Source organism: Heterocephalus glaber, unplaced genomic scaffold, assembly GCF_053883595.1.
Source record: "Heterocephalus glaber isolate CG9 unplaced genomic scaffold, H.glaber_assembly_v1.0 deba00001553, whole genome shotgun sequence".
Lineage (NCBI taxonomy): Eukaryota > Metazoa > Chordata > Mammalia > Rodentia > Bathyergidae > Heterocephalus > Heterocephalus glaber.
This window is the reverse complement of record NW_028258344.1, coordinates 32,380,577-32,452,665: the sequence shown is the minus strand read 5'-3', so window position 1 is coordinate 32,452,665 and position 72,089 is coordinate 32,380,577.

Genomic DNA, 72,089 nt, shown 5'->3' with positions numbered 1-72,089 from the left:
CTCCCAAAGAACTTCTTGAGTTTTCCTGCTCTTATAAGCAGAGGCATGATGAGCAAGTGTGGGAATGGATTTTACAGGTGTGGGATAATGGTGGCAAAAATATACACCTGGATCAGGCGAGTTTGTTGATATGGGCTCAGTAAGCAGGGATTCTGAATTTAATGTTGCAGCTTATGGAGTAAAGAAAGGTGCTAATAGTTTATTTGGCTGATTGGCAGAAGTATGGATCAAAAGGTAGCCCTCTGTGAATGAGTTAAAAATGGCCTGATATTCCATAGTTTACTGTTGATGACGAGTTTCAGAGGCTTGGGGAAATGGGAATGCTGGAGCACTCCCATATTGAACCTAATCTGCCACAATAAAATGATCCACAAAATGTACCCTTCACTAACATCTTGAGAAGCAGAGTTGTAAGGGGAACACTGGTGTCCCTGAAAAGCCCTGTCATTGTTCTTCTCAGTGGGGACTGAGGTTACTCAATTGGGAAACTTATAGGGAATGGGTCTGATTGGATCCTATCATAGCAGGGGTCAAGTGGCAGCACCTAATCACCAAAGTCAGGGTGCATATGTTTACGACAATGGACAGCAGAAGAAGAACAATGATTAGAGTGGTCTGACAGGTGTAGACCTATGGCATTGCCTGACTAGCCAAAAGAAAAATAGATGGGAAGCCTACAAAATTTTTGCTAGATTTATATAATTAAAAAAAATTAAGGGCAAATGAACTGAAATCTACTTCAAATTGTAGTAACAGAATCATGGGCCCTCCATTGGTTCCCAGATTTGAGCCAGTTTACAGACCCAGAACCCCTTGAATGAAGGGGAGCCAGGTCCTTTTCGAGAAGGACTATGGTGCAACAATATTTATACCATAAATATTTCTTCCATCCTTCCCCAAAGGGACCTAAGGACTTTTGCTTGAGTGACCATACATTGAAGGAAGGGAAATAATTAGACATTTCAGGGACTACTGGCTACTAGTTCTGAACTAACATTGATTCCAAGGTATTCAAACATCATTGTGCCCCTCCAGTAAGACTATGGGGCTTATGGAGATCAGGTGATCAACATAGTTTTAGCAAAGGTCTGACTCACAGTGGGTCCAGTAGGTTCCTAAATCAGACCTGTAGTCAATTCCCCTGTTCCAGAATGTATAGTTAGGATATCTATATCTATATATCTATATCTATATATCTATATCTATATATCTCAGAAGAATTTTCACATTGGTTCCTTTACCTCTAATTTGAGGGCTATTATGGTTGGAAAGGCCAAATGGAAGCCATTAGAGTTGCCTTTGCCTGGTAAAATAGAAAACCAAAAACATTATTCCATCCATGGAGGGATTGCTCAGATTAGTGCCGTTATCAAGGACACTCCAAGGAGTGGTGGTTCCCACCACATCTTAATTTAACTTTCTCATTTTGCCTGTTCAGAGGATGGATGGGTCTTGGAGAATGGTAGCAGATGACTATAAATTGAATCAAGTGTTGTCTTAGATTGTAGCTGCTGTACTAGATATTGTTCACTTGGTTGAGCAGATTAATACATCTCCTGGTACTTGGTATGCAGCTACTGATTTGGTGAATGCCTTCACACCTTTCCATAAGGCCCACCAGAAACAATTTGCTTTTATCTGGCTGTGCCAGCAATACACCTTCATTGTCCTACCCCAGGGTTATATTAACTCTTCAGCCTTGTGTCACATTTAGTTTTCAGGGATCTTAATCACCTTTCTTTGTTGCAAGGTATCACACAGATCCATTACATTTATGATATTACACTGATTGGACCAAGTGAGTAGGAGGTAGCAATCACTCTGGATTTGTGAGTACAGCATTTTAGAGCTAGGGCATGGGAAATGAATCCACATAAAATTTAAGGTCCTTCTACCTCAATGAAATTTCTAGGAGGCCAGTGATTTGGGGCATGTAGAGATATCCCTTCTAAGGTAAAAGATAAGTTGTTGCATCTGGCTCCCCCTACAACCAAAAAGAGGCACAGGGCTTAGTGGCCCTTTTTGGAATTTGGAGGCAACACATTCCTCACTTAGGTGTTTTACTCTGGCCCAATACCTAGTGACTCAGATAGCTGTTAGTTTTGAGTGGGGCCCAGAGTAAGAAAAGGATCTGCAACATGTCTAGGCAGCTGTGCAGATTGCTCTGCCAATGGGGCCATATGATCCAGTACATCCAATGGTATTTGAAGTGTCAGTGGCAAGTAGAAATATTGTTTGGAGTCTCTGGCAGGCCTCCATAGGTGAATTGCAGCAGAAAACATTAGGATTTTGGAGCGAGGCTCTGCCATCATGACAACTACTCTCCCTTCGAAAAACAGCTCTTGACCTGCTATTTGGCCTTAGCGGAAACTGGATGTTTGAACATGGGACACCAGGTTACCATGTGTCCTGGGTTGCCTATCATGAGCTGGGTATTATTTGATCCAATGAGTTGTGAGGTTAGATGTTCAAAACAGGTGCACAACAAGTCCATTAGATGGAAATGGTATATAAGTGACCAAACCAGAGAAGGTCCAGAAGGTACAAATAAATTACCTGAAGAAGTTGCCCAGATGCCCATGGCTCCTACTCCTGCTCAATTTCCTTCTGCTTCCCAGTTTGCACCCTCATGGGATGTACCATATGATCTGCTGTCAGAGGAAGAGAAGGCTAGGGAGGTTGATTTATGGATGGTTTTGCACATTATGCAGGCACCAAGTGGACAGCTGCAACATTACAGCTCCTCTTGAGGACAACCCTGAAGGATAGTGGTGAAAGGAAATCTTTCCAGTGGGCAGAACTTTGGGCAATGCACCTGATAGTATATTTTGCCTGGAAAGAGAAATGGCCAGATGTAAACTGCATACTGATTCATAGGCTGGTCTGGATTGTGAATAGCCAATAGTCTGTCTGGATGGTCAGAAACTTGGAAAGGATATGACTGGAAAATCAGTGACAAAGATATTTGGAGAACAGTTATGTGAATAGGTGTCTCTATATGGGCAAAGTATGAAAAATTATTTGTATCTTGTGTAAATGCTAACCAAAAAGTGACCTCAGCAGAAGAAGACTTTCACAAAAAAGTGGATAAGATGACCCTTTCTGTAGATAGTAGTCAATCTCTTTCTTCAGCCATACCTGTCATTCCCAAAGGGATCATAAACAGAGTTGCCATGGTGGCAGGGATGGCAGGGATGAAAATTATGCATGAGCTGAGCAACATGGACCAAATCTTATCTAACTACAGCCATTGCTGGATGCTAGCAGCAGAGACCAACACTGAGTTCCTGATATTTCACCCTTCCCCAGGGTGACCAGCCTGTGACCTGGTGGAAGGTTGATTGTATTGGACCACTCCATTGTAGAAAAGAATATACTTTGTCCTTACTGGCATAAGCACTTATTCTGGATATGGATTTGCTTCCCTGAATGTAATGCTTCTGCCAAAACTATAATTGGTGGACTCACACAATACCTTATCTACTATCATGAAATTCCACATATCATTGCCCATGACCAAAGAACACATTTTATGGCCAAAAACGTGGGACAATGGGCTCATACTCATGGAATTCACTTGTCTTATCCCTTTCCTCACCATCTAGAAGTGGCTGGATTTATGGAAAGGTAGAATGGTCTTTTCAAGACACAATTACAGTGCCAGCTAAGTGGCAATAGCTTACAGGGCTGGGGCAAAGTTCTTGAAAAGGCTGTATATACTTTTAATCAGCATCCACTCTATGGTACTGTGTCTCCCATAGTAAGGATTCACAAGTCCAAGAATCAAGGGGTGGGCACGGGAATAGTACCACTCATCATTGCTCCTATTGATCCACTAGCAAAATTTTTGCTTCCTGTTCCCATGACTTTACTCTCTGCTGGCTTAGACGTCTTATTTCTGGAGGAGACAAAGCTTGTACCAGGAAGAACAACAATGATACCATTGAACTGGAAGTTAAAACTTCTCCTGGTCATTTTGTTCTCCTCATACCTCTGAGTAAATAAGCTAAAAAGGAAGTTACAGTGTTGATAGGGGTGATTGGCCCAGACTATCAAGAGGAAATTGGACTATTACTCCACAATGGAGGAAAGGAAGAATGTATTTAAAGTGTAGGAGATCCTTTAGGGTGCCTCCTAGTATTACCATGCCTGTCACTAAATTCAGTAGAAAACTACAACAACCAAGTTCAGGAAGAATGACAAATTGTTTAGAACCTTCAGAAATGAAGTATTAGTCTTCCTATGCTGAGATGTTTTCTGAAAGTCAGGGGAATACAAATGGGTAGTGGGAGAAGGTAGTTCTAAATACCAGCTATGACCCTGTGATCAGCTACAGAAATGAGGTTTGTAATTGTAATAGTTCTCTCCTATTATATTTCCTATATAATATAATGTTGATAAAGTTAATATTAGTTCCTAACTATTGGGAAATCTATGTTACAATGTTCAAGTTATGAAACATGAGGAGTAAGCATCTCCAAAAGAAAACTTGCCTTCTATTCTGGGGAGGAAATTAGTGCATTTCTGTTGGTATGGAGGATAGTTATAACATGTTAGGTATAATTATGAACTTTTCTTTGTATCTGCAGACTATGATTTAAAAAAATGTATTTGGTTGTCAACTTGGGAAAGGGTGGATTGTGAAAATTAACTGATGATGTCAACCTGTGTAAGAAATGCCCAAATAAATTGGCTCAGCATAGTTCTGGGTGTGGAAGACCTATCCTAGGGAGGATTATCACTAGAATGGTATAAAAGGGAAATGAAGAAGGAAAGCTTGCTACTGTTTCTTTGGAGGAGCTCCAGTCTTCATCTTCACCTTGGGCATTGTCTTCTGGCTTCTAGTCCAAACACTTCAGCTTCTGGAAAAGACTGTTCAGTCTTCCATTGCAAACCCTTCAGCCTCCTGATACAGACTCTCATAGGACACTACACTGACCTCCAGGCCTTAGACTGGATTGCACTCTTCCACACCTGACTCTCTGGATGGCCATTGGAAGTCAATCTTGTAATTTCTTATATATTTGTATTTCTTGCATTAAATCCATTTCTCTGGTAACCATTGACTGATACACTGTTCATTCCTGCCATTTCCTTTGGACAAACTAAAGAACTTCATTTGATATAATTTCTAATCCACTGGTCACCGCCAGTTGCAGGCTTTGTTCCCAATGGAGTTTAGAATTAAGACTTATGCCCAAAATTTGAAGCAAATTATGTAATTGATGTGTTCCCATGTTGTTTTCAAAATCATTTTAGCAACATTAGGAAACTTGTGATTCAGAGCTAAACAATTGTATTATCTTTTTGTTGGACAAAGTATCTGATTTAAAAAGGGCTCATGCTTAACTTAATTTGGCTCATGGTTTCAAAGGTCTAGTACATTATCTCTGGCTCCAAACAGAAGCATTATGGCAGAAGGACATGATGGAGTAGAGCTGTTCACTTCTGGAAGCTGGGAAGAAGAACACAGGGGATGAGTGCCATTAAGCTGTATACCCTCCAAAAGCACACACCCATTTTCTCATCTCCTTCAACTGAATCTTACCTCCTAAAAGCACATTCAGCTATGAACATCAGTGGATTACTGAGAGCATAGTGTTCTCATCATTCATTCACCTCTTTAGAAGTCTCATAATCCAGTCAAGTTGACAATGAAGCTGAACCATCCCAACCACATATTTAGCTACCATTTATATCTCCTGTGTTGATTCATGTGATTGATTAAAGTGGATTATTGGAGCACTTGAGTCTTTTCTCCTGTATACTGACACTATCTATTTAACTGTGGGACCAATACTCAAGTTTCCATATATACATACACACACGCACACACACACACACACATATATGTATATATGGAAGCTAAACATATATTACATATATATAAATTTAATATATATGATATATATGAGTATATATTTGGGATAATAATAAAACTTATCATAGGATTGTTTTTAGGATTAAATGATTTAACATATAAAATATCCAATTTTGTGTCAGGCATGATATAAGTTTTCAAGGCTATTAGCTATTTATAAGTATTATTATTGTTATTATAAATACTATTACCATATGTGGCTGGGAACACTGGTCTGAACCTCAAATTTCATGATGTGGGTGCTCTAGAACTATAGTGTCTATACAAGCTCTCTTCACTACTAAGAACAGAAACTCTGGAATTAGGTCTGTAGCCCAATTCTCCAGGTATAGGCTTGGCTTAAACCCACTATTTCATTTTAGTGCTTTGCAGATTGAGCTTCCAGACTGACTGAAACATTCCTGAACTTGTACAACCAGTAGGACATTTTGGCCTCAGTTCAATTTACTTCTTAGAATCCATTTAATGTTCATGTTCAGAGCCCACATGCTCATTTTGGTAAATTGGTTCTTTCTAGTTTCTTCTTGCATGTATGTCCTTTTTTAAAGATGAGAGTAGCTACCTGGTTTCAATATGTCTCTTGCACAATAAATATTCACTAAAACATAGGTAATTTTGGAAGATAAAGGACAGAACTAGGAAAGGAAAGATGCATGAAGAAGGTGACATTTAATATGAATGTCAAAAACTGGATGGAATCTGAGTTTGAACTGATAGATGAATAGAGAAGATTCTAGGAGTGAAAGTTAGCATGAGTAATAAATAGGTTAGTGGCTCAAAAATGAAGTGATTGATGATGGCCCTGGTTTCTGAGATTAGACAGTGTATAAATACCTATACCTATACTCCTTACAAGTATGGCCACTCATTTCAGACATCTATATGATAGCTTATATCAGACAAAAGGCTCACATCCTAGGTCAATGTTGGCAAACAATGGCCAGTGGATCAAATCATATCTGATCCACTCCCCCATTTTTATTCAACCTGGGAAGAAAGAACAATTTACACATTTTAAGTGGTTGAAAAAAAGATCAAAAGAAGGACTGTATGGGATATTAAAAATGTATGAAATTTGAATTTTGTTCATAAATAAATAAATAAAGTTTGAATGGAACACAGTTGAGGTTTTTGTTTACATGTTGCCTATGGCTGTGTTCATTGGTTGAATAGTTGTGACAGATTCTATCGCCAGTAAAAGCTGAAGTATCTGTTCTCTAGTTCTAAATTTACATGAAATGTTTGCTAATCACTGACTTAGAATCATCAGTTTTCTTTGTAAGATGTAACAATCTTAAGCAGGCACTTCATGAAAACTGTTTTCCTGTTTTTCTCTATGCACTGCCTCCCTCCCCCCCTCAGTACTGGGGATTGAACCTAGAGATGTTGCAGTAAGCTACATTCCCAGTTCTTTATTATTATCATTAATCTTTTGAAATTTTGAGACAGGGTCTCATTAAGTCACTAAATTGCCCAGGCTATGCTTGAACTTGCAATCCTATTTCCTCAGCCTCCCAGAGTGTTGAATAACAGGGATGCAAATTGCCTTTAAGAATTATAAAGCATCTTTTAAATACTACTGAATATGTAATCCAGAAGGCAGGCAAATTGCAAAACTGTTGAATTCTACAACTATTTTCACAGTCTCTTCACCTACTTCAGTGTAGATAGCCATGGATACTTGCTCTAATGAAAGAAAAAATAGAAGAGGGTCCCAGGCCCTCATATAGGAGGCCCACTGGGATATAGGATAGTTACTGAGGATGCCATTGATAACTTAATTGTGGTTCCCCAGATGAGAAAATGAATCCTCAGGCTTTATTTTTAGATCTATAATATTTGTATCAGGCTCAGTCAGTTTTAATCTTTGAGCAATAGGATTATTTGAGCACTTTGGATGACTGAATAAATTAACTTGAGTCTATTCTCTGATTTAACCACAATTGAATCAGGTTTGATTTTAAAAACTGATGTTAGGGAGAGAGACAAAATGGCACAGCAGTGAGTGATAGCAACTCAGCTTTTCCAGGACAAAGTATCTAGAGTCTGGAAAACAATAGCTTGGAGAGAAACCAAAGTGAGGACTGTACAAAGGAACCATGAGGGAGAAAATAGGATTAAGTGATAAAGATTAGGTGGCCCACACCACAGAAGAGAAGCCACAGCACTGCTGACAGCAGCTGGGAATCTGTCAGCTGGGAGGCAAAGTGAAAATAATAACTTCTGTGCTCATGGAGAACAGCATCAGGACCAGCAGAATCTTATGCAATTGGAGACAGCAAGAAGAAAGTGAGACAGTGCTTCCTGAGTGGTCCTCCAGAGTCAACAGTTGGTGACTATGATACAAGTGCCTGAGAACATAGTTGCACAGATCAGGAGCTAGAGGGGATGGCACTGTATAAAAGGGATGGATGTTTGAACATCTGTCCCAGAACAGCCCCTTGACTGCTTCACACTGCCAAGTTCCCAGAGTGAATGAGGGAAGGACAGTTATTGGAGGCCACTGGGAGTGGAGAGCAGACTAGGGGAAGTCCCACTGAGAGGCAGGAACTGGTGATCCCAGACTCAGTTCCTGTGGTGAGACACTAGTTTCAGCCTGAGTTACATAGGATTGGAAGCTCATATTGGCACCATGTTTTCACTACTAAAAGTGACCCATGGTCATATGGTATGTTATATCTAAATTATCCCGGATAGATACCATTAAAGTGGATTAGCCTCTTACTGCTGAAGCTGAATTGATTGCACAGAAATAATCCTGACTCAGTAGACAAGTTAGCGCCAGTGTACTTATCTGCTGAATCCATCAACACACCCAGGGAGAGGGACAACAAGAGTTCCTAACCCAAGAACTTAGACTGGATCAAACTCTGTAAAAATGCCTGCAACCTGGCAGAATGAAGTCCTGAGTCTGAGTTAACTTCAGTATTGGGGTGGATCTGAGGAGTAATTGAGGTGTGAGCACTCAGACGCTGGCAAAGAATCTTCTTGGGAATCACATATGTAGCATCCCGTTGGAATATCTAATCTGTGTTCCCATCAAACATCTTATTGGTTTAGCTTTTTGTTTGTTTCTTTAGTTATTTAGTAATGTGGGGTTTTGTTATGTTATTGTATAGTTTTATGTGTCTATTAGGTTGTTATTCTTGTGTAGTTTTTCTTTCATTGGCTCTGATTTAGTAGATGTCTAGGTTCTCTCCCTCATCTCAGCTCTTTAGTTTCTTTACCTCAAACCCCAGAGACAGTATTATTAACATATTTCTTTATTCTTTTTTCAAATGCATAAATTCCTCCTTCCAAGTTTTAAAATTCACCATACTTAGCTCCCTCACAATCACTCCTTTCTTCCCTAGTACAATTCCCTGATCCTCTATATCCTAAACCTTTGGTTCTTCCATATCTTCCCTATCTTACTGTTCTCCATATAAGCAAGTTCTGATAATCGCATAGCTTTCCTCAATCACAAAGTGAATCCCCTTTCTCCCGTATCTTACCCTTGCCCCCACAAAATATCCTCTGAAAACTCTCAATAGTAAACCTTTAACTCAACTAAAAGTATTCCAATAAGATCAGACACTACATCAATCTTTTCTTCTCATGTACCACTAATCTCTCTTTCAGATTTCCCCTAGTGCCTAATATTATGAATCCACCCCCCACCATTCTCCCCACCCCACCTCATTTATCTCATTGCAGAGCAACCACACATAATAAATAGTCAGCGTATATAGAGAATAGACAAATGGAGGAAGAGTAACTGCAAGGACTATCATATAGAAGTGTTGTTAGACTGAATCTGTGGATGCTGTTATAAATAAAAGCAATTATTTCAGAAAAACTTAGGGACAGTGTCCAAATCACTTAAAGTTTACTTTACTTTACTAAGAGAAGGAGTAAATACTAGCACCGCATATACCAAGCTGAAATTTATTCATGGGGAAGCAACATCCTACTAAAAATCTCCATATAAGCCACAGACTCTCCTCATTTCTGTAGTCCTCAACCTGCAGTACCCATCCCCCAAAGAGGTGAAAAAATAGGGGGCCACATATAATTTTAAAAATATATGACCAAGTAAACACAGCTACGAGAAGGAGAATGAGGAAACAAGGAAATAGAAGATTTCTGACCCTCCCAAACTCTCCCAAGGCACAGCAAGAGATCACAAAAGGAGAAGAAAACAAATACAAGTGGCAGAAATATATAAAATGTTCTTCAAAAGGATAAAGTAAATAGATGAGTTCAAAGAAAAAAATGAATAAAAAGTTGTAGTAATTATACTTATATGCCCACAGTGAATTTTGAGAACATAGGTAAAAAAATTAGACAAGCTAACCAAAGTAGCTCAAAATTTGAATGAGAGATTCAACAAAGATGTATAATCCTCAAAATCATGTCATAAAGACATCCCTGAAATAAAACAACAGTATAGAAGTCACACATTGCACAAATGACCAATGTGAAGACAGTGTCTGATATTGGGGACAAAATAGTTCAATTATGATAAAGATCTCAAAATTATAATAAAGATCTCAAAGAAGCCAAAAAGAAAATAAGAGAAGAATAGAAGACTATCCAGCAGCTACTGGAAGGCAACAAGAAGACTAATCTAAGGGTGATCATAAATCTTGAAGATAGCGCAGATGGATTCACTAACATGATTACACAAATTATAGAAGAAAATTTCCTAAATATAAGAAAAGAGTTTAAAATAAAAGTAAGCAGTACTTACAAAACAGTAAACAATTATGATGAAAAATGAAGTTCACCAAGGCATATGCTTATGAAGTTCACAGATATCCATCAAAAGCCAGAATTTTGAAAGCAGCCAGAGAAAAACAAAAAATTGCAAATAAGGGTAAACTAGTTAGATTCACAGCAGACTTCTCAGCACAAACTCTGAAGGCCTGAGAGCTTGGAGTGAAGTAGTTCAAGCCCTAAAAGTAAATAAATTTCAACCCAAGTTAACTTACCTAGCAAAGATATCAAAGATATCAAAATAGATGGAGAAATAGGACATTCCCATGAAAAACACCAACTCATAATATGTATGAGTGCTAAATAGTTCTAGAGAAAATACTTGAGAATATTTTTGACAGAGACAATGAATTGGAAACAGCTAAAAACACAGAGGAAAGTAGTGATGTCAATGGTAAAACAGCAACAAAAAAACATCAGGAAAAGAAAAATGTCACACCAACAGATAAAGAAGGCAATAACAGTAAATAACCAACACATTCAGTAATATCTCTCAATGCTAACAGCCTCAACTCTCCAATCAAAAGTCAAAGACTGGAAGACTGGATCAAATAACAGAGTCCAACAATCTGCTGCATTCAAGAAACTCATCTAGGGCCGGGATTTAGCTCAGTGGTGCCGCCGCCTGCCTTGTAAGGTCCTGAGTTTGATCCTCGGTTCAAAAAATAAAAAAGAAACTCATCTAATCAAAAGAAATATTCCTGGACTAAAAATTAAAGGATGGAAAATATTTCATGCACTAGGACCCCCAAAACAATATCAGACATGGTAAACGTAGTATCAGACATGGTAATATCAGATATGGTAAACAAATAAAATTAATTAAAAGAGACAAAGAAGGTCACTACCTACTAGTCAACGGATCAATCCAGCAAGAAGAGATAATACTGATAACATATATTCATCGAATATTGGAGCACCTATTTTTATAAAACACAAACTGCTAAAATTAAAAGATCAAATGAATATTAACACAAGCAGAGTAGGGGAAAGAGACAGATCAACTAAACAAAAAACCAATAAAGGAATTTCAGAGCTGAACCAGACCTTTGAACATATGGACTTAATGGATTTATACAGAGTATTCCACCCCTCTACAACAGAGTATACATGATACTTTTTCCAAAATAGATCACATACTAGTCTACAAATGCTGCTTAAGTAAATATAGAAGAATTGAAACCATCCCATGCATACTATCTGACCACTGTGCAATGAAAACAGAAATCAATGACTGAAGAAATTTTGAGAAAGAAAAAATCTCCTGGACAAATAGCAACATACTCCTAAACAAGCAATGGGTCACAGAAGAAATTAAAAAAATTTCTGGAAGTTAATGACAATGACTGTACAACTCAGTGAAACCTACAGGACCCTATGAAAGCAATCTAAGAGGAATATTCATTGCAATCAATGCTTACATTATGAAAACAGAGGAAGCCCAAATAACCTTATGAGAAGCCTTAAGATACTTGATAAACAACAAAAAAACAGCCCCAAACCAAAATTAAGGGGGGAAATTGTAAAGATGAGAGTAGAAATCAATGAAATTGAGACTTAAAAAACTGTAAAAAATATCAACAAATCACAGAGCTAGTTCTTTGACAGAATAAATAAAGTAGATAATTCCTTAGCAAGACTCACCGAGAGAGAGTAAAGACTCACATCAATACAATTCAAGATGAAAATATTGAAATCACAATAGATACTGACTGAGGGCTGAGGATTTAGTTCAGTGGTGCCATGCCTTGAAATCTAGAAGATAGTAACTACCTTGAAAAATTATATTCCAACAAATTAGCAAACTTTGAAGAAGTGGATAGATACCTAGACACATAAAAACTGTCAAAACTGAACTCATCCACTTACTGAGAAGCAGAGACCTGGACCTGAAACTGAAATGGGAGAGGCCTATACAACCAGAGGCAGCGGTAAAAACACCAGACAATATTCCTGTGAAGGTGCACCCTGGGGGAAAAGAAAATTGGTAAGTGAAGCTCCTGCCATCAGCAACCAGAATGCAGCCATCGTTTGGGGCAGGGGTGCAAACTTGAACTCTCATAGTCCAAAAGCACTACATACCTTCAGGCCCAGGGAAAAAGAAGGGAAAAGCTACCCAGGCATGGGAGATGGGACTTTTTCCAGCTGAAGACAGGGGACAATGAGGTGAAACACCCTGAAAGCCAATGACCTAGTCTCCCCGAACTGATAACAAGAGAAATAACAAAATAAATGAGGCTCTAGAAAAATTCAAAGGAGAAATAATTTCCCAGATAATAACAAATGGTGACCAAAATGAAAGATATGCTTAGAGACTGTAGAACAGAAACAGACAAACAAGTAGAAGAGCTCAGGAACATGATGGAAAACATAAATGCCTAGCATAAGAAAGAAACAGAATCCATGAAGCTAATTCAAACAGATATCCAGGAGATTAAAAACTCAATTGAAAATATACATAGCAGGATGAGCCAATGTGAAGACAGAATATCAGATATAGAAGACAGGATTGCAGTTAACGACCATGAAAAGAGAGAATTCTTAAAGACTAATATTCCACCTCACCCCAGAAAGAAGGCTCCTATAAAAAAAATCAACCAATAGCAAATGCTGGCAGGGTTGTGGGGAAAAAGGGACCCTTCTCCACTGTTGGTGGGAGTGTAGACTGGTGAAACCACTGTGGAAATCAGTACGGAGATACCTCAAAGAATTTGGATTAGAAGTCCATTTGACCCAGCTGTTCCCCTACTATCTTCCCAAAAGAATTAAAAGCATCATACCACAGTGATACATGTGCACCCATATTTATAGCAGCACAGTTGGTAATAGCTAAATCTTGAAAACAGCCCAAATACCCATCAACTGATGACTGCATAAAGAAGATGTGAGGGTTTTTCTTTTAATAAAATGGAGTACTACTCAGCTATAAAGTATCATAAGCTAGAGACATTTATAGTTAAATGGATGCACACTGAGGCCCTACTCTTAAGTGAATTAAATAGGACACACATATGGAAATACTAAATAGTTTCCCTGGTGTGAGAAACAGAAAATGTAAGTGAAGATCAAAATGTATAATAAATAATGTGAAATAAGAAAAGGTCCAAAGGGGAAGGGGAAGGGGAGGGGGTAGGGGAAAGGAAAGAAGGGAAAAAAACTATGAGAAAAGAAGGAATAAATGGAAACAGAGTTTTTTTGTGATAGGGAGGGTGGAGGGGAGGGACGGGGAATGGGGGAAGAAATAACCAAGATATATCATGGACAGATACAAATTCCCAATGATGAATATGATCATAATATATACCTAAAATGTAACCATAAAACTAATGAAAATAAACTACAAAATTAGCCCAAGAAAACATCCTAATAACAACCCAATAATAAACAAAGAAATTAACTTAGTAATAAAGAATCTGCCAACCAATAAAAGCCCAGGACCTGATGTATTCACTGCTGAATTCTACACAACCTTTAACGATGTTATATCACCAATACTCCTCAAGCTCTTCAAAGAAATTGAAAGGGATAAAGTCCCCTCAAATTCATTTACAGCATCCAGTATCACCCTAATTCCAAAACTGGATAAAGATCAAACTAAAAAAGAAAACTACAGGCCAATCTCTCTAATGAACATAGATGCAATAATCCTCAACAAGATATCAGCAAATAGAATGCAGTACATTATCGAAGAGATGATACACAATGATCAAATGCATTTCATCCTAGAGATGAAAGGTTCAACATACATAAGTCAATAAATATAATACATCACTTAAACAGGAGCAAGGTCAAAAACCACATGATTATATCAATAGACATAGAAAAAGCTTTCAACAAAATTCAACATTCCTCCATGATAAAAACCCTGAAGAAAACAAGTAAAGAAGGACCATACTTGATATGATAAAGGCTAAAAACTAAAAGCATTCCACCTAAAATCAAGAATAAGATAAAGATTCGCACTGTTACCTCTTCTATTCAACATGGTACTTGAAACATTAGCCAGAGAAATTCAGCAAGAGAAAGAAATAAAAAGGGATAAATACAGGAAAGGAAGAACTCAAATTATCATTATTTGCACATGACACGATACTTCACCTACATGACCCAAAGCACTTCACCAGAAAATTCTGAGAATTAATAACCAATTCAGCAACATAACAGGACACAAGATCAATACACAAAAACAATTAGCATTAGGGTACACCAATAATGAACAGGATGAGAAGGAAATGATGAAAGCAATATCATTCCCAGTAGCTTCAAGAAAACTGAAATACATAAGAATTAACCTAAACAAAGAAGTGAAAGACCTCTACAGAGAAAAGTACAGTACTTTGCAAAAGGAGTTTGAAGAGGACATCAGAAAATAGAAAGATATCCCCTACTCCTGGGTAAAAAGAACAAATATTGTCAAAATGGTCATAGTGACAAAGCTGTTATACAGACTCAATCCAGGAGCAACCAAAATAACAACAGCAAACTTTACAGAACTAGAGAAAATAATCCTAAAATTCATATGGAACCAGGAGGGACCCAGAATAGCAAAAGTAATTTTGGACAATAAGAGCAAAGCATGTGGCACAGCAATACCTGACTTTAAGCTGCACTACACAGTGGTGATAAAAAATGGCATTGTACTGGAACAAAAACAGGCACATGGATCAATGGAACATACCTGAGAACACAGGAATCTCCTCAGACATATTCAACTGTTTGATTTTTTACAAAGGGCCCCAAAGCATATGTTAGAGAAACGATAGCCTATTCAACAATTGGTGTTGGGAAAACTGGTTATCTGTAGAAGAATGAAACTGGACCCTTATCTCTCACCTCATACTAAATCAAAAATCAAAATGGATTAAAAATCTAAACAAAATAGAAACATTAAACCTTATGGAAGACAAAAATAGGATAAAACACTTCAAGACATAGGTGTAGAAAAGAATTTTCTAAACAGAACCTCAGTTGCACAAGAAATACCAGGAAGAATCAACAAATGGAATTATAACAGACTAAAAAGCTTCTGTATAACAAAAGAATCAATCAGTAGAGTGAAGAGACAAGCTACAGAATGATAAAAGAAATTTTCCAGCTACTCCTCAGACAGAGGTCTAATATCTAAAATATACAAGGAACTAAAAAAATTAAACCATCTAAAATTACAGATCCAGTCACGAAATGGGCAAAAGAAATGAACAGACACTTCACTGAGGAAAAAAATACAAATGGTTAACAAATACATGAAAAATTCGTTCAACATCTCTGGCCATTAGAGAAATGCAAATTAAAACAATGCTAAGATTCCATCTTACCCCAGAAAAATGGCAATCATTAGGAAAATAACAACAGCAAATGCTGGTGTGGCTATGGTGAAAAAGGAGTCCTCCTGCATTGTTGGTGGGAATGCAAAGTAGTATAACTATTATGGAGATTTCTCAAAAAACTGAAATTAGAAATTCCATATGACCCAGCTATCACCCTGCTAGTTATCTTCTTCAAAGACCTTACAATACTGTACTATAGAGATGCATGCATACCAATGTTTATAGCAGCACAATTTGTAGTAGCTAAATCCTGAAAGCAGCCTGTATATCCACCAACAGATGATTGGATAATGAAAATGTGGTATCTGTATATAATGAAACACTACTCAACTATAAAGAGTGACATATTTGAGACATTTGTAGAAAAGTGAAGGCACCTGGAAAATATAATGTTTAGTGAAATAAGCCTGACACACAAACTTAAGTACCATATGGTATCTCTCATTTAAATAAGGCAAAGCATAAACAAAAAAAATGATAAAGTCTGGATAGAAAGGGACAAGGGGACAGATCTCTCGCAATGGGGAAGTGATCCAAGGGAACAAGGGCGAGTGGTGAGGAGGAGGGAAAGGGGAAATGAGAGGAATAAAGATGTGCCACGCACAGGAACTTAATATCCCCAATTAGTGTATCATTGTAGGCAATAACATGAGCTAAGACAAATAATATCAACAAATATGAAAAAAGGGATATGGGAACCAGAGGAAGAGTGAAGGGGGAGAGAAGGGGAAGAGGATTAAAAAAAAGAAACAATCTGGCCCGGGGGGATTTAGCTCAGTGTTTCTGCCGCCTGCTTTGCAAGCACAAGGTCCTGAGTTCGATCCCTGGTATCAAAAAGAAAATAAACAAGCTATAATATGTACATGTAAGCACTCTCTAAGATTATTGTAAACTGCATGAATTGCAAGCATGCACTAATAAAATAAAAATTATATTAAAAAGGAAGAAAAAACCCTAATTTTAGAAACAAAGCAAATTAATTAGACATTAGAACCAAGAGAGTAGGATACACTCTGTATGTCCCCACTAAGAAAATATATTTATTTATGTCTTTTTTATTTTGCAAGATCACTTCTACAAATCTTCATGATTCAGTAGTCATGACTGTTTAGTCCTTTATATAGTGTCTGAAGAAGAAGAAAATGTGAAAGAGGGAAAATATTTAGAGATAAAGAAAACAAAAGGCTGGTTCATAGAAGCAGAGAAAAATTGAAGTATATAACTCAACATATGAGCACCAGTAGTGATGTTGTTCTAGTTCTTTAAAAAAATGGAAGTTTCTTTCTCTTTTAATGTGGCTGATTATATTGAGACTGTTGGATCACACCCAGTTCCTAATGTCCTTTCTGCTACATCCTGTTCTCCTCTGACTTACAGTGTTTTCTTCTTCAATCTGGTCAACTGTAAAGACAAATTGAAGTACATTGAATGTGAGAACAGTTTATTTGAGCCAAAATGAGGATATCCACCTGTGGAGAAAAACAAAAGTTCTCATTGTGCAGGGTACATGTTTCCCAAATGGCATCTGAGGGGTCTTGTTTAATAGATTAAATAAAAAGAAAGAGCAAGATGCAAGGTATAGTGAACTAGTTGTTATAATTGCATTGGTTGGAAAGAACAACAGGTCATTGATTGGTCATCTGTCACTCATGTTACATTTCAGGTAAGAATTATAAAAGGCAGGAACAAGGCTTTCTGCAAGTTATTTATTACTCTAAAGGCATAAATGTATCTGCCAGAAGTTGTGTTGTTAAAGTTTAAATTAACTAGATTTGGAATCCAGGAGGGTGTGACAACTGTCTCACAATGCATGTTAGTCAGTCCTCATAAGCATTTGCAAACCTTTTTTTCTTTTATTTACATCTTCAGTTCCATTCCTCTAAAAACAGTTATTCTCCATTGCCTGAATAGGTTAAGAACTATGTGACATTGTAAATAAATTTTTAATCACTATTTTTAAAGACTTTTCTGGAAAGGAAATGTGGTGTGATGATAGTAATTGTTGCAGCTGTTGTTCATTTAATTTTAATTTTTATATCTGAAGTAATTGGTAAAACTACTTTTTGAGAGCTCTTGTATGCTGAACAATTAACACAGTGGTTTTGGTCCTAGAACAATCTTGAGAGAGGCTTTTCAGGTTCAAACACTGAGATAAATAGAAAAGTAACAGACTTTCTGAAAGAAAAAACGAATGGGGTGTGTTTAATTCCACAGTGCAGATTTCTAGGTGAAAGACATCTTAATGAGTGTTTGTTCTTTTTTCTTCTTCTGTGATCCTAGAGCTTCAGGAGAATAATGAAAACCAAGACTCCAGCTTTTTGGGAGAAAGTGTTTCTGAGTAGTATCTCCTGTTTTGCCCTGCACTCATACCCTGCAGTAATGACTAGTTAGAGCAGAGGAAATGCCTGCTGCTTTGCCTGGAATCCTGCACAGAGAAGCATTTACTTCTCCCTGAAAATGAAAGAAGGGCTCTAGAGTAATCAGATTTGCTTTGGCAATCAAGCCAGAAAGGCTTCAGGATTGGTTAATCCTCATGCCCCAGCAAGAGCAACTGGGGAGCTATTATATTAATATTTTAAAGGAATCCAGTGGACATGAAACAAAGGAAAATAATATTTCAAAACAGGGAGAGAATTCAAATATCAACTAGTGAGGACATGTCCTCTTCCTGCATTGTCCTGTTATTATAGGTATTAAAACATACAAAATCCTCTTTAAAGATTAGTGAAATTTCTAATATGTTTTAAAATAAACATAAGCCCTAGAATATTGTGAGCAGTGCTTGATGTGTGATACTGGTCAGGGTTCACAAGAACAGAATGCTGATAGGAATGTGGACTGTAAAGGCCAAGCTCAGGGGATTTCTGTTGGACAAAAGTACTCCATTGGCATTGGACAAGAGCCCATTTGTATTATGCTCTAGCAGAAAATTTGCCTACATTTTTCCCACTCCTGAGACTTTATGGAAGTCTGAGATTAAGGATGACAGAATAATAAATCGGGCAGAAAAAAATGTAAGACAGGACAATGTTCAGGCCATGACATAGGCACTGCTGAGTGCTTTTAGCCACAGTGATATCCAGGAGTAAATGGCAGAGCTGAATGATTTGAAAAGTTTGCAATATCACCAGAAATGAAGCACCTGCAAAGTTAGGGCAAAGGAGAACATGGTTCTGAAAAGATTAGCATTTAAAAGAAGCCAAGTATTTTGCACAAGGATGAGAAGTAAGATGTATGGAGGGCATCTCTGAAATTAGTAAGACTTCTCCATCCCCACTGCAGGCTCAGGCTCAAGGGTGCAAAACTGTAAATTGTTCATTTGATAAGACATTCGCTATTACACCTTATTCAGGGCTACTTAGGGAAATAGTTCTCTAATTTCAGCCATCCAGGCACTCACAAGCTTCTGCAGCCATGATCCAAGGGGGCCTGGTTATTGCTTAAGCTTGCAGCAGAACCTGGTGTCATACATGTGGTCCAGGATTTATAGGCATGCAGAATGCAAGACTTGTTGGGCAATGGAAGCATCCATGCAAATTTCCAAAAAAGACCTAGGGGGTTAAACAGTATAACAATGAGAAAGTGATGTACGTTTCTGTGACAGTAAAGTTGAAGGTACAGTGGAGATTTCCAGGAAGCTGGAGTTACCAAGAATGCAGAAAATCTGCTGAGGAAACCACAGATGGTGAGCAGATACAGCCTAAGAGAGAGATCATGATAGCTTTAGCCAGAAAAGCCTAGGAGTGGGCTTGCCCAAGACCTTTAGTGTTCATATCTTACCACAAGTTGCCCAGGGTGTGGCATATGGAACTATACAGTTTAATGTTTGCCCTGCTGGGTTTTGTTGTTGTGGTGGTATGATTTCTTTTTATCCCCCATTTCTCCCTGTTGAAATGGTATGTTTACCCTGTGCCACTTTGTGTTTAAAGTATTTATTTTTGTTTTTGAGTTTTACAGAGGCTCATAGGTGAGAGTTTGCTTTGGGTTTCAGATAATACTTTTGACTTGGACTTTTCAGCAATGCTGAAACTGTTAAGATTTTGATGACTCTTAGAGATGGACTAAATATACTTTGCATAAGACCATGGACATGATGCTTTTTGGGGCCAGGGCTAAAATGTTATGATTTAGATCTAAAATGTCCTCCAAAAAGTCTTGTGTTCAGAGGTGAAGCTTTTATTTTATTTATTATTATTTTTTGGTACTGGGGATCGAACTCTGGTCCTTGTGCTTGTGCAGCAGGCCGCGACACCACTGAGCTAAATCCCCAGCCCCAGAAGTAGAGCTTTTAAAAGATGATTGGATCATGAGGGCACTATACTCATTAGTGGATTATTCCACTGGTGAGTTCATAGCTGACTGTGCAATTCGGAGGTAGGTCTTTGTTAGAAGAGGGGCACCACTGCAAACATAACCTGGAAGGGTGCTTTCTTATACCTGACTCCTTCCTTTTGTTTATGCTTCTTGGCTACCATACAGTGAACAGTTTTCCTTCAGCATATTATTCTGTCAAACAGTTTCTGCCTTGGAGCCAGCCAACCATGGACTGAGCCTACTGAAAATGTAAGAAAAAAATAATCTCTTCTCCTTGATGGGGTTGTTGGTTGTTTTGTATTAGTGAAGAACTATGTACACTTATTTCTTCTCCAATTTGTTATCAAACTAAGGCATCAGTAATAATAAAATACCGGAGAACAACATTAAATAAAACTCTAAATTATTGAATAAAAAGAAAAATGACAAAGGAAACACAAGCCTCCTCTTGGAAGCAAGCATATGTAGACTTTATCCAAAACATCTTATGAAATATTATTTTAAATTTTAAAAGAGAAACTTTCACAGTATCTGAATTATATTTTGATTAAAAATAGGACATAAAATGAAAATATGAGATCTTTCTCTTTTTTAAATAGAGATCACATTATGGGCTATGTTTTCTATTCCAAATTCATATTTAAGTCCTAACTTCAGTATTTCAGAATATGACTGTATATAGTTAATGATATGGGTATTGTGATTTAATATTAGGCTGCTACATAAAGGTTACTTAAACACAAGTATTGTGATATTACAATAGTTAATGTTACTACCAAGATGGCTAATTGACCAATGGGTGGGTAGTCTATACTCTGTTGATACACAGGATAAAGGGGTGATTTACATCCTGGGTGGGATTGAGCAGGATGATGTGAGATTTCATCATGATACTCAATATGGTCCATGATTTAAAGCTATGAACTTTTGATTAATTTATTGTGAAATTTTCTACTTAATATTTTCAGACCATAGTTGGCTACAGGTAATTGAAAGTGTGTAAATCAGTACTGTAGACAAAAGAGGATATTTATATTAAGGTAAAATTAGGTCACATGATTGAGCACTAATCCCATATACCTAGTGTCTTAATAAGATGAAGATACAGGAACACAATGCAGAAAGATGAGCATATGAAGATCATGTGAAGACAGCAGAAGGAGATTGCCATCTATAAGCCAAAAAAGAGTTCCTCAGAGGACACTAACTTTGTTGGCATTTTCATCTTGTTCTTTCAGCTTCCAGACCTATGAGGAAATACATTTCTGTTGTTTAAACTAACATATCTGTGGAGGCCCCAGAAATCTAATATATATGTAATCTTCATTTTAGTAGTATAAGATGATTCCTTTGTGGCCTGGTTATACAAAACAGAATATATTTTAATTCCAGACAGTCTCAGGTGTCATAAATCACTGCTTTTCTCTTTTCAGATTTTTTTGGGTCTAAATCTCTTCAAATAGTGCCATTAAGATGGAGGCTACTTGTATAACCATTAATATCCTTACTGTATTATTCTCAGTATACTTTAAATTATTTTGTGATTTCTTTGAAATTAGATGTAATGATTAGATTTTACTGTATGTTTGAATAATCTACTTAAACGGTGCCTTGTTTCTTATTCATTTTTCTTTCAATTTGCTCCTATTAACAATCACACCAGAGACAATGGGAGTACAGTATTGGCATTTGAACATAATTTAATGACTATTTTCCTCCTCCCTTGTACACAAACTCTACTTTTTCTTTTTTAGTATATATGCTGCCAAAGCAATCACTCTACTTTTAATAGTTATCAAGTTGTACAAACTTGAACGGGTTCTCAACAGTCTTGGTTTTGGCCCAATAAACAATGGAAAAGAACTGAAGTCTCCTAAGAGCATATGACCTTTAGGTAAGGAGATTTTTCTAAAATTCATCACGTGGTGATGTCTTTCAAGCAAACTCAACCAGAAGCTTTAGTTACTCAACTTCTCTTCTTTGAGAAGACAGTACACAGATCTGATCCTCATGACTTTATCTTTACTTATTTCCTATGTAAGTAAAAAAAAATGTCAAGAAATATGCTAGGCAGCTGTTCTCAGAACTTTCTGTGTGTGACTTTGAAACACGTTGGCAAGAAAATGTGTGAATATTCAAATGAATTTTCCTAGAAAGGATATGAAATCTACTTAAACATTTAAAAAAAATGAATGTAACATTTTTTTTCCCTGCTGTAAAGTATAAATGCATTGGATGGAAGTAAATCCCTATTGCAATAGCTACTTATGAGGGATTCATAAATAATCATTATATTTTTAAAATTTACATAGTAAACAGTTTTCTTCTGTCTCATAAATTTAGGCATTGTCATAGAGACTGGTGATGTAGTTGCCAAGAAGCTCAAATAGAGATGAAGTACATGACCATCTTAGTTTAAAAGGAAAGATAGACATTAAGTTATGACAAATAATCATATATTAGGAGAGCAATGATTAGTTAGTGGTTTGATGTGGTCAGAAGGGAAAGAAACCAGTTACTGAATTAAAAGGGTTTATCTTTGCCTGTGAGGTAAGTATTCCTGGGGATTGATGTCAAAGGCAGAGCCTAAATAATAGGGAGGCAAGGTCAAGATGTTCGCTTTTTCTCTTGTAAGAAGAATGCGAAATCATGAAAAGACTAAGTAAGGAGGCCCATGTTTAGGAATGCATTTTAAAAAGAGCAATACAGAAACACTGAAGAATGAAAATTGTGGGAACAAGAGGAATGAGGCTAGCAGATGATCTGGCTTTCATTACAGTCCACGCTAGTGGGTAGGATGAGTTCAATGTGGGTGTTGACAACTGGTATGTAGAAAAGAGGAAGGAGTTTGAGATACTTAAGAAACAGAGTTAAAGAATGTAGGATTGTTGAAGCCTGAGGCATAGAGATGAATCACGGGGTACTTCCATAAATAAATAAATAAATAAATAAATAAATAAATAAATAAATAAATTTATTTGTGTGCTGGGGATTGAACCTGGGACTTTCATACTGAACTACTTTCCTGAACTTCTTCCTATTTTTAAAAAATTTGAAACAGAGTCTTGCTAATTTGTCCAGGCTGGCTTCAAAGTGGTGATACAACTGCCTGGACCAGCCAGAGTGCTGGGATTACAGGTGTATGGCACCATGCCCAGCTTACTGCATCCAAAATTTCTGGCTTGAATAATTGAATGGCTGTGATGCCATTGATTGAAATCAAGTGTACATTGGTTGCATTTTGCTGACATTAAAATATTATATATGTATGTTAAATGTTAGTGGTCCCAAAAGTCTAAGGGCATAATTAGAAGGTATAGTAATACTTATATTTAAATATCTGTACATTTAGGTCTTATTTTCTCACTCAGAAATCCTAGTCCTTTGTGGTTATTTCTAGAAATTTTGAAAGAATTTTTTACATTTGTGTGTGTGTGTGTGTGTGTGTCTATAAAACAATATAGGATGTCTTTGGATGGTTCCATAAACAGAGAGGGACAGAGACAACAGAAAACTGTTCTTTACATAATTCACTGGGTTAAGCTAAGAAGTATAAAGTTCAGCAGGTTTAAGAGACTTGCCTGAACTCCTACAACACCCAAAGATGGTCTCAGGATATAAATCTGGGCAGTATGATATATTTTCCTGCAGTTAATCACTATGATATAATGTATTTTCACTAAGGATATCTTGCATACTAAGCAATTTTTAAAAATTATTTCATGTATCTATTGTTTTAAAAGGGAAATAAGAAAAAGAGTTTAACAAGCAGATAAATAATACAACAATGTAAACAATTTTAAGTAAATTCATAAGTTTGAATAGTCTAGTTACAATTTTAAAAGTAAGGACTAATACGCTTAATGTTTGGGACAATGCAGAATCTAAACTACACATCATTCCATTAATTTTGCTATTCATGATCTGAGAAAATGTTTTACAGTAACCATAGATGCTCTAGGATGTTTATCTTTTTGTTTTGTTTTGGTTTAAGATTTAAAACAGTTATATGTCTCTCTATGTCTATATATGTGTATAAATAAAACAGTGTCTGAAAATAACAAATGCTGAATATGTGATCATATATTAGATGCATTTTATTCTACTTGTTTTGTTGTAAGAAAATGTGGCCTATATAATTTTTTCTTTTTAGTTTTCTTTGTGTACTATGATCATATTTAGCATAAGCCCAAAAGCTAAACAAATATGGTACTTACTCTATACATAAAAGTCATCACTTCCTTTTCTTGGTATTAACAAAGATTAGCAAAAGCCAATCACAGTATGTTAAAAGATCAGTAAGGACATATATTTTCTATGACTTCTTCCCGTGAAGTGGGACACAAATCAGCTAGGAAACAGGATCAGAAGCTTTTTAAATGAAGGTAAATACCCAATTGCCACCATTAAAGGGAAAAGAATGTGTCACAGATACTTACATTATTGAACAGTACTGAAAGCCCCCTTCAAGCTGGAGACCATTAATTTGTAGCAACATAGCTTTTCCCAACAGTGCTCTGTATTTCAGGAGAGATGTGTGACCATTAACTGTGAAATGTCAACTTGACTGGATTAAGAGATGCCTAGCAGGTTAGTGCAGCATGCTTCTAGGTGTGCTTGTGGGATGTTTCCGGAGATGATTAGCATGTAGGCCAGCAAACTGAGCTGAGCAAGACCCACTCTGGTTGTGGGGATACCATTCAATAGGGTTGTAGCCTAGATGGAATAAAAGGAAAAAGAAGTTGGCCAGCACTGAACAGCTCTATTCAGCTTGAGTGGGTGCATCTTTTGCTGATACTTGCGGCCATCAGACTCCAGTTTCTTCATACCAGCCACTCTCCAGGTCTCTCCACTCTTCTGGTCCTTGATCTTGGACTAGTGCTGCATCCATGATCTCTGTTCCTTTGTGGCTTTCAGCTTGTTAGACAGAACAGCTACTGGATTCTTTGGCTCTGCAGTGCACAGGTGGCAATTGTGGACTCACCCACCTGTGATTCTGTAAGCTACCTAATAAATCCCCTTCCATAATTATACGTACACACTACATCTCACACACACACACACACACACACACACACACTCATCCTATTGATTCTGTGCCTCTAGAAAACTTCAACCAATGCAAGATGTGAATACTTAGGAGAAGTAGGAGTAAAAAAACCAAAAAGGTTAATAAATTAATAGCATGGGATAAGTGTTGAAGAGATGGATAGACAAGACAATGAACCCAACTCTGGAAGATTAGGGATTATGATGAAATGTAAGAGAACTGTGGAGGAGACCTAGAAAACTGAAAGAAATGAAGCTGGAGTCATAGACTGGATATTGGTATGTAGTGGTTTAAAAGTGAAGTAGGCCTGGGTCAGCAGGATTGGAGTTTTCTGTATTAGATAGGGCATTGGGAAAGACAAGACAGAAGATACAAGGAATGGCAGAATTAATTCAGTAATCAAATGAAAAATATTATATAACAGCTTTGTACCAGGCTTCTTTCTAAAAATCTGGTATGAAGCAGAATCCCTCAGTGGGCTCTAAGAATAATAACTTTGAGAATGACATGCATTTTGAGAACTAACCAAAACAAGTAAGAAGCTACAGATATCAGGATAGTATATGTTAACTCTCTTGTAAGGAAAGCAAAAACACCACCTCAAAACTAAATAAGAAAATTATATATCTAAGATGAGGAATGATTTGAGCTTGCAAGATAGTCCTATTGATCCTGATATCAGGAGCACTCTTATTTGGATAGCACCGGAGAATCTAAAAGGGGGGAAAAAACTATCTTCATTACATTACTTTATAATGAATAATATTTACACATTCATAATAATTTAAATAGTGCTCTATTGGCATTCATCTTTTAATTAACCTGAAGCAAAGTATGGTGCATATTCTAATTATAAAAGATGAAGTAAAGTTTATTTGCACTGACAATATAGAAAATTATAATTACAGAAAGTATGAGATGGAGAAGGAAAAATCTTAGTTTTAATAATTCTTGGGAAAGCAAAACATTCCATCAACAAAAGACAATTCCTCCATACATCCTCCTGTACCACTATAGGCAAGAGAATACATTGATTAATGAGTAGATATTAGAGATTTTTGTGCATGTAACCATAGCATGAAAAGTCCTTCAAATTCTGAGTAGAATTACATGTAAATCTGTAAGGAAAGTAAAAAGAGAAAACAATTAAAACTTGTCTTATCTCCTTGAGAGATGAGAAAATTCACCTTTTTCTTGTGTGATTTATAAGACTCCTCAACCCCTTGAAGTTATATTTTTACAATTCCTAGGATTAGAAGATTCACAAACTCGTAAGATTGCCAGGTTTGGGTTTTTACCAGGCTTCTTATGCTTTTTAAAGGAGATACCCTAAGAAAACAGACTCTGACTTTCTTTTTACTAAACATTTATTATGCAAGTGTGAAACCTTGATCATTTTATCAGTATGGAGAGCATCATCTTGCAGAATGAGAAATCAAAGGATATCATCCATGCTTCATTGTACAAAAAATTGAAATGGAAGTGTCTTTTATTATATATTATGAAGTTACTGGTAGTAAAAATAATACCATAACTAAAAAAATTGAGGAGAGGTGGTGTCTTAGTCTATTTGGGCAATTATGACAAGGTACTTTAAACTAGGATGCTTATAAATAATATAAATTAATTTCTTACAGTTCTGGGAGTTGGGAAGTCCAAGATCACAGCACTAGCAGATTCAATGTCTGTGGAGAAATTTCTCTCTGCTTCCAAGATGAGCTTTCTTGCTACTTTCACTTAGGCTAGAAGGAATGAATACTTTGTCCTTACATGGCAGAAGGGGCTAGAAAGCTGCCTTGAGTCTCTTTTATTAGGGCATTAATGTCACTCATGAGGGAGACTCCTAGTTGTCTTTCAAAGAGCTTACATAATAATGTCACCTTGAGTATTAGACTTCAACATATGATTTTGGTGGAACACATAAATCCAAACTATAGCAGGTGGTGGAGTTGTGTGAAATAAATCCTTGTCTCTCATAGGTGAAAATCAATATATATAGTCTAACGGTGGCAATTAGCGAAGTAGATGTATGTATAAGCATGTTCATTAGCAGGGTAATGGTAACCTATAGGGGAACTTAATACAGAAATGCTAGAATGTTAGAGCTTTTATAATTATGATTATATGGGGAAAGATAGAGCTGTTTATTATAATTTCAATTGTTTTATAATGTTTAAAAAAGTGAATGTTAATATTAGGCCATTTTTTAAAAAGAAATACTTGAAAATATGGAAGCCAGTGCTCCCCGGTCAAACAAGTAAAAACATAAATGGAATATGGTTTGACCCATTCTTTTCTAATTAACTAAAAATTTCTATAGCTTTTAAGTGGAATCTTAGTAATTCAAATTCTATGTTATATAACTTAGTGATTACCAAAGTATTCACAGATGTTCTGAGATATAGGATATTTTTCTGTTGCTTATAAAGTTTTAAAATTAAGTTACTTGCTTTGTACTATTTGTCATATATATACACATATATATATTTCCTCCCCATTTTCTGAATTATGACAATGGTATTTTATATGGAGAAAGAATAAAATTTGAATTATCCCTATCCTTATAAGTGAGGCAGATAACGGAAAAATAAGAAGTAAAGAAAAATTTCAGATGACATATTTTCTAGCCAATGAAAAATGAAAGGTTATTGCCTGTGCTTGAAGGAAGTGAGAGTAAGTCATTCTGTCAGAGGTGATTTTATATAATCTGCATCCATCTTCTCTCTCTCCCTCTAGCTCTTTCTCCATGCATTAACCAGTACGCACACCTTTATACCCTTAGCGACTGTAAAAAATTTCCTCACACAATCGCTGTTGAGCAACATTTTTTTGTGTGTGATTTTAAAAGCAATAGTAATGTATTCAGCAATTCCTTCCTTTTAATGAAAAATTTCCAGCAGTTTGTCAATGTCAGACAGACTGCATCAGACACACTATTTAACAAATGTATCACATAGAAAAGTTGTCTAGCTCAGTCTCCCCAGAAACCAAGGAGAAAAAAACTAACAATTTTCTGGAAATTGTAGTTAGTTTCAGTAAATGTCTATATATTTTCTTCTGCCTCCAAAAACTCATCATATGTCTATAGTCCTAATATTTCCTGTCATTTAATTGTCAGCCAGATATATTTTTCAGAAGAGACAACTTCTACCAAGATTTAATTAATACAACAGACATGAGAACCTGCCATGGGAAGACAGCATTTTTGAAATCATTGTGGTGAATAGATGTAAGAACATTTAATTTTTGCTCTCAAATTGTTTATACAACTCAGGTAGTAAGGGATTTAATTAACTGTAATGAAGTATAAGATGCTGTACATTTTGGAATAAAAGGGATACTGCAATAATATGGATGGTAGGGGTAGAGATAAGTGAATTAGAGGCTTCCTGAGAGGAGACTGTACTGCACAGAGCCTTTCTGGCTCAGATAGAGATTGATGAAAGAGACTTCCCAGGTGAAAGAAATAGAGTGTCCATAAAGGTATAATGATAAGGAGTGTTTGTGGGAAAATTAGCACTCTAGCGTTTAAGGTTTGAGGAAGAAGCATGAGTTCATGAAACGGAAGACAAGGTCAGCAGGTGAAAGTCTGCTTGTGGAAATCCTTTATATTTACACCCTTAGACTTGATTAACCAGGCCCTGTCAGGGTGTTTGTGTTGGTTACTTTTCTCTCATTACTGAGATAAAATACCTGACATCCAAAGTTAAAGGGGGAAGGGTTTATTTGGCTTACAGTTTGTAGAGGTTTCAGTCCATGATCGGCTGGCTCCAAGGTGGAATGGATGGCAGATAGGCAACACAGGGGAAAACAACTTGGCACCCACAAGGTAGCAAAAGCAACAAGGGAGTTTAACAGTGTCTTTCTGCTCTTTTCATCTTATTCAGACTACCAGGATTAGGGTGGTGCCAAACCAATCACTCACATGTAGTGGTTTAGTAATCACACGACTTTAATCCTAGCATTACACATCCCAGATTTAGCTACTTCAAAAAGACTGCATGAGGCTTTAGGGGGATATGTAGACACAAGCCACAACAGTTTTGAATAGGAGACTAACACAAAAAGAAGGGAAAAGGATATCAATGGAGAAGTATTAAGGGAAGAATGGGCAAAGTAAGTGTTTGAAGTTTTTCTTAGTACAAGTTTGCAGTGCATAATGATTACATTCATCAGGGATAGTTGGTAAATGTACATAACATATCCTAACTCTTTTTTAAAACTTTCACTTGTTGCTTTTTGTTCTCCTAAATCCATGCCAAGAAAGCAGATTTCAAAGTTGTGCCATCGTAAGCTATAAGGTGAGTTGTGTGAATTTTACTTTCTATACCTTTTAAGTGGAATCAGAAGAAAAACATAACCAATTTTGCTTTCTGCACATGCTTTGTGCATTCTGATTTACTTTTGGCTACTGCTCACCTCTTTTGAACATCATGCTGGCAGATTGGCCCAGCCAGCATATGACATTTCTGCTTGGCTACTTAGTGGTTTCAAAAAACCCAAATCTTTCTTTACTTTATAGTATTGCCTCATCATGTTCTTTGGGCAGGCTCTAAAAGCATCCTCAGTTAAAAAAACAACAACATGATCTGTAATCAGTGGAACAAAAAAGTTAAGAATTAATCTTTGTGAGTTGCGCGGAGCACACGCTGAATCAGCCTGCTGCAGACAGGCAGGTCTGTGCATGCCCTACCGAGGTCCTGAGTCACGCGGAAGATGCTGAATCATCCCACTGGAGACACGCAGCCACCTGATTCCACACTACAAAGACGCAGAGGACACCAGACCACCAGACCAAGGTACTGAGTCCCATTGTTCCCGGCCCAGAGGTAGGGGCTTCTGAGCTGTCGTCCCACTGCTCCCGGTCCAGAGGAAGGGGCTTCCTGGTCACCATCCCTCCTGCTGCTCCCAGCCCGGAGGAAAGGGCTTTTGGGCCACCTTCTGTCCCGCTGCTCCTGGCCCAGAGGAAGGGGATTCTGAGCCACAATCCCACTGCTCCTGGTCCAGAGGAAGGGGTTCCCCAGCCACCATCCCTCCTGCTGCTCCCAGCCCACAGGAAAGGGCTTTTGGGTCACCATCCCTACCGCTGCTCGTGGCCTCTGTCCCACCTGACCCAGCTCAGAAGAGGTAAATTTCATAAACATGTGGAAATTGAACAACACACTTCTGAATAATCAATGGGTCACAGAGGAAATTAAAGAAGAAATCAGACAGTTCCTTCAATTAAATGACAATGACAATACAACATATCGGAATCTATGGGACACAATGAAAGCAGTCTTATGAAGGAAATTCATAGCAGTGAATACACATATTAGGAAAACAGAATGATCCCAATTAAACAACCTGATGCTGAACCTCAAGCTTCTAGAAAAAGAAGAGCAGGACAACCCCAAAGCTCATACAAGGGAGGAAATTATAAAGATCAGAGGAGAAATCAATGCAATGGAGACTAAGAGAATGATACAAGAAAATCAATGAAGCCAAGAGTTGGTTCTTCGAAAGAATCAAGAAAATTGACAAACCTTTAGCCAACCTTGTCAGAAAAAGGAAAGAAAAGGCCCAAATCCATGCAATTAGGAAGGAAAAGGGTGAAATTACAACAGACCCAGGAGAAATCCAGAGGATCATCAATACCTACTTCCAGAACCTATACCCCAATAAGATGGATAACACAGAAGAAATGGACAGATTCCTAGATACATATGAATTACCAAAGTTGAATGAAGAAGACCTAAAAATTCTGAACAACCCAATATCAACCAATGAAATTGAAAATGTAATTAAAAACTTACCAACAAGAAAAGCCCGGGCTCTGATGGCTTCACTGCTGAATTCTACAAGACATTTAGAGAGGAACTGCTGCTACTACTGTTTAAAGTCTTCAATGAAATTGAAAGGGAAGCAATACTCCCAAATTCTTTCCTGGAAGCAAGCATCTCCTTGATTCCCAAAGCAGAGAAAGATCCAACCAAAAAAGAGAACTATAGGCCAATCTCACTAATGAACATAGATGCAAAAATCCTTAATAAGATGCTGGCAAACAGAATGGAGAAGACCATCAAGAAGATCATACACTCTGATCAAGTGGGATTCATCCCAGGGATGCAGGGATGGTTCAATATATGAAAATCAATTAATGTAATACACTATATCAATAGAGCCAAGATCAAAAACCATATGATTGTCTCCATAGACGCAGAAAAAGCATTTGAGAAAATCCAACATGCATTTATGATAAAAACCCTACAAAAATTGGAATAGATGGTCTCTACCTCAAACTGATAGACGCCATCTATGAAAAACCAACAGCCAATATCATACTAAATGGTCAAAAACTGAAATCCTTCACACTAAAATCAGGAACAAGACAAGGATGCCCACTATCACCACTCCTGTTCAATATAGTTCTGGAAACATTAGCCATGGGAATTAGACAAGAGAAAGAAATAAAAGGAATAAAGATAGGAAAGGAAGAAGTCAAAGTGTCATTATTTGTAGATGACATGATACTCTATATAGAAGACCCCAAGAACTCCACCAAAAGTCTTCTAGACTTAATAACCAAATTCAGTCAAGTAGCTGGTTACAAGGTCAACACACAAAAATCAATAGCTTTCCTCTACACCAATGAAAGACTCACTGAGAGAGAAATAGAGCAAATAATTCCTTTCACAATAGCATCCAAAAAACTGAAATACTTAGGAATCATCCTAACAAAAGAAATCAAAGACCTCTTCTCTGAAAACTATGGCACTCTGAAAAGAGAGATTGAAGATGCTATCAGAAAATGGACAGACATCCCCTGCTTCTGGGTAGGAAGGATTAATATAGTGAAAATGGTCATACTTCCAAAACTGCTATATAGATTTAATGCAATTCCAATTGAGATCCCAGCAGCATACTTCATAGACCTCGAGAAAACAATCCAAAAATTCATTTGGAGCAAGAAGAGACCCAGAATAGCAAAAGCAATTCTAGGTGACAGAGACATGGCAGGGGGTATCACAATCCCCAACCTGCAACTATACTACAAAGCTACTCTGATAAAAACAGCATGGTACTGGCAAAGGAACAGACCTGAGGACCAGTGGAACAGATTAGAAGATGCAGAAACAATGCCAGACACACTCCACCGTCTCTTCTTTGACAAAGGAGCCAAATACCCTCACTGGAGGAAAGATAGCCTCTTTAATAAATAGTGCTGGAAAAATTGGGCTTCAACTTGTCAAAGATTAAAACTAGACCTATATCTCTCACCGTGCACTAAACTAAAATCAAAATGGATTAAAGATCTAAATATTAAAATAGAAACTCTGAACCAGTTGGAACAGAGGTTGGGTAGAACCCTTGAAGACATCGGTGTAGGAAAACATTTTATGAGCAAAACCTCAGTTGCCCATGAACTAGCACAAACAATCAACAAATGGAGTCTCTTCTTATTAAAAAGCTTCTGCACAGCAAGAGAAACCACCATCAGTGTGAAGAGACAATCCACAATGTGGGAAAAAATCTTCACCTGCTCTTGCTCAGACAAAGGTCTACTATCTCGAATCTATAAAGAACTTAAAAAGATCAGACCTCCCAAATTTAAAGACCCAATCCAAAAATGGGCAGCTGAAATGAACAGACATTTCTCACACAAAGAAGTAGAAGTAGCAAATAAATACATGAAAAAGTGTTCAACATCACTGGTCATTCGAGAGATGCAAATGCAAACAATGCTGAGATTCCACTTCACTCCAGAAAGAATGGCTGCTATCATGAAATCAACCAATAACAAATGCTGGCGGGGCTGTGGGGAAAGAGGAACCCTGCTCCACTGCTGGTGGGTGTGTAGACTGGTGCAAGCACTGTGGAAATCAGTATGGAGATACCTCAAAGAACTAGGGCTGGAAGTCCCATTTGACCCCACTATTCCACTGCTGGGGATCTTCCCCAAAGAATTAAAAGAATATATGTGCACTCATGTTCATAGCAGCACAGTTTGTAATAGCTAAAACTTGGAAACAGCCCAAATGCCCATCAACTGGAGACTGGATAAAAAAAATGTGGGTTTTTTAATAAAGTGGAGTATACTCAGACATAAAAAATGAGAAATTAGAGCCATTTATAGCTAAGTGAATGCACATTGAGGATGCAAATAATTCCTTTCACAATAGCTAAGTGGATGCACTCTTAAGTGAAATAAATAGGACACACATGTGTAAATACTGAATTGTTTCTCTGGTGTGAGAAACTGAAAGTGTAAATAAGGACTAAATGTATAATAGATAATGTGAAATAGGAAGAAAAGGGGCAAAGGGGAAGGAAGTGGGAGGACTAGGGGAAAGGATAGAAGGGAATGGGATTAATATGAGAAAATGGAAAAATAGGAACAAAATCTTTGTAAATAGGGAGGACTGGAGGGGTTGAAGGGAGGGCTGGGCAAGGGTGAAAAATAAGAACCAAGAGAGACTATGTAAAGGTGCAAATTTCCAATGATGAATGTCATTATGTTGTATACGTAAAATGTACCAATTATTAGAATGAATAATCAATAATGTAAAATAGGAAGAAAAGGTCCAAAGGAGTAGGGCTAGTGGGAGGGGCAGGGGAAAGGAAGGAAGGGAAAAGAATAATGATGAGAAATGGAAAAAGTGGAAATAAAGTCTTTGTAAATAGGGAAGGGTGGAGGGCGTGAAGGGAGGGCTAGGAATGGGGAAATAAGAACCAAGATGCATTATGTAAAGGTACAGTTCTCAATGAGAAATGTAATTGTGTTGTATACCTACAATTTACCAATAAAAGAATTTAATACAAAAAAAAAGAATTAATCTTTGTTTTACATAGCTGGAAGATCATGTGTTCAATTTTAATTTCAGAAAAACACTTAAAAGGGGGGAGTTGATGGTTTTTTTGTTTCACTGATTTACATACTATTCTTCAGGGGCAATTGGAACAATAATCTGTTATTTACTTTTTTTCAATTACGATATCCATTGCAAAGTAAATGAGAAAGAGAATCAGAAATTGGATTTTAATAAAATGGATCACAATTATAATAGTAATTAGCTGATTTGTAATTAAGGATCTGTTAATATTTCAGTATCTGTAGTTGGGATTGGCCCTTAAAATCATGTGAGATAAAAATTGAAGAAATAAGTTTTCAGGTCAGGAGAGCTTTTGGAGAAAAATCAGTTACTTTAACTTAGTATTTTGGTACAAATTTTTAAAGAGGTGGTTCTAATAGGACTATTGAGAAGGAAATTGAGTGCTTTTTCATTTTCAAAGAAGTGCTATTAAAAGTTGTGGTATTTCAGCTTTTCATGTCCTTTGCATGTGAGTAGATGCCTTCTGTGAAAATGTTTTTTGGCTCAGCATTTACTCTGTAGATTATTAATAAGCATTGAAAATTTGTTATAAAAATAAAACTATCTTTCCTTGCAACATGGAACTGAATTTCTATTTTCTTTTAAACGAAATTTGTGGTAGGGAGAGAGTAAGATAAATTATAATGGTGTCATTGTGCTAATTAAAATATCTCTCATAAAGACAACAAGCTGAGTATGATAATTTAAAAAACATTTCTGTTACATGTTATCTTTGCTTTATGATTTTAAAATTGGCCTTTAAGTTTACATGGGCATATTCGATGTGAAATATTGAGACATCATTATCCAATCAGACTTATTTATCTAATTTTGTTTAACTAAAACATTGGAACAAGTAAATAATTGATGCTAATAAAATTTATAAAAGAAAATTTTTCATGTTTGTGTGACAGTTAAGGGCATCTGCTACTTTTCCCTGTTATTGATTAATATATTTTGTCTACCCAGTATTATTTAGCAAAGAAAGTATTATTTTTGACCCGTAAGAGGAGGAAACTGAAAGCAAAGAAAATTAGGTGACTGTGTCACTATATCAAGGTTGAGCTTATAAATCAGATCATTAAATTTTTGGTCATTACCTTTGTTATAAGCAATTCTGACTCTATTAAATCTAACATATAGAGCAACATGTCATAATATTTTGGACACTGTATTTGGAAAAAAGCAGAATAAATCAAGATAGCAAGTTTTGAAATAAAGCATGTTTTAATGATGTGAACCTTGAGAATAATTATATAGCAATGCTTCATTGTATTTATGATAATAACAGCATATTGGTAAATAAAGCAATTATTCGAGCTTTGAGATTTAACTGGAACCACGTTTGTGTATGCATATATATTTGAAGCATATCATAAATTGCAACTATCATCAATTTATGCATTTATGTATTTAATTCTTCATCTATCATCCACTGAGTTTTGATATGTCTTGCTTCAGGCAGTTTGGTGGGGCAGGGAACATTGATTTCTCGTGGTTTACTATTAGTGTCTCCTACAGGCCTTTGTAAGTAAATATTTGTTGAATTAGATATTTGTTGAATTAATTGTGGTAGTAAATCTTTAGTCAGAGTGGAGAGAGCCCCTTGATCTTCTTTTCTCCCTTAATCTTATGCTCATGTTCTCCCTTTCTACATTTCATAATGCAGTTGCGAGGGGACTTTAATAGGGTAAGTCAGCCTACAAAATGGCTTTGAAACCACATGCTCTAATATTTCCTATTAGGAAATTTAAAATTGGACAGAGAAACAGTTGCTCCCATACTCGAAGGCCTAGCCAGACCTTCTCTGCCATTTCCTCCACTGCTTGTTAATTAGTCCAGATCCATTTTAAAAATGGGCTTAATATTTGACATTCTTCACCAGTTCACATTCATATTCTGAAAGAGTCCCAGTATCACTCAAACATGCATATACAAGTCTTTCAGTCCATATGTTCATTCTTCATGGGGTATGTATTCCATTACTTGCAATAGAAAAGTAGAAAATATATAAATCTCTTATATAAAGTCCTTAGCCAGAAACAATTCTATCTCCATGGAGTTTCATAAATCTTTCCAATTTATAAGGAGGAACTACAGAATACTCTAGTGCTGTTTTCAAAGAAATCCTTTATCTCTTTCTGGATATTTCTTTTCAATTCTTTTAAACATTTCCAGAAGGCACAATGTTCCCAATCACTAGGCTTTAGATGTTACAACTGAATTTACAAATAGAATATGTGTCCTATTCTTTGAAATATGTAAAGGTACTATCATCAACAAAGAGAAAATAAAGACATGTACAGCCTGATTTTTCCCTTCAGTCTTGAATAAGTTTTAAGAAACTCCATGGTCAAGAGGAGATTGCTTAAGTTCTGTGAAAAGGATGCCTATAAATATTAGAAAGGGGGTAATAAAGAAGATTGACTTTCTATCTTGGCTAAGAGTGTATTGTGACAAATAAAATATTCTTAGAATAAAGGATACAATGGAACAAGCTGAACTGGATGGGATACAGACTTGCAAGTGATCAAACATGCAATAAACATTCAATAAATGAATGAAAGAGAAAGCAAAAGTACTAATGTGCCATCTCACTTTGACTTTCCTTTCTCTTTTCTGCCACCTCCTCAAACATTGTTCTGATCCAATTGTAATCAAACATGTGAAAACACTTTAAACACTTTTTTAAAGAAACCTCACTTTTCTTAAATATTCTTTAAGTTTCAATCACACATGTGTTTGCCTTTCTGATGAAAGAAGTTTGTGTTTACTGTTGGTTTGCACAACATTAGCTTTTAAGAGAAGTGTGAGCATATTTCAAGCTGTGACAGTGTAGTTAAACTTGAGAACTTTAATTTGTAAAGAAAAACCTCTGTTTTTAAGAAAAAGAAATAATTATTTTATTTTTATAAAAATAAATGGTATCTATGATCTTAACATACAGCTAGAAAAATAATATATTTATTTATTTGCTTGAATTGAAAATTAAAAGCAAACATCAGGTGGATAAATGACATAATTCTTCCTTTCTGTTAGCACAGTGGGGTAGATTAGAGTCTGGGTTCTAATAAAATATAAGGTGAATAAAAATGTCCATTGTAGGGCCAGGGATTTAGCTCAGTGGTTCCGCCTTCTGCCTTCCAAGTGCAAGGTCCTGAGTTCGATCCCCAGCACCAAAAAAAAAAAAAAGTGTCCATTGTAGCCAGGCTTCTATCACCATGGCTTGGATGTCAAATGTCTTCCAAAGGCCCACCTAAAAGCTTTGACTCTACAGTGAATGGTGTTATTGGAAGGTGGCAGGAACTTTAAGAAGTGGGGCCTAATGTGGTCCTTAGGTAAATAGGATCATGCCCTTGCAGGACCGTGGAACTCCAGCCCTCTTCTCACTCACTTGTTTGTTTCCTGGCCCTGAGATGAGATGTTTTGGTCCACCATAATGTGCTGCCTCACCACAGGCACAGAGCAGTGAGGCGACCTGATCATTGACTGGGATGTTCGAAAATATGAGCCAATAAACATTTTCTCTTTATAAATTCATTACCTCAGGTCTTTTGTTATAGTGATGCAAAGCTCTCTAACACAACCATGAATGAGGAGTGAAACTCTATCCTTAAAGTGTCATTATCACCAACAACTTGAAAACTGAGGAAGACCACAAAAAGGAACTTGTGGTATCAAACTAATTTGATTAAGCTCCAGATGGAATACATTTATGAAAACAATTTCAGCAAAAGTGGTAAAAATATTAAATCTTGTTGGAAGTTTAAAAAATAACTTCTTACATACTTTTTAATATTTAGAACAAAAACATGATAGTATTTTATATATATTTATATATTTATGTGTGTTAAGTTTAAAACATGTTTATCTTTCTACCTCACTTATTTCTCCTTACTCATGCTTGCCATGTTTCTATAAGGTCATCATGAACACTGCACTAGTAAACATGGAACCATTTCTCTTAGGAAAAATCCTGAGTAATAACATTTTTGCCCACTGATTAGAATATAACCTTGTTTTTAGTGATGTGTTTGAAGATACCTTGTCATACATATGAATGACAAGGCATTCAAATATATGTACATATATATTCAGATGATATAGATACGTATATCAATAAATTCATGGCACTTAATCCTAAATACAAATTACTTGGCACACATTTTCTATGTATGTCACTTCACAATCTTTTTTTTTAGGGCACTAGACAGCACTTTAGTACTAGGCTAAGGAAACATCTAAAATGACTAAATCACTAATAAAAAGAACAAAAATGTGAAGAACATGAGATTAAGTATACCACAGAAAGACATTTCTTTACAGTATTGGAATTGAAACAGAAAGGCAAAATGTTGCCTTATTCCAGTTTAACTGAGAGAGGGATTGGTATGTGTGACCATTAATCATGATATGTCAGCTTGACTAGATTAAGAAATGCCTAGCAGACTAATAAAATGCACTTCTGAGTCTTTGAGGTATTTCCAGAGACAACTGGCATGTAGGCCAGCAGGCTGAAGGGGGAAAGACCCACACTGATTGTGGGTAATACCAATAGACTTATAGCTTGGATGGAATAAATAGAGAAAAAAGAGGAAGTTGGTACACATTTGAAAAGCACCATTCTGCTTGAGTGGGTGCATATTTTGATACTGCCATCCCTGTGAAATCAGACTCCTGTTTCTTCAGTCTTTCAACACAGATTCATACCAGCGATTCTCAGAGACCCCCCAAGTCTTTGGTCTTGGCCTGGTGATTCTTCTTTGACCTCTTTTGTTTTGCAGGTTCCAAGCTCTTGGACTCAGCAGCTGCTGGATTCTCTCACTCTTCAGTGTGCTCATGGCCATCGTGGACTTTCCTGCTTCTGATCCTGTAAGTCTACCTAATAAATCCCCTTGCACTTCTCTCTCTCTCTCTTGCTCTCTCTCTTTCTCTCTCTCTCCCACACACACACCCTTCTCTCTTTCTCTCTCTCCCTATTGATTCTGATTCTGTAGAGAACCTTAACCAATACACAGGTGATATGCATATGCACAAAAATGACTGCAAAATACTAGGTGTAGTGAGTTAGAGTTGACAGATACATCTTAGGTCCTAAGTAAATTCATATGTATGAAACCCACAAATATGGAGGATTGACTTCTGTCTGTCTCTGTGTATGTATTTATTTCTAGGTTTATTCACTTTTCAATGGTAATTTTCAGTCAAAAATTATTTTGTTACAATGAAATAAATAGCAAATTTCAGACGTATTTTCTATGGGTTTTGAAAAATTCAGTGCCTGTATTGGTCAGCTTTCCCAACACTGGGAAGAAGTACCTGACACCAACAACCTAAAGAAGGTGAAATTTATTTTGAGTTAATAGTTTCAGAGGTTTCAGTCCATGGTTACCTGATTCCATTGCTGTGACCCTGAGGTAAGGCAACAAATTATGGCAAAAATGTGTGGGGAAGCAGAGTTGCTCATTTTGTGGTGGTCAGGCAGCAGAGCATGAGGAAGAGCACTGGTAAGAGATTTATCCTCCAAAGTCTCATCATCAGTGACCCCAGTGTCCCCCCACTCCAACTAGGGCCACATTCAGCAAGTGTAATACTCCATGACCCAATCACTTTTCCAAGAGTCTCTTAATCTACTCAAATAAGTGATAAGTTTAACTAGAACAATGTCCTACATCCACTCCCACATTTCCATTCAGAACAATTCTACTTACCCAAAAGTTCCCTCATGGTACCATGAATAGACAGTTCCTCTTCCTACATCACAGCCCCTAGAAACCACTCATCTGTTTTCTGCACCTATAGTTTTATCTTTCTAGAATGTTATATAAGTGCAATCATATAGCCTCCAGCCTTTTGGGTATGGATGGTTTCCTTCACCTAGGAGACACAATTGGTATTTATCTGTATTTTATGGTGTACGTCAATCATTATTTTACTATTATCTGGATTTTATTTTACTTTTTAAAGATTTTTATTAGTACATATTTGCAGTACATAATGATTACATTCATTGTGGGAAATTGTTACATGTACGTAACATATCTCAATTCTTTTCTTCCTCCTTTTCTGTCCACCATCCTCCTTTATTATTATTATTTTTTTAAAACAGGATCTCTCTATGAAGTTCAGGCTGGCTTTGCATTCACTATTTAGCCCAGGCTGGCCTTGAACTTGTGGTGATCTTGCTGTCTCAGACTCCCATGTGCTGCAATTACAGGTGTGTATCACCACACCTGGCTCCACCCCATTTTTTGCCAGCATCAGATTCATTTATTTATTCTGAAAATCCTTATAAAATTAATTATCATACATACCATTAACAACCAGACTCAATCTTTTTTGTTTATTACTGAAAATTATTCAATCAAATGGTGATACCACAGTTTGTTTCTTCATGTACTTGTTAAAGAATACAAAAATTCCTTTCAGCTTTTGGAAATTGTACTAAAAATTGCTTTAGATAGTCATATACAAGTTTGTGTATGAACTAAAATTCATTTATCTTAGATATATAAGTAGAAGTGAAATTATTGTTTTATTTTGCATTTTCATGAGTAATGAATAGTTTCAGTTGCTGAAAGTTGATACAAGTGCTTAGCATTATCAGTCTTATTTTATTATAATTTTACAAATTGTAGCCATTTTATTGAGTCCTTTGTGTTAACTTACTGTGATTTGAATTTGAATTTTCCTAATAGTATTAATTTTCTTTTCATAGACTTATTTGTCTTTTATGTGACTGTTTTTGGTAGTTTTCAAATATTCTCATTTTTTTTAAACATATGGTTTTTCTCTTTACTTTTGAATTTGAATGTTCTTTATATGTTCTAGATATGATTGTTTTGTGAAGTGTGTAGCTTTTCTTTTCATTGTCTATCAGAAAATAATTTTCTGAATTTGATGACATCTAATTTATCAATTGTTTCTTTTATAGATTTTCCTTTTGGTGTTGTATCTAGTAACTTTTTCGTTAACCTGGTACTACAAACTCCTTTGCCTGTACTTTCTATCAGAAATGTTATAGTTCTCCCTTGTAAATTTAAGTGTGTGAGTTATTTCCAGTTGATTTTTGTGTAAGATATGAAATAAGGGTCAAGTTTGATAATTTGTATTAAAGGCAATCCAATTGTGCCAACACTGCTTGTTAAAACCACTTGTTAAAAAGCTTACCCTTTCTCTAACAAATTATTTTTTGTGTCTTTGTCACAATTTAGCTAACCATCTATTTATGTTGGCCTATGGTAATTATGACTCTATTCTGGGCCATTGATCTGATTGTCTATTGTTACACCAATACCTTCCTGTCTTAATTACTCTAGCTTGATAATATATTTTTCAATAAAGAAGAGAGGTACTCCTCTTAGGGAAGAGATTCAAAGACTTTGGCAACATATTTTAGACTACCATAGTCATCTTTTTCATTTTTAATATAAGCATGTTGATGGCATAAATTTTCCTCAAGTACTGCTTTAGCATGAATAACTTTCTCTGTCCTTTTCCTGATGTCAATACAGCTACTATTTTAACTTGGGTTTTTTTGTTCACACTTCTTGCCACCATTTTATTTTTTAAGTATATAAATCAATTTTTGAGATATTACATAGTGTACTTGGATCTTGATTTAGTCAGTCTGATACTCTCTGAATTTGAATTGTACTTTGGCCATTTTCATTAAACACAATTATTAGTATGCTTGAGTTTATATTTACCATTTCATTTTTGTTTCAATTTCATTCACCTGTTTTCATCCTGTTTCCCCATTGTGGAGGAAGCATGTAGAGTTCTTTGATAGTTGATTTGTTCTAGTCTACAGTTGTAATAATTAAGAATTTGGTTGTAGTAGGGTTCTTCCATATTTGCCTACACCAGAATGGTTTTCCATTATATTAAGTTATATTTTATTTTAAAATTAATGCTTTCATTTGAATTTTCTTACTTCTTGGCTTTTTTATAATAAATAAAATAATTCAGGTGACAGAGCAATACATAACCCTACAAGAGCCCACAAAACTTCCCTAGTACTATAAAGGTCATACTTAAAAGTTTGATATCACAATTTTATTTTATTTGGGGCTAGACCATGAACCCAGGGCCTGAGTACATACTTTATCATTGAGCTACACTCCAGCCTTCAACTCTAATAAATGCTGACTTAGTAAAAATCAAATTTGTTTAATTTTGAAACAAAGATTCTATTTTTAATGATAGAATGCTCACAGACGGGATCTAGTGTGGTTCAGCAGATGGTAAGATGAAAGTAAATGTATTTGAGATACGGTGAAAATAAAGATCTACATCTCATAGTCCTTTACAAAGGTATGGCTTCTGTTATTTTCATATAGTTATAAATGCAATTGTTTATATAAAAAATACTAAATGAGTGCTTCTAACTAAGCAGTTGTGTTTTATTTCACTACTTTCTTAGTGGGCAAAAGTATGAGAGTGTTAGAATAGTTTTCTAAAAGTGCCTGTTTGATGAACACTGGAAGTATGAATAGATAGGTACTCTGGGGTATTATTCCACTAATAGGTCCTACAATATTTTGTGTTTTGTTTTGTTTTGTTTTGGTTTGGTTTGGTTTGGTTTTAGGAATCACTATGCTATGATTTTGATACTCTCTAAACTTCATGTTAAAACTTAATCATTAATGAAATAGTGTTGAGAGGTGAGTTGCAGGATGTGATTAGGTCATGAGAGTACCTCCTTCATGAATGAATTAGTGCTGGTATAAAAGGTCTTGGATCATCTTGCTCTTCCACCTGTCATGAGACACAGGAGCAAGGTAGCATCTTGGCAGCAGAAATCAGCCCTGAACAGACACTAAACTTGCTGGTAACTTGCTCTTGGGTTTCCTAGCCTCCAGAACTATAAGAAATAAATTGTTTTTTTTTTTAAAGAAATAAATTATCCAATTGAAGATATTTTATTATAGTAGGGTGAATGGATTATGCTTATTTTTTAATTGATAGGGTTTTATTTTTGCAAATTGAAATCTAAAGTTCAAGTTTTATGTATTTTTAGTAGAATCTCTATACAGAAAATATTACAAAAATGTACGAAATCCTCTTTTATAGGTCACAGAAAATAGACTTCATCATTTTTTGATCCATAGCTACATTAAGAAAATTATATCATAGCAGCACAATTTGTAACAGCTAAAACTTGGAAGCAGCCCAAATGCCCATCAGCTGGAGACTGGATAAAGAAAATGTGGTTTTATTATAAAATGGAGTACTACTCAGCCATAAAAAATGAGACATTAGAGATATTTATAGCTAAATGGATGCACATTGAAGTGATATTCTTAAGTGAAATAAACAGGACACACGTGTAAATACTGAATAGTTTCTCTAGTGTGAGAAACTGAAAGTGTAAATAAAGAATAAATGTTATAATAGATAATGTGAAATAGGAAGAAAAGGGGCAAAGGGGAAGGGGAAGTGGGAGGGATAGGAGAAAGGGAAGAAGGGAATGGGATTAATATGAGAAAATGAAAAAATGGAAACAAAGTCTTTTTAAATAGGGAGGGATCAAGGGCTTGAAGGGAGGGCAGGGGAAGGGGGGGAAATAAGAACCAAGAGAGAGTATCTAAAGGTGCAAATTTCCAATGGTGAAAGTCATTATATTGTATACCTAAATTGTACCAATAACATAAAATAAAAAATGAAAATTATAATCATAAGCCCTATTACTATTACATAATGGTCTTTATAGTGGGTTTATTAGTGACTTCTGAAAGATATCCATGTCACAATCAGCAAAATCTGTGAATATATTTCTTAAATGGCAAAAGGAACTTTATCACTGTGAGAAAGTTAAGGATCTTGAGATAGGAACATGCTTCTGAATTCCATGGGTGAGTCCAATGTAATAAAAAGGGGACTTAGGAGGGTCACAGTAAGAGAAGGATATGTGAACACAGGTTAAGTGACACAGTTGCTAAAAGGGGGTCATCAACCAATGGATATTGGTAGCATCTTGAAGCCAGAAAGGAAAGGAAAGGAAATGGATTCTTTTTTGGATCGTCTACAATGAATGTAGTCCTAACAACCCATTTGGGGACTTGTAACTTCTACAAATGGAATATGACAGTGTTGTGAATTAGGGTACTAAGCTTGTAGTAATTCGTTACAACATCAATAGGAAACTAATACATTTGGTCAAGTGTATGAGTATTTTGTTAAGATGGAGAATATAAGGAAGAATCCAAATGCAATCGCTAAGTACTGGTACAAAATATTTTAAGGCAATATTCATTTTGCATAATAGAAAATTATGAGAGAATGTAGCCCATTAGATTGGTGATCAGTGGCTTCCTAAATAATTGGGAAAAATAGTATTCAGGAAAATGATTTGTGAAAGAGTTTCACTCTACTTGTCATCATCTTATCTGAGAATGGTGAGAATGAATACCGCACACACAAGAATAAAAGTAGAGTGGCTTTACTATTTACAAATAGGCAGCAAGTGATGAAAGGAGCTAAGATTAAAGGAAAAATCAGTCCCTCATGGATCAGGAAAGCCTCTTAGGGCATATGGAAACTCCACCATGCATTGCCTCACTTATATACTGTTAAGGGGCCCTGGAAACCAGCCCATCCAGGGCTTTGTAGTGGTTGGGCCAACACATTAAAGGACATCCAAGCCCAAGATGCCCCATTCAAGTCACTCTTATGTCGAGATGTTGCATTGCTGCACATTTATTCCTGGGCACTATGAGAAAGACAGAGAACTGGGTTGCTTCATGGCCATGCAGAGGACTGTCCTATATCATTACCCAGCAGAATAGATTATAATAAAAAACTTGTGTGTTTTGAAAGCTGTTTCCTTCTAGAGTTAATTCTACTGTGCACTTATATGTATACACACACCATGACAATATATATCGATATATAACATATGCTAATATTTATACATATATATGGTGCACACACAAACACATATGTATTTTCTAATCGATTGTTTTCTGAGATGTCAAATTTATAAATATCAGATATTTAAAAATTTTTAATATCAGATGTTCCAATCATGGTATTTCCCCAGAAATGCAATTCCCAACAATTGAGCAGAATTTCCTATCTTTTGTATCAATGTTTTCTCCTGCCTTCTATTCATGTCTTCCTTTCATGTTCTTTCACTCAATAAAAACTGATGCAGCACCACGTCTGTACAGTTGTGTGATAGATACAATGAGAGACAGGAACTGAGGTAGAGCCCTTACTCCAAAGAATTTTAGAATTTAGTGGGAGAGATCCAGATATTAACAAATAGCCTTAACAACAAGGGAGAACTGAATCAATACCACATAAAAGTACATTCAAGGGACTTTGGGAGTATAAGAGAAGTGATTCATTGTGCTTGGAAAGATAGAGGGAGAGGAAGCACTTAAATTGAATCTGCAAAATGTAAAGCATTTCAGAATGAAGGTTTGGGGAAGAGCTATTTAAATGTTATTACTTCATATAGTCTGGTAGTTCATTTAATTTCTTTTCCACCTTTCTTTACTGTATTATTGCTACAATTCTCAAGAAATTAATATTTACACAAACATAAAAATATCTTAAAAATCATGTTTGCTTTTTCCCATCCCATTAGCACCTAATTAGACATTTGAAATACAATGAAAAAAAAGATAGTTAGACAATTAACTGTGTGTTTATATACACAAATGACATAAAAACCCATGCTTAGAGTCAGTTACTGTCTTGGTCTTCTCAGGCTACTGGAACAAAATACCAAGGCTATGTGGCTTAAACAACAGAAATGTGTTTTCTTAGTAGTTCTCAAGCCTGAAAGATCTCAGATCAAGATTCTAGGTGGATTTGGTTTCTGGTGAGGGCTCATTTTCTGGCTTACTGATTACTACTTTGTTCTCACACGACCTTTCCTCTGAGTGTGTGTGTGAGGAGGATGTCTCTTATTCTTTTTATAAGACCACCAGTTCTGTTCTATCAGATTAAAATCCCACTATTATGACTTTATTTAAGCTTAATCACTTCCTAAAGCCCTGACTCCAATACAGTCACATAAAGCATGATAACTGCTACATATGGATTTTGTGAGAAGACAATTCTATTGATAGCAGTGACCAAAAAGACCATATGTTCCATAATGTACTATATACCAAGTAGTGTTTTTGTTTTTAGAGGTAGCTATAGGACTTCTCTAGTTATATGGGTTAATATTTTGTTGCAGAAAGGCCAAGGATTAAAAAGTGACAAGTAAATAAACAAAATGTGGTTTAAACAAACCCTACCAAGTAATTAAGTAGAACGATTAACTGAGAAATAAACTTTCAAATAACAATACTTAGCATCTCTGAGGAAATCATCTTTGAACGAAGATAAAAAGAATGAAAAATTTAGCTATGTGAAAATAAGAGGAAATAGGTAGGATTAGTAGAAAGTGCACACACCTTTAATACACAAAATGTTTCATGCTCTAGAAAATGTGGCCATCCAGGCAAGACTATGATGATCTGGAGGGGAGGTCTGAGGTAAGCTTGTACAAATAAGGCAGGGTTAGGCTCTGTAAGGTCTGAAAAACAATGGTAGGGCATTTATTCAGAATGTAGTAAGAAATCATGGAATATTTTTAAGTAGAAGATTATCAAAATCTTATATCTTTTAAAAATATTACTTCAGGTTGCTCTGTGAAAAATGATTTGTAGGGGGGACAAGAGAAGAAATAAAGGTGCTACTAACACATATGGTGATTTTGTATAAATTATAAATCTGTGTCTAGTTCTTAAAGCCTTACTTCCATCTGTCAGAAAATTTTACTGTACAGATTTCATTTGAATAAGACATCTTATGCAATGGTTTCGATCTGGAGTATCTCCCAAAGGCTCATGTATTCAAAGCTTGGTTGCCAGCTGCTTGGGAGGCACTGAAAACTTTATGAGGTGTCACCTAGTGGAAGGATGTTAGATCATTTTGGGGGTGCTCTTGAGGTGAATATTTTGACTCTGGTCTCCACCCCCCCCCCCATCTCTGTCTCTCTCTGTCCAGGCTGCAGTGAATGAATAGTTGTTTTCCATCCCATGCTTCTGCCATAAATGTCCTGTCTTACCACAAGGTCCAAAGGGCCAAGCTACTATGCACTGAAACCTCTAAAACTATATCTATGTAAGGTATTTTGTCATAGTGATGGCAATATGATTAATAAAACTTACTTTCATTTTTTAAAAAGTGGCATAATGCATAAACATACTATGTCAATTATAGGAATGATGTCCCTTTGTGTAAATATAAAGTATAAATGGACACACTCATGGAAACAGGAGATTGAGTCTTGTGCATCTACCCAGAGAAAGAGAGTAACAATGGATTGAATTTCCGTGTCCTAATCTGTAGTGAAAATGGAAAGAAGACAAACAATTCAAACCTTGTTGGTGATTAAATTGTCATGATTGGACTTAGGAAATTCCAAGGTTATATTTACGCTATTGATTGTCAGATAGAAATGAAGACATTTTGAATTTCTGGGTTTTTTTTTGGTGGTTAGGAGATGGTGGAGAAAGAGTGAATCAAGAACCTTTTGGGTCCATGATTGTTGGAGGTTTAGCATTTGCAAGACAAGCAGGTAACTTGCCATAGAAATTAGTGTTATTGAATAACAGCAGGGATACAGTAAAGTCAGAACCATCAAGGACCTCATACACCAGCAAAGGAGAGATCAGGCATATAACAATTTATTCATTATTAGCTTCAGAATATTTATAAGATGAGGAATGAAAATCTCACTCCTTTATCATTTTGAGTTTTGACTCTCTGTAAGCAGGTAAAGTCATTTCAATTTTATAGAAGAGCAAATTAAAGCAGACATTGTAGAGCTAGGGCTGGTATGTCCATTATATTGGGCAGAAGCCTGTCTTACTGCTGCTCAGAAATTGCAGCTCTGTTTTCTTGTTCTTCATTAAAACATGATCTAAGGAAATCCGTATAGTAGACCTTACAATATGAGAAATGGATTGTAGAACCTTTACTTCTGAATATTTTAGCAAGGAATTGGCACTGAAAGGAGGCTTGGATGGAAAATTCTTGTTATCATGTATAATGACTTGAATACATTCTAGTAAATTATATACCACTCCACTGGGATTTTATCAGGATCCAATTTTTTAAACAGAAAGCACTAATGAAAACCCCAGATCCTAGCAAAGATGGAAAGATGCTTCTAGGTATGGTGAAGCCTGGTTTTGTTTAGTATAGGAGGAACTTTAACACACAATTGGGCAATGATTTCCACTGAGAGGAAGAGTTTAGATGATCACATAAACAGTTATGGACTATGCATTTAGAAGTTGTCAAAACAAATTTTATATTTATTAGATATGAAGTCACTTTCACCTGGAATTTCCAAAGGAAGATTGGTGAAAAATTTATAAGATATAATAGTTGCTTGCAAAAGGGAAAACTTCTTTTAAGGGAAGGATAGTTTGTTTAATTAAATAAAATATTTAAAATATTCTTATCAGCTTTCAATATGCTATAAAATTCTCTGGTTAAGTCCTTACTAAAGGTAATAAAATATACATATAAAAGGAAGTCTATTTTCTTTTGTCATGAACTATGTAGGCAGTTCTAAAAATATAAGTAAAGATACTTTTTGTATATATTTGTATAAAAATGTGAATTTTAGCATGGACTGCATAGTATGTTTAAGGATAAGACTTTGATGTATATTTCCATAAAAGAAAAAAGTTGCTTTTATTAGGGTTATGTCAGATCTTTATGTCAAAGCCTAAACTCAAACATATATATATATATATATATATATATATATATATATATATATATATATATATAAAATTTGGGAGTATTAATCTTAATCACTTCATAAGCAACTTACCTCTTGATCTCATATTCAAAAACAAAGACTAAATAAGAAAATGAAGCCATTGACAATTAATATTTAGTTGCTTCTTCCTGAAAGAGTAATCTATATTATGATTTCCTAAAATTGTGCCCCAAGGACAGTGTAAGACCAACTGTACAATTAAGCTAAACTATAAAGAAAGATATAGCACCATTTTTGCCAGAGCTTCTAAAGATAACTTTGTTATTATCTATGAAAAAATCTCTACTCCTCCACAAAACAATAACATTTTAGTTGAATTCTCCATAATAAATTTGGGTCCAAAAGATAATATAAAACAAAAACTAATTCAAATGGCTTTTATCATACCTACTCATCTGTGTGTCTTCTCTTATTATTTTATTTTTTCTTAGTTTTTGTTTTGAGACAAGGTCTTGCTAAATTGCTCTGGCTGGCCTTTCCTCTTGTAACCCTCCTCTCTCAACCTCCTGAGTAATATATTTTATAATAGATCCCTGAATGTATTCCTCCCATGTCAGTGAAATTGTCTATCCTTTGAAATAATGTCTCCAGAGTCCTCCAGATTCCCTAAGAATCACCATGTTATTCTCTTTTATCAGTTTTACAATTTTATATTCCATGTTTTAGAGGTCATGTGGCTTTCTCCTTTTTGTGCATTGCTTATTTCAGTCAATATAACGTACTCCAGATTCATCCATGCTATTGAAAACTACAAGATTTCCCTTTTTTTACAAGGATGAATGGTATTGTGTTGACTATGTATTCCATATATTATTATTCTTCATTCACTGATGGACACAAATTGATTCTATGTATTCGCTATTGTGAATAATGCTGCAATGAATAATGGATGGATACGTTTTCAACACATTGATTTCATGTTAGATATGTACCCAGTGCAGGGATTGTGAGATCATCTGGTAGTTCTAGTTTTAATTTTTTTGGTGAAACTTCTACACTATTATAATGGTTATATTAATTTATACTCCTATCAATATTGTGCAAGGATTTACTTTCTTATACCACCTCATACTTTTCATCTTTTTCCTAATAACTAATCTAATAGGTACAATTTTACTTTGCATTTGTTTGAATATCCCTGATGATAATGATATTGAACACTATCAATATCAAATTTTATATTCTAAAATTTGGGGGCATAGTCTTTAGGGTTCCCTGTGTAAGATAATCTTGTCTGCAAATTGAGATAACTTTTCTTTCTTTCAAATTTGGCTGCCATTTGTTTCTTTCTTTTGCCTATTTGCTTTGGCCAGGACTCTCCATAACATTCTGAAGAAGTAGTAAGAATGTAAATCCTTGTGTTCTTGATCTTAGAGGGAAAGCTTTCAACTGTTCACCACTGAGAAAACTCTTAGCTGTGGGTTTATCATCTGTAGTCTTTATTGTGTTAAGACGTATTCCTTCTGCATCTAACTTGTTGAATTTTGTCAAATGCTTTTTAAGCATGTATTGAGATGATTATATATGATTTTGTGTCTTATAAATTTAATGCATCATATTACATTTATAGACTTGCATATATTGAACAATCATTGCATCCCTGAATAAAATCCCACTTAATTATAGTGAATGATCCTTTTTAAAAGGATAGTGGACTAGGGATTTAGTTCAGTGGTGCCACTGCCTGCCTCGCAAGGCCAAAGTCCCAAGTTTGATCCCTGCTATGAAAAATAATAAAATAAATAAATGGATAGTAATTAGCATATGTTAAGTGTACACATTAATGGTATTCATTGTGACATTTCCATATATGCACATAATGTACTTTAATCAAACCCACTGTCCCTATTAGTCTCTCCCTTTTCTTGCCCAGAACCTGATTTTCTCCTCTAATAGGCTCCCTTATACTTTCATGTCATCTGTTTTTTTCTCTAGATTACACAAATGAGAGAAAATATGTGATACTTGTCTTTCTGAGTCCAGCTTATTTCCTCTAACATTATGATTTCTGCTTTCATACACCTTCCTACAAATAGCATTTCATTCTTTGTGGCTGAATAATCCTCCACTGTCTATATCCACCTCATCTTCTTTCCATCAGTGAGCATGACTCCATAACCTGGCTATTGTGAAGAATGCTGTAATCAACATAAGCATGTCTAAAATATTATGACTTTGATCCATTTGAGTGCATACTAGGAGTATGTGCTGTTGCATTTAGTTTGCTAGTATTTTGTTGAGGATTTTTGCATATATGTTCATGAAGAACATTGATCTGTAACTTTCTTTTCTTGTAGGATACTTGTGTGGCTTTGGTGTAGTAAGGGTAATGCTGGCCTCATGAAATAAGTTTGGAAGTGTTTTTCTTTAATATTTTGTAAGAGAGAAATGGTAATATTACTTCTTGAAATGTTTTGTCAAATTTTTGCTTTGCTTTGTTTTGGTACTGGGGATCGAACTCAGGACCTCGCGCTTGCAAGGCAGGCGGTGGAACCACTGAGCTAATTCCCTGACCCCCTGTTTTGTTTTATTTTGTTTTGTCACATTTAACAGCAAAGCCATCGGGTTGTGGAGTATTGTTCAATGAAGGTTTCTTATTTTTCTGATTCAATCTCCCTACTCATTATTGGTCTTTTCAGATTTTCTATTTCTTCATGATTTTTACTTTATAGTTTCTACAAGCTTATGTTTCCATTTAACTTAGCCTATCTAGTTTGTTGACATTGACATATAGTTATCCATAGTGATCATGTATGGTTTTTATATTGCTTGGGTATCTGGTAAAATGTCTCTTTGATTTTGTTACTTTTTGGAGATAGGGTCTCACTGTGTTGCCTAGTCTGGCCTTGAACTTGTTGCTCAAGCACTCTGCCTTAGCCTCTTGAGTAGTGCAAACTACATGCATTCACAACTGCTCCTGGGTTGTGATTTGTTTTTTTTGAGGCCTTCTTCTTTTTTTTTTTTTCCTGGTTAGTTTAGTGTTTGTTAACTTTTTCAGTATTTTTAAAAACAAGTCTTTGGTTGAACTTTTCTACTTTTACCTTAATTTTATGTATTTCTGTTCTGATCTTTATTATTTCCTTCCTTCTACTAACTATGATCTAGTTTATTCAGTTTTTAGTTCCTTTGAATGCAACATTAGGTTGTTTGAGATCTTCATTTTTATGCTGCCATTTATTGCTATAAACTTTTCTCTTAGGACTGCTTTTACTATACCTATAAGTTTTGATAAATTATATTTTCATTTTCATTCAAGATGTCTTTAAATCTTTGTTTTAATTTTTGACCTACTGATTGTTTAGGAACATTATATTTAGTTTTAATCTATTCATGAATTTTCTGAATTTCATTTTGTTTCTTAGTTTCATACTATGTGGTCAAAATATGTATTTGATATAACTTCAGTCTAGCCTTATTTTGTGGCCTAAAATATGATCTATCCTGGGAACTCTTCCATGTAGTCTTGAAAACAATTTGTACTCTGTTACTGTGGATAGAATGTTCTGTATGTCTGATCAGTCTGTTTAATGCATAGTTCATGTTTAATATTTCTTTATTGATTTTGTGTTTGAAAGAAATATCCATTACTGAGAGTGAGATAGTTAATCTCCCTAATATTATTATATTGCAATATATCTCTTCCTTTATATTTATTAGTATTTGCTTTGTATGTTTAGGTGCTCTGGTGTTAGGTACACATATATTTGTGTTAATTATAATATTCTTTTGATGAATCCACCCTTTTATTATTATATAATGACCATGTCTGTTGTGACAGTTTTGGCCTTAAAGTCTATTTTCATCTGATAGAAATATAGCCACTCTTATTTTCTTTAGGTTTTCAGTTGTGTGGGGTGTCTTTTTCAGTTCTTTTATTTTCAGTTTCTGTGAATCCTTTCAGCTAAAGTGAGTCTTTTGTGTGCAGCATATAGTTGTATTTGTTTCTTCATTCATTCAGCCATCCTCTACCTTCTGATTGAAAATTGTAATCCTTTTACTTTCAAGGCAGTTATTGATGAATAAAAAGAGTGCTAAGATTAAAATCTTAAGGATATTACAATATGAATTTGAACATTTCTAAGATAGATTATATGGCCACATATAAATGGTACAGATACAAACATGTATCTGTGGCACCTTTATTCTAATGGATGTGAGCCTTTTTCCTCTTTCTTTCTTCTTCTGAAACACAGAATAATGTAGAGAAGGCCACTCCTCTTTTTTTTCCATAATTCTACATTAAGAACTCTTAATGAAGAATGAGATGAGAAGTTATAAATCTACTATTTGGATTTGCCTGAGGAAAGAGTGACTTAGACACAGAAAATGTAGATCCTATTCATTTCAAAAGTGACTTAATTACTTGGAGTTCCAATACTTTATATTTTGGCTGCTGCTATTGTTGTTGTTAATCAGGGGATTGAACTCAACATCTTCACATTGACCTATATACCTGGCCTTAATTTTTTTCTTAATTTTGAAATTGGATCATGCTAAGTTTCTAAATTTTCTGCGTTGGTCTTCAACTTGCAATCCTCCTGACTTAGTCACACATTTTGCTGAGATTACTGAATTTTTAAAAATTAGATCAGCAATGTTCAAGATATGTTAGGACTTCTTTCCTGTTTTTTTCTACCTGTGATTCACCTGAGACACCTGAGATGAAATAAACACATACCTGTGTATGAGACTGTGTGTGTGCATGCCCAGTGCAGAGTTCAAAATATAAGTACAATCACTCAATTATTTACTGAACAAATGAAAATATATGAATGAATATATATATGCACTTAGATAACGAGACAGTCTATATTAAATAATAGGATATAATCATTAATGGGACATATTCTATTAATGGGATATGAAAATTTTAAATTATAAAGTATCTTCCATGTTATAATAATTTGATTTTAAGAGCTGTTGTAATAACTATTGTTATTTTCTTATTATTTGTTATGAAAATGGCTTAGTTTTAGATAAAATAAAAATAAAATATTTAAAAAAGACAAGTTGAGCTGTACATGAACACAAGTCACCAGGAATTTTGTAATGACTATGTGATTCTTGAACTAGAATGGCATTTCTGTACCATATGACCAAATATTGGACTCTGTAAAAGTATGTGAAACTGCTGCTCGCCTACTTGGCTAGCTTTCTCCCTTAACTCGGAGAAAAGACTATAGTGAGGTACAGACTGAGAAACATGGAACTGATTGAGGTCTCAGACAAAGAAAAATGTGATGAGCCACTCAGACTACCTAAGGGATTATCAGACCCTTTCATGCCTATTTGTTATGTTTGTATGAATTGCAAATTGACCCCGGTAAAATTATGTATTAGGCTTTTGTTTTTAGGACTGTAAATAGTAATTCAAAGAATGAGTTAAATACACATGGTGTCTTTATTAAAACAAATATATGCATCCTAAAAATCGAATTTTTAGAAATTAGGGTAGAAAAAAATTTATCTCTCTACTCTTGTGTCTATTTTAGGGGTAAAAGTAACAAAGATGGGACTTTTGCTTTAAAACATACAGCAAGATGAAAAGGAGATAACACATGGAAATAATAGAAGCATTATTAGGATATATCCCAGAGTGCTATTCTACTTCTTTTAATTAAACTGCCTTATCAGTTCTTTTGTTCTTATTCCAAAGAATAAGTAAAAAACACAGAACTCTAGCCATTTATCAGAGTGCTAGAGGGTATGCATTTCTCCTTAAGTTATCACAGATTGCTTTTACATCTATAATAGCATTTCTATACCTTAAAATGTAATTTAATAAAACTTCCTTGTGATAGATTTAAGGAAAATGCTTGCTTAAAACTTTCATCCCTTTCTGCTTCCTACTTGATTATTCAGCATTTCAAATAACTAGCATTAAGCTGTTTGTTATGACTTAACATTGAACAGCCTTGAAATGTCTATAATTTCATAATACTATGAGATAATTAAAATAGTTTTTTTTAATATACTTTCTCAAAATTATGCAAGTTAAAACTAGGCACATTTTAAAAATAGTGCTGCAGATAAAGTGGACCAACATTTGCCTATCTACTTTGTTTTGATTCAACAATATCAGAACTTTGGTTTATACTGTTTTAGTTACTTGAATGTGGAATTTATAATTGCTCACCTATGCGTGGAGAATTTGTGTTTTATGTAATTCATAAATTTGCCTAAATTTTGTTATGTGTTTTATATCAATAAAGAATTCCTGGTTTACTCATAACTTTTTAGATTTATTTGTTTTGCTGGCTTATTTCTTTTGTTTGTATATATTTGCTAATGTTTATATATTATCTTTTAATTTGACATATGCTTAGATTTCTTTCAACATTTTCCTCTGCATCTGTTTTTGATGTGCTAGCAGCCTCTCTAGAGGTAGATATCAAGAAGGGGGGATTTTTATATCACCTTTTTTTTACAGTGGTAATATTTTCAACTTTTTTACATATTGCTTAATTGCTCACACATACGTTGATCAGGTTCCATTCTCACTGAAAGTGAGACATTGTATTAATTTCTTAATTTTTTCAGTCTTCTGGGCAAAAATATGATCTGCTTATTTCAATTTTCATTTGCATGATTCCTAGTGAGAACTTTCACTTATTAATTTGATATGGAAGTTAGATTTTGTAAAACTTAGGTGGATATACTATACCTAATTTTTGATGTGGTGATTTATCTTTTCCTTACTTACATGTATCATTAGAACAATTATTTACAGCTTATCTATGCTGAAAGTATTTTCTCCTAGTCTGTGGTTTGAAGATGACTTTATTGGAAAACCAAAAACAAGAAAAAAAGAAAAGTGTTCAGTCAAATAAATGTCTTTGTTTTTTAATGTTCCTCATGTTCTTTTTCTTCTTTTTTTCATTTAGTTTATTGATATATTTTAGGTTACAATACAGTTACAGTCATCACTGGGATCTTGAACCTTTACGTGATGTATCTTGTTTCTTATTTTTTCCCCATTTCCCGGCCCTCACCTGTATTCTTTTTCTTTTAAAGAAAGTTCTTTTTCTTTCACAATTCTGAGTGTCAAGAACTCTGAGGCAAGAGCACTTGAGCTTTCTTCAGTAGGTTTATTAACCTCTCTGTACCTCCCTTTTCTGTATGGAATAATAATATAAAATTATCTTCCTCATAAAATAATAGAGTTTTTTTTTTACAGATTTTACAGAATTTAAAAAGATATAGAAAGCATATTACAAAAATCTTTTTTGAAATAAATTTGACAACTTCTAAGAAGTACCTTGGAAGACAAATTAATGAAACTAACTCTGGAGGAAAAAAATTTGAATATCACCTATTAAAGAAAGTATATTCCTAGCTTGAAAACCTACCTATATGGCAACAGCAGGCTCATAAACATTTTAACTGATAAATTATATCAAACAATTAAAGCAGAAAAAAGAAGGAACACTTCTCTCCTCATTTTAGGAACTCAACATTGTGCTAATCCTGAAGCTGGATAAAGATAATAGAAGAAAAAAGTATGAACATAGATAAAAATTTGTTTAACAAAACAAACTATTGGAAGTCAGATCTGGCAGGATGTAGAAAGTGGTTTTGTTATAGGGATGGCAGTATTGGCTCAGCTTTGGAAGATCCACCCCCAAAAGTCATCATTTTAACAGCGGAAAGGAAAAAGCCATATAATCCTGTCACTAGTTGGAGAAAAAGTATTGGACTAAATTCTACAGCTGTTCATGGTAAAATCTATCAGGAGACTAGAAGTAGAACAGAAACTTCTCAACAGATTAAAGACATGTACTCCATACTTCCAGTGAGAATGCCTTATATAAATGGAGAAGATACAATGCTTTCTCCTTAAGGTGGGGAACAAGGGCAGATATGCTTACTCTTTACCTGTCCATTAAACTTTGAAACCTAGTCCCCACCAAAATAGTCTGGAAATAAAATGACACAACTAGGATAGGATTGGCATGGCAGAAGCAAAATCTTTATATGTAGATGAAATGATCATCTACAGAGAAAATACTAAGAAATCTCTAGGAGCCCCTAGAACTTGTACTTAAATTTAGCAGGATTAGAAAACACAAGGTATATATAAAAATTCAGGTCTGTGTATACTTGCTATAAATGAAGAATTGGATATTGAAATTTAAAAGTTATGTAGGAGTACAAAGGACCTAGAAAAGTTAAAAACAAAAACAAAAACAAAAACAAAACAGTGTTGGAAGATGTTTAGTACCTAATTTTAAGACTTCTTCTAAAGCTACAGTAATCAAGGCAGTGTTGGTGTAGGGAAAGACATATAGATCACTGCAATAAAACAGAGAATCGAGAAATAGAACCACACATATATGGTCCACTGAGTTTTGAAAGAGTATTTAATATTAGCATTTTATAGAATATAAACTCGATTCAAGAGCCGAGGAAGAGATAGTGTTTGCAGCAAATGGCACTAGAACACCTGGTATCCGTATATAAACAATTAACCTCAACCCTTTTTTTCCATACAGAAAAATAACTTGAAGGGACCTATGAACCTAGATAAGAAAGCCTAAAAGTATAAAACTTTAAGAAGAAATTATAGGGGAAAATATTTATGAATTCAGGGTAGGCAAGAACTACCTAGGATACAAAAAACATGATGTATAAAAGAAAAAAATTGATAAATGGGATTCCATCAAAATTTAGAACTTTAAATGACAGCATTAAAATGAAAAGTAGTCCTTAAACAGACCATATTTACAATACATATAACCAAGACCAGAATATATAAAGAATTCTTAGAGCTCATTAATAGACAACCCAATTAAAATGTAGATGTAAGAAGATGATAAATAGCCAGTATAGCACAAGGAATAGTGTGCAACTCTAGAATCAGAAAAATACCAATCAGTACAATAATAAGATTGAATTATACATTCATTAGGGAGATGAAGTTAAAAGTTTTAAAAGCCTTGTCATGACTTTTCTTTTTGTTGGATTCTCCCCCTTTGTGTTTATTTTCTCATGCCCAATGGATTCATTCTTCTGGGCTTCCTGGGGTTGTGATCCTCATTGTCTTTTCCTAGGGCATTGTCTAAAATATTTTGGAGTGCTGGTTTGGTATTCATGAAGTTCCTGAGGTGCTCTTTGTCATGAAAGTATCTTATTTCTCCATCAATTTTGAAAGATAGTTTTGCAGGGTACATCAATGTGGGTTGGAGGCTGTTTTCCTTTGGGGCATGAAATACATCACTACAAGCTCTTCTTGCCTTGAGGGTTTGCATTGAGAAGCCTGCTGTGATTCTGATGGGCTTTCCTTTGTATGTGATTTGTTTCTTTTCTCTCACTGCTTGTAGAATTTTGTTCTTCTGTTGAATTTCTGGAATCCTAACTATTATATGCCTATGTGTAGATTGTTTTTGATTAAGGTTAGCTGGAGTCCTATATGCCTCCCTTGTCTGTATGTCAAGTTCTTTTCCCCTCCTTGGGAAGTTTTCTGCCATCACTTCTGTAAACAGATTTTTTATGTCATCTGCACTCTCTCCTCTTTCTTCCTTGACTCCAATCAGTCTTATGTTATTCTTCTTTGCATTGTCTAGCAGCTGCTGGATTGACTTTTCGTGTTCCCTTACAATTTTAAAGCAATTTTTCTTTTCCTCCTCACTAATTGCAATCTTATCTTCTATATGTGAAATTCTATCCTCACATTGGTTCATTCTGCTGTGCAGACTTTTGATGGAGCTTTTAATCTCTTGGAAATCTGTTTGTGTCTATTTTATGGATTCCATTTGTTTCCTATGTTGGGATTCCATCATGTTCCTCAGATCCTCTTTTTTTTTTATCTGTGTCCTCTCTAGATTTATTAATCATATCTTGCACCATGAGCAAAATCTTTGCTGTTATCTGAGAAATTATTTCTGATTTCATTTTTCCCAGATCCTCTTTTGTTGCCAGGTCAGAGAGTCCAGGTGGTTGAGTATCAGATTATTCCATCTTGTTTCCCTTTGGGGTTGCTGTAGGTAATCCAGAAGTCTGTTTTTGAGACTTGTTTATGTGTCTTCTCATTTCCACAGCAAGGGGTGCTTCTGGTGCTCACAGGGCTCACCTTCTCTGCCCTAGGAGCCTGGGATGGCAGCGGGGGAGCTTCCTTCCAGGTTCTGGGATGGCTCAGCTTCTCTGCCCTAGGAGCCTGGGATGGAGGCAGGTAGCTTCCTTCCGAGTGCTGGGACTGGCTGAGCTTCTCTGCCCTAAGTAATAGAGTTTTTGATAGAATCATTTTCTATATAGATCTTAGATATCTAAGATATAGGGAGATTTATAGGAATGCTATGAAGGTATATTATCTTCTGATCATATAAAAGCTTTATTTACTGCTTTTTAGGGCCTTAATGTATTCAGAATATATTTTTGAGAGTGTTGTATTATGGTCACATAATTTTGTCTTTTTCATATGTATGATCAATTTTGCTAACAACATATATTAATTAACTTTTTAAAACAACTGCTTAGTGAATCTTATTCTGTTAATTATCATGTATACATGTATAAAATTTGGGTTCTTTATTCTATTCTAGCAAAATACTAGTCTCTTTTTTGTTAATATATCACTACTTAAATTGTTGAAACTTTACTAAATATTTTGATGTCTGCAAGGGCAATTTTGGGCCACTCTCAATAGTCTTCACTTTTATTTTTCAAAAGTACTATTCTCCTCTTTTTTTTGTATATGTATACATTTATATATTCTTAAAAAATTAATTGCCATATAAGTCTTACAATCTATGAAACTTTTATATAAATTATAAAAGCTTCTTAGGATTGATTAAATGTATGGCTTATTTTGGAGAGTGTTGAAGGTTTATAATATAGATTCTTCCCATGAGTATGATGATTTTTTATTAAACTTAGAAACTTTGTGACATAAAACATCAACTCTAATAATAAAACAAAAACACTAAACTTGTTGGAAGATAAGTTAGGTAGAACTCTCAAAGACATTGGCATAGGAAAAGACTTTATGAACAAATCCCCAGTAGCATGGGAACTACCACAAAGAATCAACAATGGGAATCTCATCTTATTAAAAAGCTTCTGCACTGCAAAAGAAACCACCAACAGAGCTAACAGACAACCTACAATGTGGGAAAAAATTTTTACCAGCTGTTCCACAGACAAAGGTCTACTATCTAGAATATATAAAAAACTCAAAAAAATCAGATCCCCCAAATATAAAGACCCAATTCAAAAATGGGTATCTGAAGTGAACAGACATTTCTCAGACAAATAAGTAGATATAACAAACATATGAAAAAATGTTTAACATCACTGGTCATAGGAGAGATGCAGATGAAAACAATGCTGAGATTCCACCTCACCCCATAAAGAATGGCTGCTATATGAAATCAACCAATAACAAATGTTGGTGGGGCTCTGGGGAATGAGGAACACTGCTCTACTGCTGGTGGGAGTGTAGACTGGTGCAACCACTGTGGAAATCAATATGGAGATACCTCAAACAACTAAAATTAGAAATCTCACTTGACTCAGCTATTCCTCTGCTGGGTATCCTCCCAAAATAATTAAAAGAATCATACCACAGTGATATATGCTCACCCATGTTTATAGCGGCACTGTTTGTAATAGCTAAAACTTGTAAACAGCCCAATTACCCATCAACTGGAGACTGGATAAAGAAGATTTTTTAAAATATAAAATGGAGTACTACTTAGGCATAAAGAACAAGAAACTAGAGACATTTATAGCTAAGTGGATGCACATTGAGGCCAGTCTCTTAAGTGAAATAAATAGGACACACGTGTATAAATATCAAATAGTCTCTCTGGTGTGAAAAACTAAAAGTGTAAATAAGGATTGAAATGTATAATCGATATTGTGAAATAGGAAGAAAAGGTCTAGAGGGGTAGGGGAAGTGGGAGGGGTAGGGGAAAAGAAAGAAGGGAAAAGACAAAATATTAGAAAAGGAAATAAATGGAAACAAAGTCTTTGTAAATAGGGAAGGGTGGAGGGGGAAAAGGGAGGGCAGAGGAATAGGGAAAAATAAGAACCAGGATACATCATGTAAAGGTGCAAGATCTCAATGATGAATGTAACTGTATTGTATACCTAAAATGTACCAATAAACTTAATGGAAAAAAAATCTTTAACTCTAAATCACTGAATTATATATCTATAGAATAAAAATTCTGATTAAAATCTGAGAAGATACCTATTCTAACCCCCTTTCTGATAGATAAATAAATTGAGGGTGAAAAAATTTTAAAGTTTATTTTTCAGTATTGACAAGGTGCTTAATGATTTTGGACATAAACCTAGGATATCTAATTTTCTTCAGACTTTTGCAGTTTGGGTCATATATTTAGATATACTTTCTGGTTTTTAATTTGATGTACCATGCTCAGTGCTCATTGTGTGGGTCCATATATAGCACATAAATAAGATACTGTCTTTCCCATTGAGGATCTTAGAATAGAAGAGAAAATGGGAGAAAAAAGTAGATATTTCCAGTCTATAATATGGTAACTAATAATAGTGACTATGGAAGAGAATATATCAAAGGAGATTTATTTATGGAACAAGAGGTGTTATGGCTTGTATCTAGATGTCCTCTCAAAGCCTCATAAAGTCATAGGTGGAGGTTTCTGGAGGTGGCTGGATCTAGAGTGTGTGATGGTAGGATTAAGGGTGTGACTCTGGGATTGATTCAAAGTGTGGTGCTAGGATTAAGGGTGCCTTAGATATCCTGGATAGAATATAAGGGACAGAAAGACTGTTGTTCTGGTCGCTGCTTGTTCCTTGCTGCTGTGGCTTCTGCTGTTGCTACTTCACTGCTTTGCTGTCTTTTGCCTGCCCTGCTTTGCCATGGACTGTTTCTCCTCTGTGGTGCCCCTCTGCCATGCCACCCTGCCTTGGAGACAGCTGAATATAAGCTGAAATCTCTAAAAACTGTAAGCCACAATAAACCCCTCCTACTTTAAATTTAGGTATCAGATATTTTGTCTCAGCAGTGAGAAAAGCAACTAAGAAAATAGGAAAGGGCAGTAGGGAATAATGGATGGGCTTCCGTCAAGAAGAAGTGGGTGGGATGGCTTCTAATATTGATAGTGCACCATGAATAAAATCATGGCTGTGTGGACAAGAATGCTGTGCTCAGAGTTTGAGTAATTTTTAAAGAGATAGGTAAAGTATGGAGCAAGGACATAAACTTGAGACCAATGAAGATGAGTAGCATGTGTTTTTGGTAGTTACTGGAAAGCTACTGGTAATTTATAAAGGGCAATGGCATAAATTTGTAGCATAGGAAAATAAAAGGGGATGTGCAGGTAGGCTGGAAAAAAAAAGATTGTAGATGAAGAGGTAAATTAAGTGAAAGGTAAATGGGTCCTTATCTAAGAAATTTGTATCAGAAATGGGAAGGACTATGTTTCAGGGTAAGCAGAATATGTTTAGACATTGCTATACTTTAGATCTAGAATGTCCCCCAAAGATCTTGTGTTCAGAGTGGCATTTTTGTATGGTGGTTGAATCATGGTATATCAGTAGATAGGTCTGTTGATGAATTTATAGCTAAATGTGCTGTTAGAAGATTGGGCTGATTGGAAGAGATGTGTGACTGGGATATGCCTCTGGAGGGTATATCTTCTTCCTCGGGCCTTCCCTTCTTTGTCTTCCGGCTGACTACCATGAGGTGAGCAGCTTTCCTCAATAAGGCCCTCCCACTGTGGAGTATCTGCTTTGGAGCCAACCAGGCATGAACTGAATCTTTTGAACCATGAGCCAAATTAAACCTCTCCTCCTTTAAGTTGTGGGTGTTGGGTATTGTGTCCCAGCAACAGAAAAGCTGGGTAGTTCAGACACCTTGTGCATGGATAGAATGTCTATGTAGAAAGATGGTGTTTGCTGTGAGTGAACTGTTATTTAATAAATTAGGGATGATAGGAAGAGTGAATTAGGAGGGAGAAGAAGCAAATGGCATAATGAGATTCATTGAATACAGGTACAGAGTGAAATACTTTGAGTCTTTTACAGTTCAAGTAGGCAGTTGGCAAAATGGATGAAGAGGACTCACCTGGGAGCTTTTAGCATAAAGGTGGATTTGAAATCCTAGATATAATTGGCATCCTCAGGCAAACTATTTAGATCTGTAAGAAAAGTGACCTAAAAATGGAACCCTAGGAACATCTTTAGCATGTAAGAGCCAGACAGAGGAAGAGAAGCTATTGAAAGGCCAATCAGAAGAGCAGAAGAAGTAACAGGAAAGAGTGCAATTGTAGAAGTCAGGTGGCAACAAACATGCTGTTATTAGCTCTCCTTTTCAAAAAAGGCTCATGCTTTATGCAGTGAATATTTTTGGAATGATGAACTCATTGATTCAGACTACCTGCACAGCAAGTTCCCTTTTAGAGTTCAGTGATATGAATTTAGGGACATTTTAATTCTAGGCTTGTTCATAAGATGACCATAATTTATCTTCTCAATTCTTTTCTCTTTCAGCTGTAGGAAGTTTAATTTCCTCTAATAATCATGCTTCATACTTATATTCTTAGCCCAAGTTACTCAGTAGCATACGTTTTTTCCTATTCAATTTTCATATTTGATATAGTCACATAAGGGCATTATAAATAATAAATATGTATATATCTATATAATATATCTGCATCCAGTGTCTGACATTGCTATTGTCATTATGTTACAGGTAATTTATGTCTTCCTACAAATGGAGAAATTTGGGCACAGCACAGCTGAGCAACTTTCTCGTGGTAGCAGAGGGAGAATGATAGAGCCTCGTGGGTTCTTAATTCAATAGACCGTGCTGTCTCTATTGCTCTTTGCCTGGTCATTGGGTATGTAGCACTAGCACTTCCAGTACCTCAGCATTTAAATATGCAATTAGAAGCACGCTAATTGACACAAAAACCTCCATTACCCAACAGTGCTTAAATCATTTCCCTAATAGCTTCACTGCAGTGCAGTAAGAAGCCAGTACTGCTCAGTGACTAAATATCTTAAAGTTTCTGAAATTCTCATATTAAAAAATTCAAACAATTTTATTTTTCTCTAAAGAGTATGTGTTTTTGGACATTCAGTATCACATTACCCTATTTCTTCAGGCAAGTCTTACAAGAAGGCCCCCAAGGGCAGACCCACTAAGTTACAAGGCTGAGAGCTTAGGGAAGCAAACAGCTCTTTTTCCACAGCGTGCTGGAACAGAGACATTCACCAAAGGACATGCTTCAGGGCCACCTGACAGGGTGGTTTTCTCTACAATTGTTCAAACACAGCCTTGTTATTTTCTCTCTGGTAGCAGTAACTGATCAAGTCAGCCCACATCATTGTGAATGATTGACCTGGTAAAGCATTTCCAGATTATTTCTTTGCTCTATGATTTGCTTTACTTTTCTTGCAATTATTGACAAAAGTCCCACTTGAGTTAATTCAACTTACTTTGTTTCAGCATGTTTCCATTTTCCTATCTTAGGAGGCCCCTGAAATTCAAACAATCTGGGTGCTTAATGTGAGAAGAGACAGAGCAGCTCTGGTGAAATCTGGGCACAGTGTAGACAATGCGAGGGGGTTCTCTGACCTCCACCAGACCACCTGTAGTGGACAGCTGCTACTATTGCCTGCCCAAAAGCCATCTCCATTTTTATAACATCAGCATTTAGGTGTCTTTTTCTGCATGGACAATGACTGCTTCTCCTAGCTCAGTGTATGTGATTTGTGAGACTAAATCTTCAGAATAGTTATATGACTATCTACTAGGCAATATGCTTCAGGGATGGCAACTCTAAAAGAATACTGAGCAAATAAAATAGAAGATAAATTCCTTGTTTGGTGAAAAAAATGGCAAATGGAAAGAAATTATAGATATAAGGAGAAAATGATTAAATTAAGATATTTAAATGTTTCTTTTCATTCAGGAGGAGAATAGTGTGGATTAAATTTACATTGTTAACTTAAGTACACATTTAAAATTTTCTTGATAAATATTTAAAAGTACAGGAAGAGAGAATGTCGGTTAAAATGAATATAAAATTTGAATAAAGTAAAATAAATGCAAATTCCATAGGAAAACAATAAGAAAAAAGTAGCATATATAGATAGTGCAAAGTTGAATGGCTGGTAGAATTAAAATGTATTAGTGATCACAATAGATGTAAGTGGATTAAACTAGAATGTATATGTCTTTAGATACATACATGATCCATATTGATAATACTTTTTTTGACACAAAGTCTTGCTATGTAGATCACATTGGCCTTGAACTCACTTATGTAGTCCAGGTTGGGTTCAAATTCATGGAGAAACTCCTGCCTCAGCCTCGCAAGTGCTGGGATTACAGGCATGTGCCACTATGCCTGGCTACCATATTGATAATAATTATAACTAATCAGGATTATAAAAATCTTCACTTTACTGTGCTAGTAAAATATTTTATGAATATTCTTTTTTGGTCTTGGGTTCATTATATCTATTTTCACTATTCTCAAGATTCTTAAGAATTTATATTTTGATTGTTGTCATCTTCTAATGTGAATATTTAAGACTATAATTTCCTATCTCACTTAAGCTTCACATCACAATAATAATTGTCACAATAATAGTTTACTTTTGATTATTTTCCACTTTTCAGTGTGGTTCTATTTAAGAGATGAAATCTTTCTAAAGAAGGGTATAACTGGGATAAGAGAGATAAATAAAGAGGAAGTATGGTTTAGAGACTATGGCATTAATGTCTGGTAGCACAAAAAGGAAAAAACCATGGAAGTTCCTGAAAAAACTTACTCTACAGTGAGAAAAAAAGAAAAGGAATGTTATAGATGTCCAGATCAGAGGAATTTTCTATGCATGCAAGCAGGATGTCACTTTGTTCAAGGATTATAGACTCAAATACCTTGACACTTACATTTGGTATCTATAAGTAGATACAATAAATAAATAGATAAATAATCACAGATAAACATAAAATAATAGGTGTTAGAAATTGAGAATTTGCCTCTCTGAAGGTATTAAATTTTGTAGACTACATAGGCAGTTAAAAAATAAATAAATAGTTTTGTAGTGAATTTAGATGGAGTTTCACAATTTGTATTTTCTACCTTAAAGCTCTGCTTGGACTTTAAAAAAATCTAATCTATTTTTCATTAGTGCATATTATTTATACAGAATAATAGGCTTCATTGTGGCATTTTCATAAATGTGTATAAGATACTTTGATTATATCACTCCTCCTGTTACCTTTCCTTAACCTTCACTCTCTCTACTCCTGATCTCTTCTCTTTCCTCTAATATCTCCCTTCTAGTTATTTGCCATTGATTTCCCCCTAGATTCCACATATGAGATAAAAAATGAAATGTTTTTCTTTCTAAGCCTGATTTATTTAATGTAACAAGAAGATCTCCAGCTCCAGACATTTTCTTGCAAATGAAAACTTTATTTTTCTTTATAGCTGAGAAATAGTTCATTGTGTTTATTCTTTTGTTTATTTTTTAGATTTTGTTTATTCTTTCATCCATTGACAGGCACCTGGGCTGATTCTTTAACTTGATTATTATGAATTGTGCTTCAATAAACAAGAATATGCAGATATCACTATAATATTCTAATTTTGATTTCTTCGGATATATATTGACAACAGCTGTAACTGGCCCATGTAGTAGGTCTAGTTTTTATTTGTGCAGGAACCACCATGTTGACTTCCATAGTGGATGTATTAATTTCCATTTCCACTAATAGTATATAGGGATTCTTTTTACTATGTACCCTTGCTAGCATTTATTGTTTTTTGAATTCTTGATAATAGTCCTTCTGACTGGGGTCAGATGGAATTCTAATGTAGTTTTATTCATAATTTTTATTACTACATGGTTACATTACATGTGATTACATTGCTTGTGGAGAGTTGGTAAATGTTCACAACACATCTTCCTTCATTTTTTTTTATTCCCTTCCTCTCCTCTCTCCTCTTTTCCTGAATCTCTTGATCCCTCTATTTGAAAAGGATCTATCACTCCACTTCCTATTATCTGTCTTTTAGTTTATCCTTTATTTATATGCTCAGTTTTTCATGTAAGAGAAAGCATACAATCTTTAAGCTTGAGTGTCTGATTTATTGTGCTTAACAATATGGTCTCATGGTACAATTTGCATTTTTTTTAAGGTGAACATATACTTATTGACCATTTGTACTTCTTTTGAGAAGTGTCTGCTCAGCTTATTTTCTCATTTTCATGGGATTATTTGTTTGTTTGATATTACATTTTTTGAGTTTTTCATATATTCTAGATATTGACCCCTGGCTGAAGAGTAGTTGGCATTTCTCCCATTCAGAATGCTATCTCTTCACTCTGATAATCATTTCCTTTGCTGTTCAGATGCTTTTTAATTTTATGACATTTCACTTGCCAATTCTTACTATTATTTCCTGTGCTATGAGAATCCTATTTGGGAAGTTGTTGCCTATGCCTATGTCTTGAAAAAGTTCTCCTATGCTTTCTTCTGGCAGTTTCAAAGTTTCAGATTTCATATTGAGGTCTTTGATCCATTTTGTGTTAACTTTTGGTCACTGTGAGATATAGAGATCTATTTTCATCTATACAGATCCAAATACCCAGTTTTCTCAACATCATTTGTTAATAGAAGCTGTGTTTGTTTAAACATATAGTTTTTGACACCTTGGTCAAAAATCAAATGGCTATAGTAGTGTGGGTGTATTTCTGTGTTCTCTGTTTTATTCCATTGGTCTATGTGTCTGTTGTCATGCCTATACCATACTGCTTTTTTTACTATGCTTCTGTAGTATATTTTGAAATTGGATATTATGATACATACAGAATTATTCTTTTTGCTCAGGATGCTTTAGCTGTTCTGGGTCTTTTGTGCTTACCTATAAATTTTAGGATTATTTTTTCTGGTTTTGTGAAAAAATGTCATTGGCATTTTGATGGAGAGTTCATTGGATCTGTAGATCACATTCACCAGTGTGGCTATTTTAATAATATTAATTCTTCCCATCTATGAACACAGGAGGTTTTTTTTCCTCATCTAGTATCTTTCCCAATTTCTTTCTTTATCTATAATTTATTTTTTGGTACTAGGGATTGAACTCAGGACCTTGCACTTGTGAGGCCAGTGGCAGAACCACTGAGTTAAATCCCCAGTCCTTTATTTATAATTTTAATTGTAGGGGTCTCTTACCTCCTTTGTTAGTTATTCGTAGGTTAATTATTTATTGATTTATTAACTATGGTGAATGGAATTACTCTCCTGATTTCTTTCTTAGTGAGTTTGTTATAATGTATAGAAAAGAGATTTGTATGTTAATTTTGCATCCTGCTACTTTGCTTAATTTGTTTTTAGTGTCACTTTTCTATCTAAATTATACTAGTTGAAATAGCTAGCTTGTCTTAGTTACTTTTCTTGTTGCTGGCACAAAATACCTGACACACAAGTGTTTATTTCACTTGTGGAATAAGAAGAAGGGAGGGTTTATTTCAGCTCACAAGTTTGTAGAGGTTTGAATCCATAGTTGCCTGGCTCCAAGGTAGGACAACATGACAGAGGAGCATGTTAGAGAAGAAACAGTCCATAGCAGAGCAGGCAGGAGGCAGCAAACAGTGAAGTCAGCCTTCCATCTTTCCCTTTATATTCCATGAGGCTACAAGCCCTTTGAGTTGGTGCCACCCACACCCAGGGTGGGGCCTCCACTCTCCACACCCAGAACTATGCTAAACCAATTTAGCTATCACAGATCCTTAATCCATATTAACCCACCCTTTATCTACCCCAGTGTTGAGGTGATGAAACCTTTAAGAGTTGGGATCTAGTGAAGGGTGGCTCAATTTTGGGGAATGGTACTCTGAGAAGGGACTTATGTACTTCCCATGAGATCCAGATCAACACAGTGAATGAGTTGTTATAGAAATGTCAAGCCTGACCTCTGAATCTCTCTGGCTTCCTCTCTCACCATATAATCTCTCCTCTCAAATGTACTCCCCCCATGCTGCCCTCATTGAGTTTATCACCAGAGGCTGAACAGATAGGGTTACCTGATCTTTGACTTTCAACCTCCATAACTAGAAGAAAGGCTTTTTTTTTTTCCCTTCAAGTACTAAACAATTTCAGATAATAAATCATACGTTGGAAAATGAGAAAACCCCAGACATGTTAAGTACTCAGTACCAGGTACTTACTAAGTTCTGTCAAATAACTGAATTTTCTTTTGGTCATGGGTTTAAGGCCTGGCTATTACTGGCTTCATAATCCTGGAGAGTCCACTGAACTGCCAGAACCTCAATTTTAATTTAAAAATGTACATGGCATTCAATATTTTTAAGACTATAGTCATATAAATAAAAAAGATAGCAACGTATATCTTGCTATATAAATGAAGATATTAATATCTGTCAAAATACCTTGATAAAACATATATTTGAATTTAATTATCTTTGAATTTTAGAAAGGCAATATAGTGTGTATACTGTCTATTATATGCCAAGAGCAAAGACTGATGACATTTGATAATGAAACATATTAATAAAGACTTCTATGGGAAATTTTGTGACTATTAATATGAAGTAAAATAAATGAATATTATCAAAATTTTAATGACAGTGTTCATCATTTAAGACAAATTCATTTTGCATGAGTGTGGGCTAAAAATAGGTTTCACCCTTTTTTTTTTTTCAATTTCCTGAAATTTTGGCATTTGAAGTGCAGGTAAGAGATTGGCAACTTCATACTGGAACAAAGAGATGGACTTCCAGAACAGTTCTCAGTGATCACTTATAAAATATCTCTAAACATTGAATAAAGACAGGATGTGACATTTTTAGCTGTCTTATGTTTCAATGTGTTTGTGCTTATCTTGGTTGTTCCAGAAAGTCATCTGTATGACTTTTCCCCCTTCTTTTATAAGATTTATATTTCCTTTCTCAAGGCTTTTAAAAATCTGATACAGATAGTGAAATTTCTCAAATCACTGCCCCAAGTCTGTTTTTAATAAATGAAAAATAATGTATGATTTTGGTTACCTTATGAAGCATATCTGGTTTCTGTGATTATTTACTTGAATATATAGATCTTTTCCCTTGAGTTACTTGGGGTATGGTTGCACAACAAGGGTTGTTCATTGTTGAACATGGCTATGCCTTGCCGGAGTTATGCAGTTATAATATAGAAACATAATCTCCAATTGCTTTTATAATTAATTTGGCATGCCCTCGTAAATATGAGTAGCAATTAAAGCTTTTCAGTGGAGGCTCCTAGAGAAATGATTTCATTTTCTGCTTAAATCCACATAGTAATTCAATTCAGGTATAGAGAAGAAATGAAGTATTTTTTAGAAGCAAGTGAAGAGAATGCAAATTAATAAGGCAAGCAAAGGTAAGGAGGGAATAAAATAAAAACTATGTGATCTTTAAATCAATAAATAATATACATTTTAAGAATTAACAGTGTAAGGTGAAGGGAAAAAGCAAAAATTCTTTAGGTAATTTGGGAAAATTGTGGACACATACAACTAATTAAGCAATGTACTTCTTTCTTCTTCAAACTAACAAATAAGGAGAAAAGAAGGCAAACCTAAATTATCAATCTTCAAGTTTGACGTAGAGAAACTGTGGAAGAAATAAACTATTAAAACTGAAAAACATAAAACCTCTGGATATTTATTTTTTTCTTGAATTTGGATGAAAGAATATCTGAATGCAGGAAAGAAAGAATGTTAACGAATTTTTATGGTCCATAAAATCATGGTGTTTCGGACTTCTTCAGAGTGAAATATTTAAAATAATTACTATATATGAGAAAAGAAAATTTTAACCCATTTGACTGAGCTTTTATTGAACTTGGGAAATAGAAAGCATTGGATTTTGAATAGCTTGTGTTATCAATTCCACCAGAATGGATTTTAGGACACCTATGTTCTAAAATGACTTGCCATTAACTGCCACGTGACTTGGGAAAAGCCACCTTTTGTCCCTTGATCTTTTTACTTTTGTAAAATAAGAAGTTCAAATTGGATTACCTCTCTGTGGTCCTGCTTAGCTTTAAAATAATAGTTCAAAATAAAATTGACTATGAAGAGGGGTGGGTTTCTTCTGTGGTTTGAACATAGCCTTGAGGATGCAGGAATAAAAAGTATTTGATTTTGTGAATGGAACTAAAGGCAGACTCAGAAGCATGAGGAATGATATCAATTCTGAACTTTGTTTTCAAAGATTGTTTTACTGGCATGTGATGCACTCATTGTTATTCTAGCTAACCTGAATCTTTTTTTTTTTTTAATCTTCAAGGTTATACTCCTGTCTTAATTCCTTTATTTAGCCTTTCATGATCTTGTTCTACCTCTCCTTTGTTGCAAGATAGTTTATTGCTATTCAACATTCCATGATTTTGCATCTGGTCTCCAACTATGTTGGATATTCCTTGACTGTAACGCTAAGACAACAAAAGAAAATGGGGAATGTTGTGGACTATTCATTCTGGCATTAAGATTCTGGAAACATAGATACATCTCCCAGTCTGAATTTCCGTTTTTATTTTAAATAGAGTCAGCTTCACTTTGTGTTGGAATTTTATTTTAATCTCCCCCATCAGTCCTACTTGGGATATGGAGTTGTATAATTCTGAGTATTTCAAAGATATGACTTACAGGTGAGACATTTGGTTTGATAGATAATTGGTATAGTCTTGTATAGGAAGCTGCTCTGGATTTTTTTATTTTTTATTAAATTTTATTTTATTTTATTTTTATTGCCTCTGGGGTGGAATAAATGAAAGATTAGTGCTTTTACTATTTGACACACTTCTCTGTCATCAGTATGCTTTAAGTCATTTAAAGAATAAGTTACACTATGAAATTTATTTCTTCCTTGTTCATCCAGCAAAAATAATGTTTTTCTCTTTCCTGAGAGACATTTTATTAGATATTTAGGGAGTACTCAGTTGCACTCAACATGATCCTGACTTCAAGAAGCTTCCTAGTGGTTAAAGAGTTTTGATTCAGAAGAGAGATTTCTTGTTTCTGTAAAAGTTTGCAGTAGAGAGGTTTTTAATGAACAGGGCATATGATGAACACGTGATACTCCTGGTGAGTTTACAAAATGCTTCTGACTTATT